This window comes from Sorghum bicolor, chromosome 7 (assembly GCF_000003195.3).
Source record: "Sorghum bicolor cultivar BTx623 chromosome 7, Sorghum_bicolor_NCBIv3, whole genome shotgun sequence".
NCBI lineage: Eukaryota > Viridiplantae > Streptophyta > Magnoliopsida > Poales > Poaceae > Sorghum > Sorghum bicolor.
Genome location: NC_012876.2, coordinates 60,645,944 through 60,706,898, shown reverse-complemented (window position 1 = coordinate 60,706,898; position 60,955 = coordinate 60,645,944). Strand labels below are relative to the sequence as shown.

Sequence of the window (60,955 nt, the reverse complement as noted above, 5' to 3'; positions counted from 1 at the left end):
TTGTACATGGCCGTGGCGTGAACGCCTCGCTAATATAATCCCCTCTGCTAACATTTCATCGGCCTTGCCCTCGCGTTTTAATTAATCTCCCGCCGTCCGTCCAATCTTTGCTGCCACCGACCGCACATCCCTGCATGGATGCATGCATGGTACCTGCGCTGCACCGTTACAAGGCATGCAATTAACTGCAGTTCCTTACGGTTGGTCGCCTGCATTCCTGGTACGGTTGTGTACGTACTCATCGAGTACGTACTCTTCTCATGAGTAGTGTAATAACTAATAACCCAAGGCAAAGCTGTTGCCCGCAAGCAACGTCATCCTCTTCCTTGCGTTGAATGTTGATCCTCCTGCTTTCCATGCACCAAAGCATCTCCATCTCGCTTCCTATATAAGCACCTCCTCCCTCCCCATGGCTACCACACCTCATCACTTGCAAACACACAAAGACAGCCAGCCAGCCATCGATCCTAGCATCAGATCAGCAGCTTAGCTAGCAGTGTACGTTCTGATCGAGCCACTGCACGCAGATGGCGAGAGCGGTGGCACTCGCGGCAGCCGTCCTGCTGGCGGCGGCGCTAGCGCTGCTGGCGGCGGCGCCGGCACCGGCGTCCGCGGTCGAGTTCGGCGCGGAGGATCTGGCCTCGGAGGAGGCGCTGTGGGCGCTGTACGAGCGGTGGCGAGGCCGCCACGCGGTGGCGCGGGACCTGGGCGACAAGGCGCGCCGCTTCAACGTGTTCAAGGAGAACGTGCGCCTCATCCACGACTTCAACCAGCGGGACGAGCCGTACAAGCTCCGCCTCAACCGCTTCGGCGACATGACCGCCGACGAGTTCCGCCGCCACTACGCCGGCTCCAGGGTCGCGCACCACCGCATGTTCCGCGGCGACAGGCAGGGATCCGCGTCCTCCTTCATGTACGCCGGCGCGCGTGACCTCCCGACCTCCGTCGACTGGAGGCAGAAGGGCGCCGTCACCGACGTCAAGGACCAGGGCCAGTGCGGTATGTATAGATACATGTTGTTGCTCTGGCAATGGTAATGTCCGACGACCGACGAGCAGAGCATACACTAATGCCAACGCCATGCAGGTAGCTGCTGGGCGTTCTCGACGATCGCGGCAGTGGAGGGGATCAACGCGATCAAGACGAAGAACCTGACGTCGCTGTCGGAGCAGCAGCTGGTGGACTGCGACACCAAGGGCAACGCCGGGTGCGACGGCGGGCTCATGGACTACGCGTTCCAGTACATCGCCAAGCACGGCGGGGTGGCGGCGGAGGACGCGTACCCGTACAAGGCCCGCCAGGCCTCCTGCAAGAAGTCGCCGGCGCCGGCGGTCACCATCGACGGGTACGAGGACGTGCCGGCCAACGACGAGTCGGCGCTCAAGAAGGCGGTGGCGCACCAGCCGGTGTCGGTGGCCATCGAGGCGAGTGGCTCCCACTTCCAGTTCTACTCGGAGGGGGTGTTCGCGGGGAGGTGCGGCACGGAGCTGGACCATGGCGTCACGGCGGTCGGGTACGGGGTGGCCGCGGACGGGACCAAGTACTGGGTGGTGAAGAACTCGTGGGGACCCGAGTGGGGGGAGAAGGGGTACATCCGCATGGCGCGCGATGTGGCCGCGAAGGAGGGCCACTGCGGCATCGCCATGGAGGCGTCCTACCCCGTCAAGACCTCGCCCAACCCCAAGGTCCGCGCCGTCGTCGTCGGCGACGACGACAGCCACGACGAGCTCTGAATCGCATGCGCACACAGCAGGCACAGCTGGCGCTTATTTATTGATTAAACCATTTAAAATTATCACTACACATTTTACACTACAGTACCGATGTATGTATGCTCGGACAGGAACATCTCTGTTGCGGTCTGAGAATGTCTGAATGACATACGCACATTATACAACGTGCATTCATGTAATACCATACCAGTCGAGAGTTGATCTACCAGCAGCTTTCGTTTCATTCAGTTATTATTATATTGACCTATAAAAATGACTATGTATGCATTTGATCAAGACTTTGAAGCATCAGCTTTGCTATTACTCCCTCCGTCCCCGAATACTGCTATTTCTAGCAGCCACAAATACTGCTATTTCTACTAGCATACTCAATCCACCAGCTTATTTAATTTCTCCTTGGAACTTTCGTGGTCCACTAGCCCATTTAATTTCTTCTAGGGAGTAGTACTTTGACGCATGATAATTGTTTGGATATGTTTAGTTGGCACTAAATACAGCTCGTTGGAACCATAGAACCATGTCTTAACGTGCATGATTAAATGGTGGAACCCAAATTAATTGAGGGTAGAATGATCTTTTATTTGCCACACTAATCTGTCTAAAATCTGCTAGAAATAGCAGTATTTGGGGACGGATGGAGTATATGATTGCTTCACTAGAAAAATAATTAGATGTGAGTATGTGACTACTAGCATCATGGGCTACCATAATAAAGGTTTAAATGGGCCTCCTTGGGCTGGGCCGATCTATCCTCCAGGGCCTCCATCCCCATGTGCGCCATCCTCCGCGTCTCTCTCCAGTCTCCCATAGTCCAGTCTCTCCACACCCTCCAGGGCAGTCTCCGGTTGGTGCGGCCGGCGGCAGCAAAGCGGAGTCACCCTCTCCCCGTCTTCCAACGGTCCAAAGGACTCCAAGCTCCAGACCCCAGCCATGGAGATGGAGGTACTCCGCTGCTCCATACTCTCTTGCTTCTACCGCGCCCGCACCGAACCCAATAGATGTACGCGAATCTTAAAGCACAGACAGATCTACATAAATCTTGACAGGGGAGAAGAGACGGATAGGATGGATGGATGATGCCCAGGCGGCCGTAGCCAGGTGCACTACAGCAGCCAGCATCTTCCTCCTCCGAGCAGAGCAACAGAGGAAACAAGAATGGCCATGCCCACCTTCCACCTTGCTCCTGACCTGCCGCCCGTTTCCCGCCTCTGCTTCGGTTCGAGCTCAGACTCCCCCCTTTTCTCTCCCTGGTGGACCGTGCTGAATGACTCGTGCTTGTGCTTGTGCGTGTGCGTAATTCTTGCAGGGACGATGACGATGGGAGAGCAGAGCGGGGCGGCATGCTCGCTGCGCCTCCTCGACGCCGCCTACGATGCCGGCGTCAACTTCTTCGACTCCGCTGAGATGTAGGCTCACCTGCTCCGTCATCCCCCTCTGATTTCCTTCTGTCTTTTTTCCCCAAGAAACGCCTCGGTTTGAGAGTGGAGACGGTCAGGTACCCGGTCCCACAGCGCAGTGAGACGCGCGGGCGTAGCGAGGAGCTCCTCGGCCGCTGGTTGCGGGCCCGCCGGGCCCCACGAGACAGCGTCGTCGTCGCAACCAAGGTGAGCAACGATCTTGCCCTTTCCCTTCTACTAGTACTTCGGTTGGTTTTATGTATTGCGACACCAGCGGTGAACTCAACTTGGTGCTTTGTTTGGTGATGCTGTGCTGGGAGCACAGGTTGCCGGGCCTTCTGGGCAGATGACATGGATTCGCGGCGGGCCGACGTCTCTAGATTCGCGGAACATCGCAGAGGCAATCGATGGCAGGTGGTCATTTGGTAGACTTGTTTGTTCTATGTTTGCTCTGCAAAACTTCATATTGTTCTTGTGTTCAGATGCTAGCTAGTTTGGTTGTGTCTTCAGGAAATTTGAAAGCTTGTCTTTTGCTCTAGGGTAGGCTTTACTCTAAATTTGTAATAAAAACTGCATAAATAGTCACCCCAAGACGACTTTGAATAAAATTGTTGTTGCACAGTTGGCTATGGGCTGTTTTCGTTCGTACCTAATGTGTGCCATATTCATTTTGATCTTGTGCAGTTTGCACAGGCTAGGCGTGGACTACATCGACCTCTACCAGATACACTGGCCGGATCGGTCTCTGACTCAGCTTGTGTCTTGCCGCCCATTTTGTTGCGTGTCTATGCATCCTGAGGTCTTAACCACTAGGTCTTTTTCTCCCTACTTGCAGGTATGTTCCGATGTTTGGTGAGACAGATTATGATCCGAACTGCCAGTACACGTCTGTTCCAATGGAAGAACAACTGGAGGCTCTTGGAAGAGCAATAGATGCTGGCAAGGTATGTCCTCGAGGTGCCGTTTTTAACTTTCCATTTTTAATGAAGATGTTCAGGCTGCACATTTATGAATTGCTGGTGTTAGATCAGGTACATTGGCCTTAGCAATGAGACACCATATGGCTTGATGAAGTTTCTTCAGCTGAGTAAGGATTTTCAGTTGCTTCCAAAGCTACTGACAGTGCAGGTAAGCAGCACAGTTTGATCTTATTCATAGTACTGTAATCACTCTACATGTTTCTTCTTCTTTGTTTTTGCAGAACTCATATAACTTGCTGTGCCGAAATTTTGATTCTGGATTGGCAGAATGCTGCCATCATGAGAGGTATTCCTGACACTTTCCAAATCCCTGTAATTGACCATCATCTTCAGTTGTCTATTTATACTAGTGACTGTTAACAAATTTTGACATCCGTTTATTTAAAAAAAGGCATTGTCATCTCGTATTTGCTCTTGATTAAGATACTTTCCAAATTGTGTTCTGTTTTCACTCATTCTATACAATTCTTTTTCTTCTGAAATTCCATTGTTAAACTATGTTATTTGCAGAATCAGCTTGCTGGCTTACAGCCCAATGGCAATGGGTATACTTTCAGGAAAGTATCACTCATCTGATAACTGTGGTCCACCAGACGCAAGAATGAATCTTTTCAAAGGTACTGGGTTCTGAATTTTTGAAAGGTTTATAGTCTGGTTCCAATCCTCTCTCTTCCATTTTATTTTTGGTTCCACTGTGTCATTAGCGACCCTCCTTTTGTAGGGAGATACTCTGAAGGCGAATCCCGATACAAACTGCAGAGCCCCAAAGTGAAAGCAGCTGTGAAGGTGTGCAAATGATTTGTATGCCGTGGATGTGGAAAACTGGAAAATCCCCTTTTAACTGCTTACATACCAGTCTCTTTTATTTGATTAGGAATACACACAAATTTCTGCAAAGTATGGCATTTCTCCAGTGACCTTAGCGATTGGTAAGTTATTGTCAACAATTTTGCTTGATGTAAAGCTGTATTCTCTGACCATTTTCTGCTGATCCTTTGCTTAACTTACTGTTGCTTTCAGCATTTGTCTTGAGACATCCACTTGTTGCATCGGCTGTTTTCGGTGCGACTAAATTGTGGCAGCTTGATGAAGTTCTTCAAGCAACTACAGTCCATCTTCCTGAGGAAATTCTTGTTGAAATCAATGATGTACATGCAAGATACCCTAACCCATGCCCATAGAAAAGCTTTGGGATCATGTTCGTTTGATGATTCACTGATTGCAATATCCGTATGGTTAGGATGGAGCAGCAATTTTGTCAGAGCCGAGTTAGCCATCTACTTTTTTTTTTCTCGAATACAGTTGGCCATAGACTTATCCTATTCATTCTTCAAGCTTTGTCAAAGTTGTCAAGAAGTGTCCAGAACATGAAATTACCTGTTTCATCTGCCATGTTACATCTCTAATTTTGTTTTCTGTTTGTTCACCAACTCAAATATTGAAATGGCAAGCTGTGTTAATTCATCATCAGAGAACTATATGTTTCTGTAAATGAAACTAAGGAGTACATATATCTCAATTTCAGCGCTGATGCAGTTGGCTTGCTAGTTGCTATAGAGACCTGCCAAGGGTGTTCAAAGAACTCAACAACCTTATTTTTAATCCATCAATTCCTTTTTGTATTAAAAGTTAAGGTAATTAATTCATTTAGTACCTTTCTGAAATATAATGAGTGTCCTAAGTCAAAACTATTGCAAGTTTGACCAAGCTGATGCACAATTAGCTTGTTATAGGGACCTGTCAAGGCTCTTCGAAGAATTCAAGAACCATGTGTTTTAATTAGCTTGTTATAGAGACCTGTCAAGGCTCTTCGAAGAAGTCAAGAACCATGTTTTAATAAGTTAATTCCTTTTTGTATTAGCTTGTTTGTAGAGACCTGTCAAGGCTCTTCAAAGAATTCAAGAACATTTTAATCAGTTAATTCCTTTTTGTATGTAATAAAAAGATAAGGTTACCCACCCTGTCATCAGGGAATGCCCTCCAACATTCATCGTGGGACTCAGGATGGGCCGTGTTCGGCTTGGAATTGAGATGGGCCGTGATTCCTTTCAGAAATAGATAGATCTCTTCAAAGTCTTCACTGCCCGGATTCCGGTGGTTTGTGCCAAGTGCCGAGCAGGAGTAGCGGCATCCGGTTCGGTTCGTCGTCCGGACCCCACCTTCGCTGCACTATCTCGAATCCTCTCCTTCCCCTCCGTCTCTTCTCCGGCCGATTCCTCCAGTCCTCCACCCACCGCCGCAAGTGGTCCCGCGACTCACCCGGAACCGGCAGTGAAGAATCGAGGCGTCGTCTCTCCAGCCCCCGCCCCCCATCACCATGGAGGTACTCCGCTCCATCCTCTCTTGCTTCTCCTCCCGCTCCCGCACCCGCTCCCGCGCCCGCGCTCGCGCCCAATCCGTAAGTTTTGCTCAATCGCTTCGAATCGTCAACCACGCTTCCCGGATTGCGTAGCGATTGCCCTGTGTGGTTCCATCTTGCGGCCGATAAGCCCTAACCCGACCTTGGTGGGGACGGTACTTCTATTTCCGGGGAGATGCTTGTGTGGTTGTGTTCTCTCCCATTCCCAACCTCTGCCAACCGCAATCAACCCGACCACAATTCTGCTGCGTAGTAGTTCGACATACGTAGGATTACACTCCAAAGATTTAGATATGCCATGATTTTCAGAATTCGGTCCACTTGTCCACTGTAGTGTCTGTTTTTTTTTAAAACAAAACTATAATCTGTTTTGTTCGCCCCTATTTATTGCGTTGACGAGAAAGGATGCACAAGAGGGTCAATTTGATTTCGATCCTCCTGCTACTCCTCCTGATGCAGCATCATGGCCTGTGGTCCAGCGGGGCCAGCGACAAGAACAAGTCCATGGTTGAGCAGCTCCAGAGGTACGGGGTCATCAGGTCGACCAAAGTCGCGGAGGTGATGGAGGCCATCGACAGGGGGTTGTTCGTGCCACCTGGGGGCACGCCGTACCACGACAGCCCCATGCCGATTGGGTACAATGCCACGATATCGGCGCCACACATGCACGCCGCTTGCCTGGAGCTCCTGGAGAAGAATCTTCAGCCTGGAATGCGAGCTCTCGATGTTGGGTCAGGTAAACTATTGTTTATTCATTCTAGTTTGACGACTATACATGGGTGGTTCATGACTTCATGCTGACTTCCGAATCTCAAGGCATTATTTTGTTCTCTTCCATGGCAGCTATGGTAAGACTTAAGACTCTCAATGCTGTGGTCGAGACCAACTAGTTTTAGAAAACAGTCAATTCTAGTTGTATTTTGGCTCCTCGGCTGAGAGTTTTAATAACTTAGTTGCTCCTTGTTCCAAGAAAAAAAACACTAGTAATTTATTGGTTTCAGATTGTTACTTGCATCAGTAAATCTGACTTCCTCTTCAGTAATCTGGTTTTTCACACATCACTATTACACACACTTTAATAAAGCTAGATTATGGAAGATGCAGAGCTGTGTGTCAGCATACATGAGAGGAGAACTTCCCATTTTTTATCATTACCCTTCTGTTTACCTTAACTTCCAATATTTAGATACAATCCATGGTTATATAACATCTTAATTTATAAATTTATTCCAAACTGATATGTAGCTCTAAGTGATGAATGTTGATGCTGCCAGCTTCATATTGGATGAAAATACTCTTGGATTCTATGGAATTATTTGCTTGGTTACCTGGTCTGGGCAGCACCAGCTAGGCAGCTCCATTTAGCCCCAGGTGTCCAAAATCAGACTCCTGGGAGTGCTGCCTGCACTATGCAGTTATCCCAGTCCATGAAGCAAACACTATATTATATGTTTGTTGTTAAACTCATTGTGTCTGTTTGTTTCTGACTTTTTTTCAGGCACTGGATACCTAACTGCTTGCTTTGCACTGATGGTTGGACCAGAAGGACGAGCAGTTGGTGTTGAACACATCCCAGAGTTGGTTGCTACTTCTATTGAGAACATCAAGAAAAGTGCAGCAGCCCCACAGCTAAATGATGGATCCCTCAGTATACACGTTGCTGGTAAATATTAGCTTGTTTTGTGCTACCATAAAACTCAGCCATGTTGAAGCAGCAGATTTCGAACAGGTTCAATGATGACTTAGGTGTACATAAAACAATCCCTAAGTATACATGTTGCTGGTAATAGCTTGTTTTATGCTACCATAAAACTCAGCCATGTTAAAGCAGCAAATGTCCAACAGGTTCAATGCTGGCTTAGGTGTACATAAAACAACTTAGTTGATGTGAGCTGAGTTATTATAGTTCAGATGAAAATATCATTTCCATAGCACTTCTCCTTTTTCTTTTATTGATTGAATAAAGGAACCTGATTCAGCTAATGAGGTTGTCCAATACTCTACTTCTGTGTGTTCTACTAGCAAGGTTTTGTTATATTAATTGTCATACCGTAAGGAGGATCTCCCCCATTCGTGAGGTTCTTGTCCTTAGATGCGGAATTTTGCAGCAGCTTTAGTATTCCTTAGTCTGGCACTATGGCCCCATGTGCATTCAGCATTGTTGCCTTTGTTGGTTGTTCTATGCACTAACAGATGTTTAAAATGGATGCAGATGGGAGGGAAGGTTGGCCAGAGCTGGCACCCTATGACGCCATCCATGTTGGAGCTGCAGCACCGCAGATCCCAGAGGCGCTGATAGAGCAGCTGAAGCCCGGCGGCAGAATGGTGATCCCTGTCGGGACAGTCTTCCAGGAGCTGAAGGTTGTGGACAAGAAGTTGGATGGCACGGTCGGCATAAGAGACGAAACGTCTGTGCGCTATGTGCCCCTCACTAGCAAGGAATCTCAATTGCACGCAAGATGATTGCCCGCCCTATCATGTCAAAACAAATGTTATCTTCACCATGTCAGATGAGGCATTCAATCGATTCGCTACCATTGTAAATATTATATTTTTATATTAATCCTACTGCCTCTGTAATGCGCTGGCTTGGAAATAATGTAAATGATGGCACATCATGAAACGTTTGTTTCTGTTCAGCTGCCCCCGTGTTCTTGTTTATGCAACTTTGTTCTTCAGAGCCACAGCTGCCATTCATTTTTTGTGATCTAAACGACTTGGTTGGGAATGCATCCGGACTAGGCCATTAGACTGTCAAGGATGCTGATGCTATATGATACAACAGCCGAGAAGAGATGAACGTGAATGCTACAAGCTGGGTACGGTTTCGTACAGCTGATATAAATAATAATCTTGGTTTGCTGCTCCTACGGTTTCACCAACAAAACCTTTTGCCACGATGAGAATCTGATCAAGGCATATCGATAGAACATAGAAGCCTACTTGGATAATTCAACTCATGATGTCGACAAGAATAGTAAAACATCAAGTCCAGCTGCCAAGAGAAGCATCAAAAAGCTATGTGGCAAGAACCAAACATCAGGAAGCTAAGGGAGGGATCTAGCAACTTGTGACAGCATCAGCTTCCGCTAATTTGTACCATTGCTCCTCCGTTGTCTCCGTTCTCATTACAAACAAGCAGCCATCTCTCTCGTACCACCGCATCAAAAGCCCCTCTGTGGTCGCTCTGCTGCAACATTTACTCGAAGAGGGCGCCCGTCCAATTCCTATGGTTAATTTTACAAGATAATTAACATTAGTTCAGTGCTTCCATTTTACCTTGTGCGCTGGTATTTCAGTACTAAGAAAAAAATGGATTGGTTCGGAGTGCAGTATTTTCACCTGTCCATCCAGCGCAGAAATAGCATCATCGAGTTCCTCCTTTGACACCATTGTTACAAAACCAAATCCTCGTGAACGCCCAGATTCTCTATCATAGACAACAGTAGCATTAACAACTTCTCCATGCTCGCTGAACAATTGCACCAGCCTAGAGTCATCAACTTGCCATGGCAAGTTGCCAACATAAGCTCTGAAAGCAGGTGCAAATTGTCTCGGAGGTCTTTCCATGCGAGTGCCCCTAGGAGATGCCCTGTTTACATTCAGAAGCCTCCCGCTAATGTCCTATAGAAAATAAGCTGGTTAGTCATCTATTCAGCACAATCTGTGACATATATGCGCTCTTCTACTAGTCTAGGTGCAGAAATAGCGCTAAAGGTGTATTTTATTAAGCAGTTGATGATCAAATATGAGGATGCCTATAGTCTACATGCTTTAAAGTGGTAGACATATGTGCCCCTTTGATCTAAGGAGCCTGATAAAATGATAGAGAGCCTAACAGGACTGCCTCTTCTCCATGAGAGAGATGTATGGCCATCTCAAGTTCAGAACCTCTCAAGTCAATTCAATTTCCATGTATAATGAGTGAATCCATAACGTGAAGGAATGTAGAGGATGAGAGCTTTGAGATTTAGTGGATTGCAATTCTGTTTTAACTCTGGAGAAGAACAGAGAAACCAGAGGACAGAAATGAGCTTACATAGCGGTTGAACATCTCAATGGCTTTGTCAGCTTCCTCAATAGTGCTCATGGTAACAAAGCCAAACCCACGGCTCTGGCCAGTCTCTCTGTTGTAAATAACCTAAAATTGCACAAAACATTATCAAGCTTGCAACCTCAATGGAAGAAATTTCACTAACTCAAAGAATATTTTCTTTAGAACAAGAGTACCCTAAAAGAATAATGCAATTTCTAGGAACATTTGACAACAAGTACCAAAGACTAAGACGAATGAGTATATGATGACAGCAACATACTGGGGGAAACACTGCATTTTATCATATGAAGGCAGCATAAATGTACAGTTATGTACATAGCAAACAAGTCATAAGGAGTCCATAGACAGAATCAAACGTTTACTGAGCAGTATTTAGTTACAGGAAGTAACTGGAGAGCCATACTCGCAATGAGCAGATGCTATTACTGTAAATCTAGGTTTCACCAAGCACAACAAGCAGTTATAACCAACTGAACGTCGCACGTCATAGCCAATAGGAAACTTTGGGAGGGTGAGGCGCGTCCGGCTCACCTCGGCGACCTCGACGACGCCGGCCTGGTCGAAGAGCTGCGCGAGTCCCTCGCTGTCGATGTCGTAGGGGAGGTTCCCAACGTAGACCTTGGCCTCCTCGGGCGGCTCGACCGCGGCGTACTCCCCCTCACCCTCGTCGCCTGAGGCCAGCACCTCCTCCTCAACCTCCCCAGCCTCCTCGTCGAAGGCCTCTCCAGCCTCCTCCTCCTCCTCTTCCTCCTCGTCGGCCCACTCGACGCCCGCCTCGACGGCGTCGGAGGAGGCCACGAGGGGCGCGAGCGGCAGGCGGCGGCTGGCGCGGAGGAGGAGCGGCGCGGCGTGCGTGGATGAGGAGAGGAGCGGGAGGGAGACCGTGGGGAGGAGCTTGTGGGCCGGCGGGAGGGCCGTGTCGGCCATGGCCATGGCGAGGGAGCGGAGGGACATGGTTGCCATGGCGAAGGAAGGAAGGAAGGAAGGAAGGGAGAGGAAAGGAAGGGGATAAGGAAAGGATGGATTGGAGCCGGTGAGGTTTTTGGCGAAGCCGATGATGCCGTTGTTGCTCCTCCATTTTTATATCCGCGTTTGGGCTTTTTAATTGGGCCTGTCTAAGGGCCCGTTCGGCAGCGGCCGGGAGGTTACGTTCCTGGGCCACAACAATCCGGTTTCGACGGCTCCGCTCCGTTCCAACGGTCGGCGTCTAGGAGGACTAAGAGCATCTACAAGGGCTTTGCAAACAAAGTAGAAAATACCCTTCCAATAGTTTTGCAAATAAGGTTTGCAATTTGGTTAACTTTGCAAATAGAGGTTGATGCATTGTATATATGCAAACCTTCCCATCACTTTGCATCTACAATTTCGGCCTTCCACGTCGGACTCCGTCCCCTCGGCCACGTCTGGACGACGTACGCGGCCACGGCGCGGGAACGGAGGTGGACCTTCACTCACGGGGACCTTCCCTCGGAGGAGGACGGAGGTGGACGGAGCCGAACTGACGCGAACGACGACGGCGACGAACGACGAACGCGGCCTGGGCTAGGCGGCAACTAACGCGAAGACCTGGGCTGGGCGGCAACTGGCGGCGACTTGGCCTGGACGGCGACGGGCACACACGATGTATGTCAAAATGGCGCGAAGGGAAAAAAACGCGCGGGCGCGATCGGTGAAAAAAAATTCAGAGGTGGAGTCCACACTTTGGGTTTGCCAAGTCTAAATGCAAAGTCCCTTGGAGTTGGACTATTTTTAGACTTTGCAAATGAGTTTGAGACTTTGCAAACAACACCAAATGCAAAATTCATTTGCAAAGTCCCTTGGAGATGCTCTAAGGCTCTTTCTAAATTTCACACTTTAAATTATTATTATATAAAAATCGTTTTTTATATCTTTTTATTCTATAATATTTTTTTATATCTCATGCACATTTTAGGAAGTTATTCTTGTCTTTTATTTTCGGCTAGCGAAAAATCTAAAATATAGCTATATTTAGATTATTATTTTGAGAAGCTGTTGGAGATTAAATTTTTTTACCAAAATTTATTTAGAAATAATATAGAAAGTCTCTTAGAGATACTTTAAGGACTTATTTGGCACGGCTTAGCTTCACTAGTAAAGCTGATTTTTTGGAAAACAACTTCATGAGCAACTTTATAGGTAAAGGTGAGTTGTGTTTAGAAAAATTGTTTGGCAAAACATTAACAACAGCTTTATGCATAGATGAAAAAGAGAAATGAGAGAGAGCGCTAGGATAAGTTACGTTTTCAGTTTTATTCTAACTCATGTCTTTACGAAAGGGGGAGAAAAACAACTTTATGAGTGAAGTTGTTTTGGAAATAAGTATTTTGTAAATAAAATAGCTTACAATAGCTCTTAAAGTTGTTGTGAGCTATGGCAAATAGGTTGTTCGGTTTCCTTCCAACCAATGAGAATGGGAGGGATTGAGGGGATTAAACCTCCTATAAATTAAAATTCTCGTCAATCTTTTTCTAATTCTTGTTAACCCCTATAATTTAGGGATGAGACAAATAAGGCCGGTTTTTTTCCTAAACTAGTGATAGAGCTATCTTTCGCTAAAAGTTCTTCTGACCTCCTTTAACTATTAAGGCATTGTTTAGCTAATCGTGTATAATTAAATTTCCACTATATTTTTTCCTCTTCCTCCTCAAGACACCGGTTCGATCTTGGTCTCGTGCCAACGTAGATTAGGAGTAGGAAAGAGAATATAAAGAAAAATATGATTCCAGATGTATAAATATAAATAAAGATACTAAAGAGAAAGAAAATATGGAAGAGCTTTAATAGTTTTTGAAATAGATCAGGTTCCTGATGCAAAAAATTCAGATCCGAGTAGACCTCTTGTGGTGGGCTTCATTTTCAACCTAGGTTGAATTCTTGCAGTTGGGTCGGCTTCGCCGTGGGTTGGACCAAGCCCATACAAGCCTTTTTTTTCTTTTATTTTCTTCTCTTTTTTCTATAAAAACAGAGATATTGCAAATTTTGCTAAAATTATAGAAAAATCATAAAAATGCCAAACCAGTTTGTGACACAATTAAATATTTTATGAACCAAAAAATTTGTAGATTATTATCTAATGAAATCTATATAAATGTATTTATGTAGTTTCTGATGAGGATTGATGCCTAAAAATTGAAGAGAGGTCTCAATCACTAGTTGACAGACAAATGCTTGACACATTGATAAAAAAATTACAGAGGTTGATATGATGTATTAAAAAGCTACAAAGGTCAATATTGAGTCATAGAAACACATAGGTATTATGAAAAAATAAATTTATAATATACTTGTAGCTAAATAATTATGTGCTTTGCAATAAAAGGAAAAATATAACAAGATGTATTTCAATTTGATACAAGTTTAGTAAAACATTATTATTTATTGTTAGCATTAACTTATATATGGATATCACAGTCATCATAAAATAAATTATAAAAGAATGAAATATAAATAGATATGTGCGATTTACGTCATCGTTTTGCATGAATGTTTTGATATTTTTTTTTTTCACACGGACATATTGCTAGTTTATATTTAAAACACATGTGATCCATACATGCACGGGTTGGGTTAATCCCACCCAACCACCCTATCCACGTCTTGATCCAGAGGAAAAAGGTTATGTGTCTGCTCTCCAGTCTCCACGCCTGGAACCCAGGTCTGAATACTTGTCGACTCTCCACGTTCCAGCCGATCTAATACATGTACGTTGACACCATGCTTAATACTGAATGACTCCTTGTTTCAGTGTTTGGATGGCAAAATAAAAAGAAAATCACAGAACACCAAATCAATGATCTAGAGAGTAAATAAAAATAATAAATAAAAAGGAAGGTTTACTAGAAAAGAAAAAGAAAAATATAAACTCTGAAATTCTGAAAAATCAGGAAAAAATTAATCTTATGCATACATGAACATATATAATATATAGTCATTACTACGGTATGCATGACTAGATTTCATTCAGCTAATAAGAGAATTCATTGGCTAATAAGAAAACTCTGCATCATCTCTCTTCTTCAATTTAACAGAGTACTTAAAATTGCAAACAAGTTTGGATCTCTTCAGCATGACAAATTGCAGCTTTCTTTCCTTCTGTTGAAGGACACTACAAGACCATCCTTCATTACTTCATATCCATATATCTGTTAACTGTTGCAAAGCAAACATAAATTGAACTTAACTCTTAACTGCCTTTATAAGAGACCAATAAAAGAAAACAAATTCATTACAATGAATTGCAGAGGCTATCTAAAAACGTTGGCATCGAATCCTGCATAGCAGAAGGAACTCAAGACCCTGTATCTAAATTCTGCAAGCTACACCCTCCACAATAAGCTACTAGTTCAAGACAACTGTTTTATGCAGTAGTACACCTGTAAGGTCAGCATTGGGGTCTGTCTTCAAGTTTAGCAAGTTGTTTAAGGAGTAACACCGAGGGTGTTACAGCAATCAACTGGAGGTTTTGCTATACTTTTTGGGGGTAAATCTGATCTCATGGAGTGCAAGAAAATAAGCAATTGTATCTAGGTCGAGTACTGAAGTTGAGTACAAATCTTTGGCCAATGCCACGACAGAAATTATATGGTTGTAGCCGTGTGCAGTCATAGCTTGCAGAATTTAGTGTTTCATATGGGATAATATGGGAGCAAAGTATCTCATGCAAGAACCTAGCATATTTGACATAGACTATCATTTTGTTCGAGAAAGAGTGGCAAAGAAGTTGCTTGATGTTCGGTTTATTTCTTCACAAGATCAAGTTGCTGATGGGTTTACAAAGGCGCTAGCAGTAGAAGATTTAGGAAGATTCAGACGCAATCTCAACTTGGTGACGTTGAGATTGAGCGGGGCTCAGGCGTTGGCGGCCATTGCAGCTGATTCTGGTGTGCCGCAGATGGAGGCCGTTTAGTTTGCCATCGATGGGGATCAGTAGTGCTTCACCGACTCATGTATCTTAGGATAGTGTCAGCGCCGGCCGGTCTTCAACCGGTTTCAGTTAGGTCCGGTGTGCTTTGCCGTTTGTTCCTTGGGCTGGAGGTCAGTGTCTGGGTGGTTAGTTTCTGGTTCTCTGATGTGCTGGGTTGCAGTGGGAATTGGATGGATGGTTTGTGTACTGTTTTTTCCTCTAATGTAGTTCCAAGGTTGCTGGCCAGATGTGTCTTGTTGTTCAACTTGCTCTGTTTATCTTCTATGGTGCCAACTGCTGCCTCGCCTCTCTCTGCGCTGATCACTGCTGCTTGTGTTGGTAAGAAGTGTGTGGTCCGTTGCTCGATTGTTGTTGAATATGGGTGACATCAAATTGATCTGCTGGAATGTACGTGGCCTCAATTGCGCTGCACGTAGAGAAGCTGTGAAAATCTCGCTTCAGCAAGCCCGGCCTGATATTGTTTGCCTTCAGGAGACTAAACTAGACAGTATCGACAGGTTCTTGGCATTGGAATTCTTGGGGCCAGCATGTATGGGGTTCGAATACTTGGCTGCTGAATCAACCCGTGGCGGTATTCTGGTGGCTTGGGATCAGAACCTGATACAAGCTGGGGCACCCCGTAGGCAGAGATTCAGCATTTCGATAGAACTGACTATGAAGCTATCTAATGAATCCTTCCTCCTCACCTCGGTGTATGGCCCAACCGATGACAGTTTGAAGAGTTTATTCCTAAATGAGCTGGTCCACTGTCAACCGATGGCGGGCATTGCGTGGCTGTGTTTGGGAGACTTCAACATGATCTGTGAGGCAAGGGACAAAAACAACGATAACATCAACCGTAGGAATATGGGCCGTTTTCGTCGAGCGCTGGATGCGAGCGAGCTAATAGAGATAAGACTGCTAAATAGGCGATACACTTGGAGTAACGGCTGGGCATGTCCCACTCTTGTTCACCTCGACAGAATTTTCTGCAATAAAGATTGGGACTCCATCTTCCCGGCGGTGAGTCTACTAGCGCTATCCAGATCCTATCAGATCACTCCCCTCTCTACTTATGCACTCAACAAAGGGCGCCAAGGGCGTTCAGTTTCAAATTTGAACAATTCTGGACACGTGTGCCAACCTTCCTGGACATTGTTGCCGCTGCTTGGAGTAGTCCTGTCAGAGGAACTTCGCCACTGATGATCTTTCACAACCGTCTCTCCACCACAGCCCGGTCCCTCCGTCGCTGGAGTAGGACACTTTTTACGAAGCACGGACACAACTCCTATTGGCCAATGAGGTCATCCTTCGGCTTGATACTGCTCAGGAATCGAGAGTTCTAAACACTCAGGAACTAGCACTACACAAAGAACTGAAGGCCAGGGTACTAGGATGGGCCGCTATTGAGCGTTCTCGGAGGCGGCAGAGTTCCCGTCTGCTTCAGATAAAAGAGGGTGATGCATGCACAAGATTTTTTCATCAGAAAGCTAAAGGTAGGAGGAGTAGGAACCTGATAGCCTACCTTAAGGATGATAATGGCTGCATTTCCTGGAACCATACTGCGAAGGAGAGCATCCTGCACCAGCATTTTGTGCAAATCCTTGGAAGGACAGCACAAAGAACATGCACACTAAACTGGGATCGGCTTGACCTCAGTTGTGCCCTTGATCCAAGCCTCGACCTGCAATTCTCAGAGACCGAGATCAGGAACACAATCCATGAGATGCCGGGTGACAAGGCCCCAGGGCCAGACAGCTTCACTGGAACCTTTTACAAAGTCTGCTGGCACGTCATCAAGGATGATCTTATGGCAGCTGTTGATTGTTTCTACCACCTACGTGCTGGACCAATGGAACATCTCAATGGCGCCTACATTACTCTCATCCCGAAGAGTGAAGTACCTGAGCATGCCAGAGATTTCCGGCCAATCAGTCTAATCCATTCTTTTGCCAAGTTGATCACCAAAACATTAGCCATCCGTCTGTCAAGGCATATTGATCGTCTGATCTCAAGCTCACAGAGCGCATTCATCAAGGGTCGCTGTATCCAAGACAACTTCATGTATGTCCGAAACCTAGCACAGGCATATAACAGAACAAAGACACCGACTCTTCTTTTTAAGCTGGACATCTCCAAAGCCTTTGACACGGTGTCATGGGAATATATGCTAGAACTACTTGAGCATAGAGGGTTCAGTCACAGGTGGAGAAATTGGTTAAGCCTCATCTTCACTAGTGCACACTCCTCAGTCTCTCTAAATGGAGTCCCAGGAGAACGTATAAAAGCATGCAAGGGGACTCCGTCAGGATGATCCACTCTCTCCATATCTGTTCATTCTGGCCATTGACGCTCTCCAGCGGATCTTGGACATAGCCACAGAGGATGGTATCCTGAGCCCCCTGAGAGGCAGGTATGCAAAGCTGAGACTCTCCCTTTACGCGGACGATGCAGTTATCTTCCTCAACCCAGTCAACGAAGAAGTTGCTGCACTTTTCAAAATTCTGGAGCAATTTGGGAATGCCAGCAGCCTCAAGTTAAATGTGTCAAAATGCTTGGTTGCACCTATCAGATGCCTTGGGCTTGACCTCGACCAAATCCTAGCACCATTCACAGGACAGAGGGTTTCCTTTCCGATCAAGTATCTGGGACTACCGCTAACGCTGGGGCGCCTAAAGCTAGTTCATGTCCAGAACATCATCGACAAAGCAAGAACGAAGCTCGCTGGGTGGCAAGGCCGGCTCCTGAACATAGCTGGGCGCCGCGAACTGGTACGCTTGGTCCTCAGTGCAATCCCAACCTACCTTCTGTCCGCGCTTAAGGTGCCGAAACAGCTGCTCAAAGACATCGATAAAGCGCGTCGCCGATTCCTGTGGGTAGGGGACAGTGAGGTCACAGGTGGCAAATGCAAGGTGGCTTGGACCTTGGCTGCCAGGCCTATTGAATTTGGGGGGCTTGGAATCATAGACCTCGAAAAGTTTAGTAGGGTTCTCCGTCTCCGTTGGTTATGGTATTCCTGGGCGGAGCCACAGAGGGCATGGAGGGGGACGACAATGCCAATCGACGACACTGACACTGCCCTGTTTGCAGCTGCTACAACAGTGACTGTCCGCAATGGGTGCAAGGCTTTCTTCTGGCACTCAAATTGGGCGTATGGGCAACCTTTGTCAACCGAGTTCCCGCTGTTGTATAATCGAGAAGAAAGAACAAAACCATCCAAGCAGCCCTGCAGAATGGTACCTAGATCAAGGACATTGCTCATGGCCTGAACAATGACCTACTGGCCGAATTTTTTAGGTTGTGGAATGTACTGCAATCCTTGCACCTCAACTTGGACACCACAGAGGAGGACCAAATCCACTGGAAATTGGAGTCCAGTGGAAAATACACCACCAAGTCTGCTTATAGCATTCAGTTCAGTGGCAGTATACTCTCCAACTCCCCAAAGCTAGTATGGAAGGTGTGGGCACCACCGAAATGTAAATTCTTCCTATGGTTGCTACTCCAGGACCGGTTATGGACAACAGTGAGACTGCAAGTGCGTGGTTGGGAAAACAACTATTTCTGTGGCCTTTGCATTCGGAATCTGGAAACTTCTATGCATCTGTTTGTCGAGTGTCCCTTCTCTTGCTGTGTCTGGGTGCAGGTAGCCGACTGGAGCAACTGTGGGAACCTGCAGCCGGTGCAATGGGGCACAGCAGCGGATGTCGAGGAATGGTTCCTAAAGATGATCGAGCAAGGGAATAAAACAACCCACACCCTGGCGATCCTCACGCTGTGGTGCATCTGGAATCAGCGAAACGCCGCCAGCCATCTTCAGTAACAAGATCAGCACACCGGCGCAGGTTTGCTCACGTATCAAAGAGGAAGCCCTCTCTTGGAAATTGGCTGGTGGGAAGGTCCTCGGACCTCTCTTTGTTGAAAACAACACTATGAGTAATTAGTTTAGCTCTCCTAACCTCCTGCGGCGGTCTGCCACGGTGGGGCCGCACCACTCGTGCGCTAGGTTGTAAAGTCTTTCTACCTTATTAATCCAAGGCCTGCCAACCGGTTCTTTTTTTTTTTTTAAAAAAAGAGATTGAGCGGGGCTCTTAGATAGTTGGTATTTCCTGTGATATATATTTTGTAATCAAACTCTATCTGTTAGAGTCCGGTTGTTGTGTCTTGCAGAGTCCGGTTCAGGTCTCCTAGAATTAAGCGTGTTATAGATTGCAGTACGGAGATCCTCGTAAGTCGTAACCGGCTCCGAGACTTCTGTTTCGCTGACAAAGCCCGGTATTGGGCTGTGCAGTTTCAATTTTATTATTTCAAAACAAGGTCTAGGGCAAACACCTTATTACAATATATCGACCGATCACCGTGCCATCCTCTCGCCGCCGGCAATAATGTCGTGGTTTCTTGTGGATTGGCTCTTCGACGTGCTGGCTTCCCTGGGGCTCTGGCAGAAGGAGGCCAAGATCCTCTTCCTCGGCCTCGACAACTCCGGCAAGACCACCCTGCTGCACATGCTCAAGGACGAGGTACGATCTTGCCTCCCTGTTCCCTTGACTGCTACTGCTTGATCTCCCTGCTCGCCGCCGGCCGGAAGGTGCTAACACGGTGGCCGTCGTCGTGGTCGTGCACTACTACTATATATATATGCAGAGACTGAGCCAGCACGCGCCGACGCAGCACCCGACGTCGGAGGAGCTGAGCATAGGGCGGATCAACTTCAAGGCCTTCGACCTCGGCGGCCACCGGATCGCGCGCCGCGTATGGAAGGACTACTACGCCAAGGTCGACGCGGTGGTCTACATGGTGGACGCCGCCGACGGCGACCGCTTCGCCGAGTCCAGGGCGGAGCTGGGCGCGCTCCTGTCCGACGACGCGCTGGCGGGCGTGCCTTTCCTCGTGCTGGGGAATAAGATCGACATCCCGCAGGCGGCGCCCGAGCGCGATCTGGCCTACTACCTCGGCCTGACCGGATGCACCACCGGCAAGGGCGCCGTCGATCTCGCCGGCACCGGCGTGCGGCCCGTCGAGGTCTTCATGTGCAGCGTCGTCCGCAAGATGGGATATGGCGAGGGGTTCAAGTGGATGTCGCAGTACATCAAGTAAGTAGGTCTTCGTCGTGTGTGCTATCTCTGGGATATCATATGGCGAGGGGTTCAACTGGATATCGCAGTGCATTCGAATTTCGAAATTCCAACCGAGTGCTCTTGCTGACGAAATGAAATCATTAAAACAAAACGATACACAAATAGCAAGTGATGAGATCAGATTCACATTATTAGCATATAATATATAAACAGCGTTATGCAGCTGCAGCGTATTTCAAACTCAGAAAACGCAAATGAGAAAGCAGGCAAGAAGGCTTCGGTGTGTGTAACAACATATGGAGATCACGATTCACGGACGACGATTCGGCTCACAGAAATCCGCTAAGATCCTTTTACAGGAAATCGTCGTAAGCCTCCATTCCTCGTTTCGTTTTGTATCAATCCCCATGAGAACTAGTGACGAAGACGCATAGAAAACTCATAGCAAACAAAATCAAATCAGACTAACTGACTAAGGGGGTATTTGGTTGGAGAGACTAAAGTTTAACAGGTAATTAGATTTAAAAAATCGTTTCGCAGATTATTCTCTTGCTATATTTTTAGTTTCATAAATAGTCTATACTTTATGTATGTCAAACATCCTATATGATAGCCACTAAAATTTAACGGCGTAAACCAAACAAGGCCTAACAATGAAGCATTTACTCTGCTATGGTCCTGGCCTCTGCTAGTGCTAGGCCGTCGGCGACGTATGGAAGGGGTGAGGAGGTCATGGACACGAATAGGAGTACACGACAAAGGAGCGTTAAAGTTGTATCCATGGCCGATTGCCTGATCCAGCGATATGAAGGAGCGTTGTTGAGCTATTGACAAAAAAGGTTGAATACGAGTGCCGACCTAGCTACTTTTTTTTTGGCTTGGCTAAGGTCTTGTTTGGATGTTGTCGGACTTACTTTAATCCATATGTGTTGGTGTGGATTGAGGTGGAATTTAATTCAAGCTCCGTTTCAATCCACCTCAACACATGTGGATTGATATGAATCCGACTACATCCAAACAAGGCCTAAACGTTTGAAGTGTGAACCAAAGGCCGGCAACTAGGGGTGGAGCAACCGTGACGGCCCAAGGTTGTAGTGTCCCTCTTTGCAAGAAGGCAAAACTAAATGTGAAAATCGGGTCAATTTCAATTCCAAACGTTCTTGTTCTATGCTATACTGCTAGATACATTGAATTTTACGATTTTGATATAAAATACAATTTTGAATAAATATGTCACATTATTAAGAATCGTGGAGAGACAAGCTGCTTGTCGCATTAGATGCTGCATGCCGAAGCTGAAATGCAGGTGTCATAGGACTAAGGGAAAAAAATAGTTGTATCCCAAGACAAAATTACGTGTATCCTGAGACGGCAGTGGGAGTAATAAAAAAACAAACACTGTCGTGGAGGGTTATGTGAGAGTTGTTTTCTCGGAGATCGTGATACACCGACAATTTAGAAGTTGCTATTTGATCTCTTTTCTTTATAGCTTGCTAAATTAGCTATTTATAAATTTTTGAGAACGCCCTTAGTGTCATTATGGAAGCATTTTTCGGCCACTCATTGACTGTATAGTTGTCGTTGCAATGAGGTCATTGAATCTTTAGTGGCTATTCTAAAGGATGTTGTGGACGATATTGGCTAAGTTTTTACTAGCATTTTCTTTTTTATAAGTAACAAATGGCTACACATTTATAACGTATAAAAAGACATATTTTGTGTTTTCCTAAACGACAGTTGCTACACTAGATCGTATAGAAGACAAACAGTTTATAGATGTGTCATTTGTATGCATCGTTGTTCCAAACACAGTCCAAGATACGAGTCGTGCCACTGACTGATTGACCCATGTTTTAGATTGTACATTAGTTAGGTTCGTTGGTATCATCATCCATGATTCAGCTGTCACTCTGTTCGCTGCAAACTTACAAGAAACAAACACTAACGACGGTGACAGCAGTAGAGCAAGAAACAAACACTAAAATATCGGTGTTCATTAGTCCATAGTACAAGCAGAAGCATGCAGGGAGGTTCTACGCAGAAGCCAGCTCATTGGAGGAGGTGAGCAGCATCTCCGTGGTGGCCATTCTGTCCGATCCAACGAGCCTCAGCCTGTCCGGGTACACCTCGACGTGGCCGAACGCGTCGGTGCCCGGCGGGCACTCGAGCGCGGCCTCCAGCGTGCGGTGGTGCACGCCGCGGTCGTCCACGGCGTACCCGCCCTTGTGGTCGTGCCCGGCGAGGCACGCGACGACGCACCCGCCGTGGCGGCGCACGACGTCCATCACCTCCCCGTAGTTCCACATGAGCCCCGTCGGGGACGCCGCGCCGGGGTGCACGGGGAGGTGGCTGCACACGACGGCCTTCTCCCCGCGCCCCGCCGCGCGGCGGAGGACGCCGTCCAGCCACCGCAGCTGCGCGCCGCCCACGCCGCCGTTGAACATGACGAACCGCCGGTCCGTCCCCGCCAGCCCCGCCGGGCTGTTCTTGTCGTGGTTCGGGTTCCGCTTCTCCAGGAACCGCCGCGCCGCCAAGGACACCGGGTGGTCGCGCGGCCACCCCACGGCGCTGAAGTCGTACGCGTCCAGCACCACGAACCGGTACCCGGGCCACGGCGAGAAGTCGTAGTAGGCGCGCCCCGCCGACGCCGACGACGGCATCCGCAGCACGGACACCAGCTCGCTCCGGGGCAGGTTGTACAGGCAGTGGTTGCCCAGCATGTGGTACGCCGGCCCGCCGCGGAAGCCGTCGAACTCGCGCACCACGGCCTGCACGGCGGCCAGCGACCTGTCCTTGGGGCAGAAGCCGTCGACGATGTCGCCGAAGTTGATGCAGAACCTGACGCTCTTCTCGCCGTTCCACCTCTGGACCGCGCGCCGGAGCACGGCGATGCTGTGGCGGTAGTAGCGCGGCACGCCGAGGAAGGACCGGCCGTCCGGGATGTCGGCGTACTGCACGTCGGCGATGACGCCGAAGGAGAAGAGCGGCTCCTTGGCCGACGGCCGGACCACACCGTTCGGGTGCGCCAGCATGGATCGACCGAGCGATTGCGGATTGAGGAGCAGAGGAGGAGGATGGGATTTGGAGGCGCAAAAAGAACCGCTCCCTTGCACCGGTGCACGGTGCGCCTCTCGTTTCTGGATTAAAAAAAGCGCCATGACAAAGTGGGTGACAGGTAGCACGATCGACGGCTGGGATTAAAGCGCCGATTTTGTTTTCTTGATTAATTAATAATCCATTTATTAGATTTATTTTTTAAACGAGGAACAATTCTGAAGGGCCCACGGATCATTTTTACAAAGGGCCTCGCGGGCTAGAAGCAATCGCTTACAAAGGGCCCACGTGGCCCGTCCGGAAGCCACGCACAAGGCGGCCCCACGTGTCAGTGTGACGCCCCCCAAAGACCGGCACCCCGCCGGGTCCGAGAGGCGCATCGCGGCATCGGCATCGCCACAAAGCCCATCTCACGCTCCCGCACCCTCTCCTCCTCGCCCATTCCTTCCGCCTCCCTCCCCGCGCCGCCGGTCGCCGGAGCCCAGCGACTCCGCCCGCGCCGCGCTGCGCCCTGCAGGTAACTGCTCCGGACTCCTGATCCCTTTGGTTCCCGCTGGTTCGTCCCCTTCCCAGGCGTCTGGGGTCTCCGATCTGGTGATCTGCTCTAGTCTCCGGTAGTTGCGGACGACTCCTGGGTCGGGTATTGGCCTTTTGGGGCCGTGGGAATTGGGCGGCTAGATCTGTGCGACTCATATCGATTGGAGGGGGCGTCGCGTGGGCATCCGGTCGCGTGCTTCTCCGAGGCGTCGTCGTAGTCCCTCTGGATTCCACTGGGCTGGAGATCCGTCCATCCCAACTTGAGTCGATTTCTGTTTGTTTCCTTGTGTTTTGCTTGTTACGACGCGCTAGGTTTGCTAGTTGTGTTCTGCAGAACCATTTCCTCGTTGTCTGTGATCCCTAGAATGCAATAGCCTTTTTAATCTGTTGCGGGTTGAGGTGTTATACTTGCGAAATGAGCAACAAAGCCTCCTGATTCTGTTCTCGTGATAATGTGATTTTGTTTCAAGTTAATTCACTAGATTGGTCGACTATTGCCACTTTGTCAGTGGGATTGAAACGTGCTCCTGCTAATTGTTGTGACAACCATTTCGTTATGTAACTGAGTCCTCATACTGGAATTTGCAGAATCCTCGATGGCTGCCGCCAGGGGCATTAACCAGCTTCTGAAGAGAACTCTCCACAACCAGTCTGCTGTAAGTATTTTGGTGAACTCGTTGTTTGTTTGTCAGTTGCTTTAAATTGCATCCGTATTCAATCTTCTTATCATGTGATTTTTATTTTCCACATGTCCATCTTGGGCACACCATCACAATATGGAATCTGTCTGGAATCTATTGCTCATGCTTAAAAACAAATCATAGTAAACATGCTTAGCCTGTTGGAATCTACACTCTCTCCATCAAGTGATGATAAATCACTGCTGCATGTGTTTCTTGTATGGCTCGTTCTTGCCAGTTTTGTTGTCTACTGTATAGAATTGAACCAAATATCATAGGTTATGGTACATTTTAAAAGTTCTGTTGACTGGACATTGGCTACTTATCCTATTTTTACTGTTATCCTCCATTCTTGATAGAAAATAGTCTTTCTGGAAATCAATTAGTTGTTTTTGTGGGTCTCAGTTGTCTCAAACATCTTTATCATGCTCTTCAGGGTTCATCGCTGCTTTCTTCATTGAGGGGAAAGCATGAAGAGTCCTCTGCTGGACTGAGAGCATTGGCTCTTCTTGGAGTTGGTGCCTCTGGTCTTTTGAGTTTTGCTACAATAGCATCTGCTGATGAAGCTGAGCATGGCTTGGCAGCCCCAGATTATCCCTGGCCCCATGCTGGCATCATGAGCTCTTATGATCACGCGTCGTAAGTCAACCGTATCTTCTCCTTCTCAAGAAACTTTATTTCATATGATATGGCATGATGTTTACAGATTCATGCAAGTCTTGTGAAATATGGATTGTTGCACAGAGATTGACATCCTTTTTGTGTACTGGGGTATATAATTCTTAGATGGCATGACGTAGTAATTTCAGAATAAAACTGATGTCATTTTTTAGCTGTCTTGTTTGTAGAAAAAAATTCTTGTTGAAGTGCTAGTACCTTGTTTTCTTGTGTGCTGCTCTAATTTATCTTAAAAATATTATTGCACAGAATTCGGCGTGGGCATCAAGTTTACACACAAGTTTGTGCTTCTTGTCACTCCATGTCCTTGATTTCGTACCGTGATTTGGTTGGGGTGGCCTATACTGAGGAGGAAACAAAGGCAATGGCTGCTGAGATTGAGGTGGTTGATGGTCCTAACGATGAGGGTGAAATGTTCACCCGCCCTGGTAAGCTGAGTGATCGCTTCCCACAGCCTTATGCGAACGAGCAAGCAGCCCGATTTGCTAATGGTGGTGCATACCCCCCGGACCTTAGTCTTATCACAAAGGTATTTGCAGTTAATGGTATTGCATTGATTTGATGTGATCTTTCACTGTTTATGGCTTACTGTCTGCAATGCATCCATTCAGGCAAGGCACAATGGTCAGAACTATGTTTTTGCTCTTCTTACTGGATATCGTGATCCACCAGCTGGCGTTCAGGTACTTTTCTTGTTTATCTATTGTTGCAATCTGGTGTGCTTTACAGCTCCGTGATGTGTTCTTCAGTATCGTTGTTTATAAGTGGTTAGGAGTAACCTCTTGCATTGTAATCACTGCATCGTACTGACTCCTGATTCATACACTGTGTTTTTTATTTTAATGATGTTGTATGTTGGAAGCACTGAACTGCAGATTTTGATGTTTTCAGTGCTTAATCCATTATATTCTATATGAGCAATGTTAGTCAATAATCTTTGCTCAGCTCAACATCACTTGTTTTATCTGTATGTATACCATGGATAATTCTTTGATTTTGGAATCCAGCCAAACTCTACCCCATCGATATTGCTTTCTCATGATTCTGACAGGGTGTATTATCTTTCATACTCTTTTGCATTCTTGTGTTCGCCTTTTACTATCTTACAAGTAACCATAAAAACATTGGTTGATTTGTATCCTAGATTCGTGAGGGTCTGCACTACAATCCCTACTTCCCTGGTGGTGCCATAGCCATGCCCAAGATGCTTAATGATGGAGCTGTGGAGTATGAGGATGGTACTCCTGCAACTGAAGCCCAGGTAAACTATATTGTCATTATTGATCCCTGTAGTTTTGAATTGTGGGGCTAGGACTAAAGTTTGACCATTCATATTTCCATCACAGATGGGTAAGGATGTCGTATCATTCCTTTCTTGGGCAGCCGAGCCTGAGATGGAAGAGAGAAAGCTGGTAACAACCTCGTGACTTAAATCATTCAGATTGCTCTGTTGCTTTTCAATTTGCTACTCCATATCCTAATTGCTACCCACTCAAAATCCATTGTAGATGGGAGTGAAATGGATCTTCCTACTATCACTAGCGCTTCTCCAAGCTGCCTACTACCGCCGCATGAAGTGGTCAGTCTTGAAGTCCCGTAAGCTGGTCCTGGATGTTGTCAACTGAGGACTACCATTATCTTTTTTTATTTGAAATATGTTGAGCCGTTAAGGAGCATTCAAAATAATGAATTTGTGATGTACAATTTTGCCACTGGGGCTAGGTTCCATGCCTAGAAGTTATTTTGTTTTCTTTACTCTGCTGAGCTGCAAAAGCATTTCACCAAGGGAGTACATTTCACGGGTTTTTTTTTTTGGGTTTGCAATGCCTCAATGTTATCAGCAATATTCTAACTTAACAGCTGTTGGGAGTTGATAAATTCTTATGCTATGAAATACTCCTAATAGACCTTTGTATTGTACGGTTGAGCCTATCTTAACGTCATGTTTGTGTTCGCTTATTCTGGGTTGAATGGTAATGGATAAATCTACTGGAGGTGAAAACACATGCTTGTGAAGGACACGGCATCTGGGCATGTCACTGCAAAACTCGGTTAGACTATCTCCAATGGCGACTACCCAAACACGAGACCTATTCTATCATCTGGGTCATGCACAGTGAATGAGCGGTCTACCCAAAAACTTGCTTCTCTAACAGCGGTGTACAAGGGCAAGAAACGCTTTGGAGTTAGAACACCATTTGGGCAAGGCCTGCCGCTGCAGGGAAGGGGCACGGCAGCCGAAGATGCTAGATGTGGGCGCAAACGCTGGGTGCAGCCGTGGTGCGTGCCACAACAGTCAGATCGCCTGGACCAAATGTCGGAAGCCACACTTCCACCTACACGTGAGCAACCTCGGGGTGAGCTCGGGCCGAGGCAACCGCCATGGCCGCTGGGCGCATGCGTGCGTGGCCACCAGGCTGCCGCGGTTGCAGGGGTGCACGCGAGCGGGGCCGTTACCGGGGGGCGAGCTCGGCCGCGGATGGCGTGAGCGTGGCCCTTGCTGTGGTCGACCTTGGCCACAGGCAGGCTCAAGCACGGCCATTGCTGGGCACGAGCTTGGACCCTACCGAAGGTGGAAGAAAGGTTGAAAGAGAGAGAGAGAGAGCAGAGATTTGCGTCTGCAGGAGAGGGGAGATGCATTGTGGAAGAAAGGTTGAAAGAAAGAGAGGGCAGAGATTTGCGTCTGCAGAAGGGGAGATGCATTTTTGCGTTCTACTTTGGCTACTACGCAGGCGTTTCTTTCATCCAAAAAACACTGTAGATGACACATTATGAGTATGCGTCTTGGTTTGCCTCCTCCGTTGGAGTTAGTCTGGGATGAATGGTCCATAATTTGAGTCTGCACCGTGAAGTCTGACCCTTTCAGTTGGGCTTGTACCAAAATGTTTGTCATGACAAAATTCGGTCGAGAGTTCATAGGGAGTGGTCATTGGATTCAGGCTTGGGCAGGTACCAAAATGTTTGTCTAGCACACGATACGGTCTAGTACACAAGCCGTGGTTTATTGGATTCAAGCTACCGTGGTGCAACGACTATTTGAGGTGGATGTGTTATGTACACTTGGTGCCACCAGCTATTTGGATGTTGTTGGAGTACCCTATAAGACCATGAGAAGCTGGCACGAGTGTTGGAACACTCCATCTACCATATAGGTGAGAGTTTATGCCTTGTAGCTTGAGGTATTGTGAGTTTTGGCAAGTACACTTGTAATCTTGTGGCCTGGAGCACACTTGGAGCCATGGTGGCTCTTCGATGACATTGACCCTTCAAGCTTGGTGTGGGAGCGACGAAGACCCTCTCGTGGTGTCTTGTTCGTTTGGCTGATAAGTCATGGCAGAAAGTATTGCTCGCTGATTTGTTGTGAGAGAAAAACATTGCTGAATGGCTGACAGATTTGATGATGAGCTCAAGTGAACATGTTGGGAAATTAAGGGTTGAAATGATTGTGCCTCCATGTAAGGTTACTCTAAATAAAATCTTACATGATTACGAATGAATCCTTAAGGTTTGGAAAACATTATTTGGACATTTACCAACTTTTGCATTATGTTTTCTGTGAAAATTTGATCATCCATGAACATGCTTGTGGGACTGCATAGGGGCGATTGATGGAACTCGTGTATTTGCTATAGTGCCCATTCATAAAAAACTCTATTCCTTAGGACTTAGGAGGAAGCACACATCTATCCAGAATGTCTTTAGATTTTGACCTAAGGTTCACCTATGTACTTGCTAGGTGGAAGGGATATGCTCATGATGCCACTAGATTTTCATAAAAAAAAATAAATCTTTGTAGATGCCCAACAAAGGAGGATGGCTCACAAATGTGAAGCTTTTTTTGTCAGACCCAGTTATAGACGCAGATGCTCACAAACACGAGCGCACACTCACTCCTATGAACGCACGCACACACACTCTACCCCTATGAGCACCTCCCAAGAACTGAGTTGGACCAGCAAATCTCGAGATTGACGAAGTCACCGTAGACGCCTCGCTCTTGACGGGCACGTCGCCTACCATTGAAAGCATAGCCGCCGTTGAACTCTGAAATAAATCTAAAAAAATGCGATCACCCGTGTCAAAATAGATGCAATCAATGGGTTTGCTGTTGCTATTTCAGAGACGACCAACAATGAAGCGCCTATTTCAGAGGCAACCAACAATGGCGTTGATGAGACTCTGCTTCCTTGACGTTCCTGATGAGCTGTTGCTATTCCGTTTTGGTACACAGTTCATTTCTCCTCTGAATTGCAGGTGTGTCAAGTTGTTGATTTTGCACAACAATTCAGAAGTTTCCTGCTCACAAGACTTGGTATAGATGTTAGATTGAGTTTTGCTGCCTTTGTGAGATGATCAGGAGACGTCTCCCGTAAAACTGTGAAAGCAGGAGTCTATGTCTATTGATTGGCGATCCACACTGAATTGCTCGATAAATTGCGATATGAACATGTAGAAATGAAAATGGATTAGTTCCAATTTTTTGCCCTCACAAATCGGTATATCTCGTTGGTGATTTATGTTGTGTATATATTGCCAACGGCCAGGCATATATAATCTATCAAGGCCAGTTACCCAACATTGGACCAAAGAAAAGAACATTGGACATGTCAATTTCTGCTATGTCACCATTCAAGTTCAACTGATTGAGGAGCCTTTTGTTTTTGCTTTTTCTGCAGTCTGTCTTATATGGAATGATATGCTCAATTTGACCAAGGCCTTGTTTAGTTCACCCCGAAAACCAAAAAGTTTTCAAGATTCATCGTCACATCGAATCTTTCGGTACATGCATGAAGCATTAAATATAGATGAAAATAAAAACTAATTGCACAGTTTATCTGTAAATCGCGAGATGAATTTTTTGATTCTAGTTAGTCCATAATTGGATAATATTTACCACGAACAAACGAAAGTGCTACAGTAGCGAAATTCAAAATTTGTTCGCATCTAAACAAGGCCCAAGTATACATAGCATGTGTTCTTTTATTTTTTCCAGTCTATTGCGGTTGTGGTGCCGCTGGAGAGCGAGAGCGCGAGCGCGAGCCACTCGTTCGCGAGCTTCACTGTTCACTCCCAGCACGAATCCGTCGTCCAATCCACGCCGCAGCTGCTGCGCTGGCCATGCCTGGAGCCGTTGCGCCCGCGCCCACGCTCGCGCCGACGAGGAGCTCCGCCTACACGTCCGCCGCCGCGGCCTCCACGCTGTCTCCGAACCCGACAAGCCGAGGCGACCCGCTTACTCTCAGTTCGTGCCGCAACGCTCCTGCTAGTGCTACTCCACTTGTCCCACTTGCGGCCACCCGTCGTCACGTGCGCGGCTTCCGCGGCGCGCCTCTAGTCGCCAGTCCCAGTCCCCACCACGCTCGAAACCCTCGCCTCCGATTCGCGTCTGCGGCGGCGGCGGAGGGGATGGCTGCGGAGGCCAGCACGGCGGATGCGGCGGCGGCAGCCGAGGCGAAGCCCTTCGCCGTCCTCTTCGTGTGCCTTGGTCAGTCCCTTCAACCCTAGTCTCTGCTCACCTCCGGCTCCGTCTCCGTGCCCGTGCGTGCAGAGCAACTCGGTACCGATCCCCGATTTTTCCTTGCGTCCGTGCGGATTGAACTTACTCGTTGTTTTGTCGTCTGATTCTTGGGATCTGATCGACAATAGCCAGTAGCCATAGCCTTGTATATTACCATCTTAGCAATATAACTACTGTTGGGCAATGGGCGAATCGCAGTTCCTCACAACTTATCAGCCGAAGGGTTTGGAGATTTGGTTTGTTGAAAAATCAGTTTACCCTGCAACACGATTAAGAATTTCGGATTACTTGATCCGAGCAGTATAATGCTAGCAGCTGTGTGTTGCTGATTGTTCAACTATGTAGGCGCTGAATGCGCAGTGCACGGAGTATATGTCTTGTTTCCATGCACTTGCATTTTAGTTCTCGCTTTTTGGTTTTCACAATGTGTATGATCATGCAATCCTTTTTGCTCATGCTTGGGTGCTCGTTCAATAGTGGATAATCTCATCAGTGCAGACCGCCGTGGTATCTGAGTTATTGATGCATATGTATCTGTCTGTTCTTCAGCGCTTGATGTAAATCTTGTGTACAGGGAACATTTGCCGGAGTCCTGCAGCTGAAGCTGTGTTCCGGACCCTTGTAAGCAAGCGTGGGCTTGACTCCAAGTTTCTCATAGACTCTGCTGGTACCATCGGGTATCATGAGGTTGTAACTGTGCTCTTTTGTACATTTATTCAGATCAATGATGGGATCAGTGCTAATGAGGTTTTTCGTGGGTCTAGGGTAATAAGGCAGACTCAAGGATGAGAGCAGCTTCAAAGAAGCGGGGGATTGAGGTCACCTCAATATCCAGGCCTATCAGACCCTCAGACTTTCGTGATTTTGATCTTATCCTTGCAATGGACAGGCAGAACTATGGTTCTCTCTCAGACCCTGTTATCTGTGTTTCAGTACCTCTGTAACTTTATTGTTGTAAGCTGCTTGATGCATTGGAGCATTTCTGTTTTGAACAATACACAGAAGACATATTGAACTCGTTTGAGAGATGGAGACGTAAGGAGCCCCTCCCTGAGAATGCACCCGATAAGGTTAGTGTGTAGATTATTAATCTCAATTTGTCTCATGCAATCTTGGCCAGCTAGAATTTATCCCACATGCATTTGTCATTTCAATTTTCTAGACATGTCCTTTTCTCTTTATAGCAGAAATAAGAGTGAGTCATGTGAACTGATGTGGATACTAAATTGAACATTTATTTTATTTTGTTTGCTTATGTTTTACTGTCTGTAGACTGGTATAGTGTAGCCTTCTTCATGTATTTTGACATTACAATAGGTGAAAACTATGATACCTGCAAAGAGTAAATTGTGCTTGTTCTTTTTATCAGTCGTTCACTTAATTAAAAGAGCATATCTTGTATCTTCTGCTTGATCTTATGTAGCGTTTATTCTTGCCATTAGCCTTTTTATATGTTCTCTTCATTCTTGAAAATTCACACTTACTGAATTGGTACTTGTATGTTTATTAGGTTAAGCTGATGTGCTCCTACTGCAAACGACATACTGAGTCTGAAGTCCCAGATCCTTATTATGGAGGCCCTCAGGGATTTGAAAAGGTCAGTAGCATGATGCACTTGTTAGCACAAAGTTTGCAATCATGTTCTCGATCTTATTAGTTGAGATTTTGTCCCAGTGACCAACAAGTATGAATGTCATGGCCTGTCTACACTAATCACTCGGTTTTTGTTCCTGTCCAGTTCAAATAGCTTGTGCATGAGTGTGGCTTAACTTTAAGGCTTTAACTAAATAAACAGTTATGCAGACTGTAGTGACAGATGACCTGATATATGCTCAGTCCACCAATGCTGAGTATTTGTGCACTAGTGTTAAATGTGAACAGCGCCTGAACTTTACATACTTGTATATTCATTACGTGCCAGCATTCACTTATATAGTTCTCGAATATGATTATACCTCTGAGATTTAAGCAATTTGTCTTCTTCTGATAAAATTGTCAAATCAGGTCTGGGCACAACTACATTATGCCCAGGAGTTTGCATGAACGACTAACATGAGATACAATAAGTCAGTAACAAACTAGTATGACACTAACAAACCTCAGAAAATGAGAATGTCTACAACCCTAGATATACATTTGCTGGTAAGCTGATACTGGATCACCAATCCAAAGCTACGCCGAGATATAACCTTACTAAGCCCCTTGTTGGATCTAACAATCATCTTGCTGTAATATTCACTGTAGTCATGCATTATGTCTACAAAATAGCTGACCATGCTTACACAAGATTTACATGAGATGTGCCGCTGTGTTCGATATCCTTCTTTTAATAAGTGATGTTTTGGGTCTTCCAGGTGTTGGATATATTGGAAGATGCTTGCGAGTCACTGCTCGATAGTATCGTTGCAAGCATTTCTGGGTGACCTTGATGTAATTCTCTACATTCAGACATCTTTTTTCAGACGCACCGAAGGCTGTAGCATCCATGCATAACTTAAGTCATTTGGTTTGGTTGCAACATTGATCGAGTATTCATGTACCTAGTTCTTGGTTTGGTTTGTATATACCACCATCCTTATACCTGGTCATGTGATAAGTGACACACAAAAACATTGCTCATCATCATTGTTTTCCAGCAAGATAATCAGAAACAATCAGAGTGACCAACAAAGCATGCTTATGCCCATTTGAAACGTACTATTTTCGCATAGAACTGTATGAACATTTCTTCCCTTTGTTTGAATTTTGCACTGCTTTTCTTTATATGCACTGTTACACTTAGATCACCAGTCATCAATCAGGAGTAAAAGAGTTTAGCATATAGCAGACCTCTACCAGCAAGACCTCCACAGGTGACGGCGGCCACCATCAATTCAATCGTCACCGGCGGTAGCACTGCACATGCAAGAAGAAGCCACCGGGCGACTGGCCCCTGGCCGCCGTGTCGTCGGCCATCCACAGCCTGCCTTCCTTCTCCGCCCTGGCCTTCACCATGAACTGCGCCCCCGAGCCCGCGCTGCCGCCCCGGCCACCGAACCACCAGTCGTGCACGTCCCACATGACGTCGACCACCTCCCCGTCGGCCAGCACGGCGGCGCGGTTGCCCCGGAATCCCCAGCCGACCCGCCGCACCTCCGCCACCTTCTCGCCGTCGATGGTGACCCGCAGCTCCCCTTTGTCGTCCCCGCCGCCCCGGCACGCGTGCACGGCCACCTCGTGCTCGTCCCCGCCCTCCCGGAACCTGCAGCGCGTGACGTGCGCCGCCGCCGCGCACCGCAGCTGCTCGCGCCGGCTGACGAGGAGCGCGGGCGCGGTCGGGGCGACGGCGAGGCGGCGGGAGAGCTCGCGCGCCGCGCCGCCGGAGCCGAGGAGGAGCGCGAGCTCGGCGTCGGCCACGACGGCGAGGCAGTAGTCGCGCTCGGGCTCCGGGGACGACGGCGACGACCACGAGGCGTACTTGGCCTCCGCGGTGTCCCAGTGCACGCCGACGGCCGTGCCGGCGCCGGTGACCAGCGACCGGCTCCCTCGCTTCTTGTGCAGCAGCAGGACAGGCCTTGTCCTCGCCGGCGCGTCGGAGGAGGCGCCGCCGCCATCGTCGAAGGCGACCGCGACGCCGGCCACTCCCGCCGCGCTCCGGGTCCACGTCACCCGGACCAGCATCTCCTTGCCCGAGGACAGCACGGCTCTGTACACGCTGGTGGTGGCCGCCTGCAGCGCCCGGTCCAGCGCCCCGCGGCCGGAGACGGAGGCGGCCGCCGCGACGCACACGGAGCCGTCGCTGAAGCAGGACAGCTCCCTCATCGCTCGCCGCCGCCGCCGCCTGATTCGGACAACAGGTCAGCAATGGCGACGCAAAACAAAGAACGCTGCGGAGGGCGGGCGCGAATCTGCTGCAAATGCGAATGCGAATGCATTGGAGGGAGGCGAGGAGAGGCGAGGAGAGGAGACGGGCGTTTTAATCGGCAGGTGTACGTGTCGTTAGTTGAGGTTGCAAGGAGATGGCAGTCAGTCAGAGGATTAATTAACGGCAGAACCACCCGCCAGTATCTTCAGGTTTGGTCAATTAAGGAATTTGTTTGTTAAATTGTTCGGCAGTTTGACCGAACTATATTTTATTGTTAGCTGTCGTCGTGTAACCCATCGCGCTACTCGTTTAGTTGAAAAAGTTTTTGTATTTGGCTACGTAGGGTTTTTTTTGTTTTATTTAACAATTAATGTATAATTATAGACCTCGTGATTTACAGTAGTTTTTGTTTTTGTCTATATTTAATGCTCTATGTATATATCTAAAATTTCGATGTGATGAGTAAAAAATTTTTGGGTGTGAAACTAAACAAGGCCTACTTCACCCCAAAAATTCAAAAACTTCTCTCTTATCGAATCTTGAGGCATATGTATGGAGCATTAAATATAAATAAAATTAATACTAATTGCATATTTTATCTGTAATTTAGCAGACGAATCTTTTAAGCATAGTTACTTCATGATTGGATAATAATTACCACATACAAACAAAAATGCTACAATAGCTCGAAAACTTTTACAAGGCCTAAGGGACCCTTTGGAATGCAAGAATTTACAGAAATGGTACGAGACTTTGGCAGAATCAATTCATTTTTGCCGAAAAAACACAGAAGCAGGAAAGTTCCTCCATTGCAAAGGGGGTCTAAGTGAATTTTGCACGACAGATCGACCATATCATATTCCGGCCCGATGTGCTTGACGCCCTAACTCCTAACCTATCATCATGTCTTTTTTTTGACCCCTTGATTTTATTTGATTTCTGGTGTCCCACAATATCTAATATCCTAATACTAATTGTTTTTCATTATTGTGAGGAAAATGTGTGTTTGGGCGTTCGGCTGGCACGGAAGATACTGGTCGACCGAATCGACGCCACAGCGCAATTAGCGATGCACGAACAGAGATATCTTGTCCAGGACACTGGACACATGCACGTTCCATGAGCTAAGCAATGGCTGGAAACATCAGGCATTATCTTTGTTGAGGTGGTTGGAAATAAATAGAGTGTCGTGTTAGCATTTGTTTTAAAGATGTATCAAAGATTTAGTTTTTTTTTTAAAAAGATGTAGCAAAGATTTAATGAAAAAACTCTACACTACGTGACCTGCTTCAGCCATCAATCAACCAAATACTTCGTTGCTTACAGCCTTACAGGGAAATGTTCGCTGGGAATGGCCTCTAGGCACACCAAAATGTTCTGAAAGCTCGTACATGGTTGGGTCAGTGCAGCCCGGTCGCTATCGTTTTGTCTTTTGTGTGGCAAAAAAAAAAAAAAAAACTATACGAAAGTGTTTTCACAACATCAATCGCGATTATTCTCCACGACCCAGAATTGCCAAGCTGACTGCCGGGTGGAGAACTCGCCACCGAGAAGCAGTCATCATGTCATGAAGTCGTTCGCCGGTGTTTCTTAAGGTTGACGTTCGGTTTGGGACAAGGACACTGAACAGATTCATCCTTTTTTTCTTCTCGACAAATAAATGCACATTTTGTTTTTCGGAAAAATTATTTTTTTAAATTTTGCTAAAATATATACAAAAATATATTATCTTTATCATATGTACTATATATTATTAGGTTGAACATGAAACATGCTTTCATAATATACTTATTTATATATAAATATTCATATTATTTAATATATTTTTAATTATTATTTTTTGACTTTTTAAAAAACGAGACATGCATTGTGGACGGAGGGACTGTATTTGAGTTCTTCCTCGGCGTATCCGCCACGGTCTCTGGCCCTACAGCATGTTTGCTTGAGCTTATAAGCCGATTTAATAATATTTTTCTCTCAGGCTTATCAATCAAATGCACAAGACGCTAGCCGCCTCGTCTGCTCTCTGCTGTTGTTGTCGTCGGCAGCTTGCAGCCACCCGTCGCAACCGTCCGCCCGCTAGGTCCAAGGTCAAGGCGGGGTGGAGCTCGTCGGATCGCGTCAGGGCAGAGCTCGTGTCCAGGGCTGAGCCCGTCCGCCCCTCCAAAACGCTCACAGCCGAAGCAACCCGAATAGGATTAGATCTATGGTTGAAAACTAATCCTGGTCACTAACCTGGGGCCAGACTGGGCGTTCGGTTAACCGGAACCGATCGGGTTCGGTACTTCGGTTATCTAACAAATTCGGTTCCAACACAAATAGATACCGATCGGTTCTTTAGAAAATACGAAATCGAGAAATTTCGGTTTCGTGTAATTCGGTTCGGTTTCGGTTCGAACCCAAAAAAAAATCAAAATGCAATAAACATCCCATTCAATTGTAAATTTCGGCAGCATTTTTGCCTGATTTTCATGCAGTCAACAGGAGCCGGAGCCGTTGTAGAAGATCGTCGGACAAGGACGACGAGGAGCTATGCACGGCGCCTGGTGGCTGGCGGTCTGGCGGATGTGTGCGGTGTGCCTAGGCCTGGCCGTGCGGCGTGCGCCCGCCGCCCGTGCTGCCGTGCGTGGCTCAAGGCGGTGCGACTGTGCGGGGACCCAGGGGCCGAGGTGGTGGGCGGCGGCCGGCGGCTAGACTACTGGAGCCTAGAGCGGTGGAGCTGGAGCCTGGAGCTGGACTGCTGGAACCTGGAGACTCGAGTCCTTGCCTGGTGGTCTCGGTGGAGTCCTTGCCAGTTGTGACTGGCGAGTGGCGAGTGCTGCTGTGCTGGGCTGGTGCGGCCGTGCGGGTGGGCGGTGGTGGCCTGGTGGGCGGCGGCGGCTGGTGCCTGGTGGAGTCGTGGAGATTGGGAGTGGGAGCCAGCCAGCCAGGTAACTAGGAAATTGATTAGGGTTTCAGGTTTTTGGGTTGGGCTACTTTCTATTTGGGCTGTCAAAGTGTCATGGGTTGAAATTTCGGTTCCCTCGGTTAACCGAGTCTCCTGCTAAATTTGGTTCGTCAGAACCAGGAACCAAACAGGAACCGATTTTTTCGGTTTCGGTTATTTCGGTGCCTAGGGTGAGTTGGATCCGTGTCTTCAACAGGTGCGGATGTGATCACCATGCTCCCCATTCCCTTTTTAACAGATTTCTTGTTAACAAGAACGATTCAGATTCATAGCATTCATTTTTTGTGACCCTGAAGAGGATGGAGTGATTTTAAACATGGAATATGATGCCCAGAAAACTCTTTTTGTAGGGTGGAAATGTAATTCGTGATTAAGGTGTCCTAGTCTATGTGCTTAGCTGACATGTGAGACAACCAACTATGAGACCCAGTTGGAGGATCAGATTGTGTGTCGTCCAAAAATTCAGAAAAGCAAAACACAGGCCATCTCTAATTTCTTCCTGTTGAACTCACCAGCAGCCACGGGTGTGACAAAGTTACTAAAATGAGCAAGCATACTTGGGTAGATGTGACTCAGAGCAGAAAGAGATTGTCTCTTTCCTTTACACTCCATATCAAATTGTAATTTATTTTCGCTAGATGTGACTCAGTGCATAGTAAAAACCTATGCACTAACAGTTTGGAACTTGAGCGGGTACATTTTCTGCCATCGAAGCTGCCAATCCAAAACTGCAAGTGACTAACACAAAAATTGGTACATTGGGAAGGCTGGTACATTGGAAAAGTAGCCTAATTCACATTGGAATTGAGCTTGCAAATTGGTACATAAGCACTCATGAAGTCAGCATGGATCTCATCTCATGTTCCCTTCTCTCAAGACATCAATCATGTCATACAATTTCTTGCTCGCCCCAGATTTTATCTGCGATAGCATGGAAAGTCAACTACTACCTGCCTCCAGTAAAAACCTCGGACCATCGTGAAACAACAAAGAGTTGAAGATCCTCACCTTTGTGTAGAGAAACATAGCAGCATCAACAGTTCCTTCTGCATATATTGAACGGCCACATACATTGTGCTGAAACTCAAACGAAACTCTGCAAAGCAAGGGTAATTAGCTGCTCATCGTCCTATGCAAGGCCTTAAAACACAGAAAATGCCTAGAAAAGGGTCAAGAAACCTACGTCCCATCAGGTGAAGTGAGATGATACATGTGGAAGGCATGACCCCCGAGATGTTCTTCTGGGACACCCACCAAAGCTACCTGCTCCTCAGGATCCCTAACTTGCTTTACCTACAACAGGCAGACCAGTGTGAGAAAAGTACACTTGCAAAACCAACATAAATTTCTTCACTGTAAGCTTGGTATGCTGCATTAGAAAGAATAAATGTACATCTTCACTACAAAGTCAGAGAAGCTCACTCAAACAAAGGCCTGATACAGGTAATTTGGAGATGGGGTGATACTCTACCTTTTTGACCGAAGTCAGCAGGGGAAATCCCAGCCTTTTTTTTATTTTTTTTTCAGAGAAGACCTGTTTAAATTCGCTCCCATGAGGAGTTGAACCCAGGCCTACTAGATGCTACTCAGGTGCTCTAACCACTAGGCTAGAGGCTGTTTCGTGGGTGTACTCAACCTCAACCTACAAGATTAATAAGCTGGATTAAATTTCAATCGTATTAGTCCTGTTTATTTCCGTTTATAATTGACTAGCTTCACTTATAATCGCTGTACCGCAAGGATTTTTTCAAGTCCCAATTCTCGATTTTGCTAGTTCAAAGTTCTGAAGCACCAGTCGGCAAAAGCAGGAATAAACGAGGCGTTTGATTTCTCGCATTTTTTCACCAAGAATCCATTTATAAGCAGAAACAAACAAGGCTCTTCTAGAAATTCATGTGACTTGAAAAGTCTACATAGAAAAGCAAGATTAAGAGGTTGGCACGAGTATTGTTTCCTAGGAGAAGCATCACAAGTATGGTTAGGAAAAAAACAAACATGACAATTTATTGACTGTAAATATTTTTTAAGCAATACCTCATTCATGTCAAATGATACACCCAACTTCTGAAAGCAAGAGATAACAGCCTTGGCAGTCCCAGAAATGTCCAATTTTGTTGCTTGATGAGACTCCATGACCTGTGGAGGTGTGCCAATTCAACATAAAATACTTTTCTGAAGACAGTGATAATATGATGCTTTTGGGACAATAATCATAATTATTCAAGGAGATGTGGAAGGGGTTTGATTCACTTATTATCGTTGTGGCTTGAGAAATTTGGAAGCATCGGAACGATTGTCTTCAATGGCAAAACCAAATGTCACAATGGTGCTGAAAGCAGTCACTAAAGAGTGTATCCTATGGTGTGCTGCTGGAGCAAAAGGTCTGCAGCAGATGTTTGCTAGGTTGTTTCAAGCAGGCTAGAGCCGCTGGCTTGTGGTTGATGGCCGGTTCTGCTGGAATAGGCTTGCTGCTTCGTTTTTTTTCCTTAAATAAATTGTGTTAGGGCCTTAGGGGTGTGTGTCTTAGGTGCGCGTTTTGGGGGGTTTCTACTCCCCTTTGTATTCTCTTCTTTCTTGATGAAACGATATGTAATCCTCTCGCGTGTTAACAAAAACTTACTGTGCCCATAATGAAGAAAAACACATTTAAGGGCATCGAGTGCAAAATAGTCAAGCTTTAGGATTAGAACAAAGGAAAAAATAGCAACATTAATTTTTCTAGGGCAGAGATCAAACTATACCTCCAGTTTGTAACCAGAAAATGCACCAGGAAATTGCTCTGACATAATTTCCATGGCAGCAAGAAAAGCAACAACCTAAAAAATCAAGAAGTTATACCATCAAGAAAGGTTCAAATGTTATCCACATGATGATCATAAGTGCTGACCACGTGATGAGAATAATTGTACCTGCTTTCCCATCTGTGGGGATATCACAGCATAAATATTCGCATCAAGCACAGTTTTGTGCAACAGTTGCCTATTTCCACCAGTTGTGCCCATTACAAATGGCAAACCCAATTTGCAATAGAGTTCAGCATTGGCTGCATACCAAATACTCTAAACCATTAAAAATAACAAAGAATGGTGAATAATAATATGAAAAATAAAGAACACTGAGGCATAAAAAACTTTTGTTTTCATGGTCATAACAAATAAGTATATGTATACTCCTAAATTTGAGCAGCCTGAGATAAGATGAAAGAAAACGAGATTCTGTTTTCTACCAAGGTGCTTATTTTATGTAGTATCACTAAAGGAAAGCAATTCTTTAACTCGACAATCATGTTCTCTATTACATAATGGCAATACAATATAGGCAATAACAACAGAACAATAATAAGATCCCCGGATCCTCATTTATTTTCAAAAATCATTTACAAACTACTTAATTAGTACAAAGTAGACTTCTCATGGATATTCATTCACAAAATCAGAAATGGGCAGGTAATATCAGATTGAGTGAACCAGTTCCTATAAGCATAAGTAATCCAGAATTGACTATGGAAGATTTTTTTTTCTTCAGAGCATGTTAACAAGGAAGAAAAGACACATAAATTTCAATAGGAATTACAAATACACTCACCATTAACAGCATCAGGCACAGTGTAATCGACAACTATGAGATCTGGGTACTCCTTAACAATGGAAGGGAGAATTTTTTCACTTTCAGATGGGTCATGAATACAAATTTCTCTATCACATACTTCAATCTTTCCATCAGGGACCTCCATGGCACTGAATGATACAGGAACTAACTGAAGACCAGCCGAGACAGCTGCTTCAGCAACAGCCTTTCCCATTTTTCCAGTGCAACTATTCACCTGCACAAATAACAGAGCTGTAGTAAGTGAAACATAATTCCGACAACATAGTAACACATATGTATCAACAGGGGCAAAGCAATTTATTAGCATTTAGAGGGTGCAAATCCACCTCTTCAAAAGTGTAAAAACAGTGATTATGATCAAAATTCCACCATGTAGGCACCCTGTATGGCCTAAGTCTATGCACCCACAAGGAAGCAAGATCCCCTTCAATTTGCTTTACCACTGTGCATCAATGCACTAGCAATTCAACTGTGCTTTACTCAATGTACTAGTTCTATGTAAAACTAAACTGACTGCAGTGAACAAGTACAACTAGCGCAAGAAACAATAAGCACATTAAAGTAGACTGGGCAAATCAATAGCCGGTGGCAGATTAGTATACTTGCGAGTTGCGATCCAATCAGCATGTGCGGCTGCTAGCAAATGCAGGATAACGAGGTTGGATGAGTGGCTGCTACTGCTAGCTAAGCTATTATTATTGTGTGCCGTGTAGCCTTGTCTGTGAGGGAGACAAGCAAACAACTCCAACATGAGATGATGTGTGGCATGTGTGAGCCATAAAGAATTCATAGGCTATATGGGACAGCAAGGAGTTGATTTCAGCATGCATGCAGGCATGCAGCGCCATACAGACTTTCAGCAGGCCGATTTTGAGCCGATAATCAGAGTGTTTGTTTGGAAGGAGGTAAATTCAGGCAAAGGGGAGCAAGAGCCCAGGATGGCCCTAACATAACGATGCCAGTAGCAACATTTTGGAATGGAGAAAGTATCATCCAAGTATGACCCTTTTTCCTTCTTGAAGGACACGAGAGGTGCATGTTATTTCATTAAGGGAGAAAAGGGGTACAAACAGGGTGAGGCTAAAACAGCCCCACTCAAACACAGACCACACACATATTTATGTTTCAATGATGCAGGCACGACAGAAAGATGACCAGACTAGCGCCCAATGCTAAGCATCTGGGGCAAGCCACCTAAGTAGGAGTTCATGGAACTTAGAAGCACCAGCCACGATACACAAACAAAGGACAAACCTTTTTGCTCAATTTTTTCTTAGTATTTCAGAAATTGACTGACTCACCGCCAATGGCCAGGCTGAAAAGATTATGGAAGATACTTACCAATGGGTAAACAATTGAGGCTAAGCAAATAATCAAATTTCTTATATAAATAGTAATCCATTTGTCTCAATAAGTCATTTTAGGTTTGTCCTATACTCCTAAGTCAAACCTGCCTAACTTTGGCCAAGTTTATAGGAAAAGATATTAACATCTGCATATCAGATAAATGCACTATCAAAATATATTTCATTGTGTACCTAACGAATCTATGTTGTAGATGTTTGTGTATTTTCTATAAACTTGATCAAAACTAGAGAAGTTTGACTTAGGACAAAACTGAAAACGACCTACAATTTGGAACAGAGGAAGTAGCAATCATCTAAAGAGTTCAACATGCAACTAATTTCCATGAAGCAAAGTACACATGATTCATTAGAACTGTATAGTATATTTCCCTAATTGCTCTAAACAGAATTCAACCACCTATGTACAGTTAATATTGCTTATCAGTTCATTGACAACATTGCCCCACAGTGTATGGTGCTGAAATCCTGAAAGCCCAATAGACACCTAAAGTTTGATTTATATCATCAACTACACATACAAAAAAAAAACTACCATTGCCTTGCCTTTCCCCTACTCCATCACTATGCTGAAATAGAAACGTCAGTCCACAGCCAAAGTAGAGCAAAGCCAAACTTCCTCACCAGTATCGGGAACGAGAGCTTGGGAGGCGCCGCGGGGGCACTCTCAACGGATAGGTTAGCAAGCGCGTTGGTGACCGAGAGCCTCGTCGTCGCCATCCACTGCCTCGTCGCCGCCGTGCCAATTGGGGCGCAGAGTGGCTGGCGAGGGCGAAGCCGGTACCTTCGCCGCAGCGGTGTGGCGGCGGCCGGGTGCGCGGGGATGGTGGCGGAGAGCATTTGGTTGCGCTTTAGGTGATGTGCAGATTGGGAGGCAGGGAGAGAGGTCGCCGCAGTGCGGGGAGCTCCTAGTCCTAGGCGTGGCACACCGGGGAGCGGGGATGGCGACGCCGATGGGTTTGTGCCTACGCGCTAGGGTTTTAACTCGTTCGTCTTTGGGCTTGGGCCGCGATAAACTGGGCCTGATGGGCTTTTCTCTAACAAAAGGCCACAGAGATCGATGCTGGAGCCTGGAGGCGGTGGGCGGCCGCGCGCAGCCTTTTTGCCAAAAGGCCCCGCAAATTCTACGGCCATCACAAATCACTCGTGAAGCTCGCGCAGTCCCCCGTTCCGTCCCCCGAATCCCCAGAACCCTAGCAGAGCTCTCGAGCACGAGGCCGCGATGGCGTCGGCCAGCGAGACGACAGAGCAGTCCACCATAACGAGCACGACCATGGACGACGGTGGTGCGCACGAGAGCAAGCGGGAGCACCTCAATGGCGCGGCGGCCACCCCCACGGTGGGGCAGGAGGAGGATGAGATGATCGGGCCGGGCCCTGCGCCGGCGAAGCAGCGGCAGAAGCGCCCGCTCCAGTTCGAGCAGGCGTTCCTCGACGCCCTCCCCTCCGCCGCTATGTGCGCCCTCTCCACCCTCCTTGCCATTTGGGGTCAGGATTTGGTGGCGCCTCCCGCTGAGAGCTGGTTTAACTAAAGTGTTTTTGATTCGCAGGTACGAGAAGAGCTATATGCATCGGGATGTCGTCACCCACGTCGCCGTATCACCTGCTGACTTCTTCATCACTGGGAGTGCAGATGGTGATCTCTTTGATACCCGTCTCAGTATCTGAGTATCATGTTTTATTTGGTGTGTTAAAATATTGATTGAGTTAACTAGTTGCCAGTCTGTATGTTGATTTTTCTGGAAGATGTGTTCAAACTGCAAATAGCAAAATATTCTATCCTGTGATTGCTGAATTCAAATTGAGGGCTTAGAGTCTGGAGTGTCATGCCTTAGTCTTGGTGAACAGCACTCCTTGAGAGCTTAGATCTATGCAGGAATTCATTTTATTGAGCTTATTAAGGGGGAATACTATTTGTTGCAGTCTCAGAGATGAGAGCTTAATTGACTTTCTTTTCTTCTGTTTTAGGGCATCTGAAGTTTTGGAAGAAGAAACCTGTTGGGATTGAATTTGCTAAACATTTTCGGTCTCATCTCAGTCCCATCGAAGGTCTAGCTGTGAGTGCACACATACTTAAGTTCATTTTATTGATTCAGCGCTGTTACACTCGTGTTACTTATCCTATGATGATGCATAGAGTATTCTTTGGCTTGCTTGCTTTTACCATTGCTCATGCCTGTGTTATTGGTAGTTTGAACGACTCAAATTATAGCATGATTCAGTAATGCAGGTGAGTGTTGATGGATTGCTTTGCTGCACAATATCCAACGATCGGTCTGTGAAGATATATGATGTTGTAAACTATGACATGATGTTCATGATGCGTCTCTCATTTGTTCCTGGGGCTATTGAGTGGGTTCATCGAGAAGGAGATGTTAAACCAAAACTTGCTGTTAGTGACCGGAATACACCTTTAGTTCACATATTTGATACTCATTCTGGTTCAAATGACCCAATCATGTCCAAAGAGGTATTCTTCTGTTCCTTTCGATGCTTGTTTGTATAGTTTCTGTTAAATGCAATAGATGCTTACTCCATAAGCTGCTTCTTTAATTGCAGATTCATGGTGGCCCTGTCAAAGTTATGAAATATAACCACATTCATGATGTTGTTATATCTGCTGATGCCAAAGGACTGTTGGAATACTGGTCTCCATCTACCCTCAAGTTTCCAGAAAATGAGTATGTTATTGCTCGTTTCCAGCTATTTCTTGTCGTATGTAGCTTAGATTTAACTTCATGAAAACACTCTCCAATGGTGTTGAGTGCTGAAAAATGCTGCAAACCTTAGCATATGTTTGCATCATTCACTACTTCTACTGAAAACTTCATAACTGGAACAACATACCGGTTGTATTGTATATGTTCATCTCAGTGAAATCTGATTAGGTGTTATTATATTTAGTGACATGCAACTGTTCAAGGAATAACATAATTAATACCTCAGTTTTAGTCCTGTTTCTTATGAATTCCTTGCTTGATAATAACCTACCTAGTTGTTTCTGGATTAGATTTTTGTTCAATCATATCATTCTGTCTGCATATTCCTGTGATTTCCCTTTGTGCCATCCACAATTATTCCACTTGACTAATTCATGAACTCAATAAACATTGCTGCTTGTTTTGTGCAGGGTGAGGTTTCGCCTGAAATCGGATACAAATCTATTTGAAATTGCGAAATGCAAGACAAGTGTGTCTGCTATTGAGGTACTTTCTTAGTCCTAGATTGATTTCCATATCTTGTTTCTTTGTTAGTAATACATTAAGTAGGCATACTATTGAATGGGAATGGGATTGAATGCTTTGCAGAACCATACTGGTATACTCAATGACATTGTACTGCTATGCAACATGCCTTTTCCTTCTCTTTTTTATTGGCACGTCAGTTAGATGAAGCTATCTGAATTTTTGGATTTGGGTTCTTCATTCTGAAATATGTATATGCTTATCTGAGAAATGACATTAAAGTAAATAATTGGACACAATAAACCATGCCTAATGTGTTGTCAATCTGACACTTCAAAATTATGGGCTGTGGCCAGTATTATCCTTCATATTATGCATTGAATAACTCTGCTAAATGATCTGGTGCTATTCAGGTAAGCAATGATGGCACTCAATTTGCTGTCACATCCCCTGATCGCAGGATACGGGTATTTTGGTTCAAAACTGGGAAATTAAGACGTGTATATGACGAGTCCCTAGAGGTAAGAAACTTTCCCCTGGCAAATATTTGGAGAGCACAGGTTATCATATTGCATTCTTATATTTAGTTGATGAATATTGTCATTTCTAGGTGGCACAAGATCTTCAAAGAAGTGATGTTCCATTGTATCACCTTGATGCTATTGATTTTGGACGACGAATGGCTGTAGAGAAGGAAATAGAGAAAACAGAAAATGTCCCACAACCTAATGCTGTCTTTGATGAGAGCAGCAATTTTCTTATTTACGCTACCCTTTTGGGTGTAAAGGTATGCTGCACTTTCTTTCTTTCCCATATTTTCCTTTATATTAGTTTGTTCTTTATATACTTCAATTTTTTCTGATGTATATATTGTATTCCTTTTGTTTTCTTAAATATGTGGTGACCAAATGTTTCTATTGGAGATTCTTTAATGCTGTAAGATCTTTACATCTTATACGGGTCGATTGGTGCTTGAACTTTATGGTTTTACTAGAAGATTACGGCATTGAGGGCTTAGTAGTTAGTCCAGAAGTCCAAAGTCCAAAGTCCAAACAAATACAAAATGATTCATGATTTGTCTAATTGTCTTAGTTCCTTGTGTGTCAAGATGGGGCTCTTTCATGTTTCTCCTCTTGATTTGTTGATTGTGTAAATGGATGATAGACCATTCCCTGCTTTTTGCTGATTGCCTGATTGTGTATATCAGTATATGGGTCATATTGTTATTAAATCTTTTCTGTAAAACTTATTAGCTTTGTCATACATGTGCAGATTGTAAATTTGCACACAAATAAGGTTTCCCGCATCCTGGGGAAGGTAGAGAACAATGAGAGGTTTCTGAGAATTGCATTATACCAAGGAGACAAAGGCAACAAGAAGGTTAGAAAAATACCTTCAGTAGCTGCCAATGTCAATGATAGCAAGGAACCCTTATCAGATCCAACACTGCTCTGTTGTGCTTTCAAGAAGCATCGGATATATCTCTTTAGGTATGCCATTCAACTATATCTGGAGAGTTCCTTCATTGGCTGGTTTATGGTTTTGCACGTTGGTTTATGATTTTGCTTGGTGAATTCCTCTTCAAAAAGTTATCCTATATCTTGTTTCTTGTGTAACATGGTTTTACCAGTCGTAGGGAACCGGAAGAGCCTGAAGACGCAACTAAGGGTAGAGATGTTTTCAATGAAAAACCACCTCCAGAAGAGCTTTTGTCTGTATCAGACCTAGGAAAAACTGCTACAACATCATTGCCTGATAATTTGGTATGTTGCTCCTTGAATGTAACTTTGATAACTGAGCTGTTTCTTTCTGGTGTTGTAACTTGTGAGGGCTGAAATTTCTTAACAAATCCATCATTGTATTTCAGGTGCTACATACTTCTATGGGTGACATTCACTTGAGACTATACCCAGAAGAGTGTCCAAAAACTGTGGAAAACTTCACTACCCATTGCCGGAATGGTTATTATGACAATCTTATATTTCACCGTGTGATTAAAGGATTCATGATTCAGACTGGAGATCCTTTGGGGGATGGCACTGGTGGGCAATCAATCTGGGGCACTGAATTTGAAGATGAATTTCACAAGAGGTATGTTTATTTTTTCCCATATAAGGTACAAATGGGAGTTCTATAAATTCTTTACTCAGATTTTTTTTCTTCCCTTTAATCAGAACACATGAATCCATTTTTGCTTGACTGTCTCCAAGATACAACTTTGACAACAAGTTTAATTCGATCTGGTATTTTGTTTTAGAAAAGGAGATAGTGCAATATCATGCAGATATACTTAACCCTGTTCTGTTCGTGCCATTTTGAAGTGGCAGACCTATATATGGTTGATATATTAGGTCTTGTTTACTTCCAAAATTTTTTGCAAAATAGGAATAGTAGCACTTTCGTTTGTATTTGACAAATATTGTCCAATTATAGACTAACTAGGCTTAAAAGATTTATCTCGTCAATTCCGACCAAACTGTGCAATTAGTTTTTATTTTCATCTATATTTAATACTCCATGCATACGTCTAAAGATTTGATGTGACGGGGAATCTGAAAAATTTTGCAAAATTTTTGGGGAACTAAACAAGGCCAGTGGGATATATGTTCAGAGAACTTATTGCAACTGTCCTTAGTGATTTCATTACTCTGGTTCTGGTATGTTTGTGATGGTAATAATAATTATTATAATAATAATAGAAATGGCCCACTGGTTTTGCCCTCAAGAAAGTGGAGTACCAAACCCTTGTTTTTCTATGATAGCACTATGCGCTATTTTTTTTTAAAAAATATGGTTACTTATGACATCCCTTCTAGTTCGGTGATGTTGCTAGTGCTTTTTGTGCAGCTTGAGGCATGATAGGCCTTTTACACTTTCCATGGCCAATGCTGGACCTAATACCAATGGTTCTCAATTCTTTATCACCACTGTGGCAACTCCATGGCTAGATAACAAACACACAGTGTTCGGTAGAGTTGTGAAAGGGATGGATGTTGTCCAGGTATTCAGCGTTTGCAACTTCATTTCAGTGGCAGACTTTTGCCCTTGCATTTCCTTTGTTTCTTCCTCCTAACTTTATGTTTTGTGCTTGAAGCAAATTGAGAAGGTCAAGACTGACAAGAATGACAAACCATATCAAGATGTAAAGATCTTGAATGTTACAGTTCCCAAGACATAAGCTCCTACCTGATCAGTTGGTCAGTTTCTTCTATTTTAAATTATATTCTCTTAATAAATCTGGAAATTTGGTTGTGCTGAGCTTACATTTCTGAGCATGGTTTATTTTTTTGTTGTTCCCATTGCTGATATATCACATCAACCGTATATTGGCGCTGATACATTCGGTGGTAGATGCTTTAGTTGAATTGGCGTCTCTTTTGCATTTGTTCCCCTTGTGAACTACTGTAATCATGTGCTATTAATTGTATTTTATCGGCTGCTGTTGTCATTGTCTAATGTTTTGTGCCTTGCGCAGGGTTTGGACATTGTACCTGCACTCCTTGGTTGGACATATTTCTAACCTGTGGAAGATTGTGCTGGAGTCTTAGAGATCAGCTATATGCTGTGGTGAATAGAGCACACCTTTCGCTGCTGTTGACGCTGTCTTATTGGAACCTTGCAATTTTCAGGATTGATGGTACCTGAGGAATTTTAGGTTTAGCTTTGGATTCCAGAATCGTGGGGTCGATTTGTGACGTTGGGTTAATCTTTCAGGTTTAAATGAAAGGAAAAAAAGAGTGAAAACACGCAGTAGCTGTTTAATTTTTGAGAATGGTGCGAGGAAGATGTGCCCAGTTGTCCAATGTATAATCATATATCGGAACGTATTTGTATGCATCATTGTCCTATACGTTTGGGTCATGTTTGGATACCTCGTACATAGATCGTGGAAGCTGACTTGTAAAAGCTACTTTATACTTAGCCCAATGAACTACTTATGGTCTTTTGCGTTTCTATTCTAAGGCCCTGTTTGGTTTGTATTATCCAATGTTTGGACACATACATAGAGTACTGAATATAGACTATTTATAAAACTAAAAACATAGCTACAAAGTAATTTATGAGATGAATCTTTTAAATCTAATTAGTCTATAATTGAACATTAATTGATAAATAAGACGAGAATGCTGACATCCGGACCATTGGTGGCGTCTGGACTCTGGACCTGTACCCATCAGAGTTGGGCGGTGCCTGTTGGCCGCCGTGGGGCCCCACCAGGCCAATGTCGTAGACATTGACTAGTCTTGGCGCTGACCTGATCGTCCCCAACTTGTACGTCATCAGCAAATGTAAACTGGTAAACCGGGGAGGAATCTTTGGTTGGTCGTCGCTGTCTGCAGGGTGACGACTAGCTTTGTTTACACTAATGTTCGGCCGTGTGCGCCGTGTATGATGCCGCGAACCCGGACGATGGAGAAGGAAGGGTATCGCTGGTGTTCCCATTTGGCCTGTCTGCCTCGGCAATCAGTCAAGTAAAGGAATGTTCTCGACTCTGAGGAGGTTATCCTGGCCGTATTTTACTATTAATTAATTAACTATAATACAGGTAAGGTGTAGAGCAATTTAGACAGCAGCGAGAGTGCTGAGTAATTATCACTTTTTTTTTCCATCCTAATATAGAAATATGCAACCTCATACAAAAATATACTTATAAGATAAGCACACCTCTTTAAATATACGCACTCACAAAAATAGTACTATATCGTTACATCGGCACCACTTTCGGCCTTATTTAGTTGGCAAAAATTTTAGATTTTAGGTACTTTAGCACTTTCGTTTGTTTGTGGTAAATATTGTCTAATCATAACTAACTAAGATCAAAAGATTCGTCTCACGATTTACTGATAAACTATGTAATTAATTTTTATTTTCGTCTATATTTAATATTTTAGGTATGTGCCGTAAGATTTGATGTGACGAGGAATCTTGAAAATTTTTTGGTTTTCAGGGTGAACTAAACAAAGCCGAGGTCTTTCGTGGCATCCCGACGTCAGCAGTGACGTATGCAGTCAGCCAAGCCAAGTGTGAGCGGTCTCGGAGTCAAAAGATGCTTGACAGAAAGCCGCCGGGATTTCTCAAAAAAAAAAACGAAAAAAAAAAGAAGGAAAGCCGCCGGGATGGGATCATGGAGGTGGTTAGGTAGGTTGTCTGCTCGTGCGCGCTGCCGCCGGCTAGCTGATGACGGATCACACGCAACGCCGTTCGGCCCCTAGGGACCGCGCCACGTGGCGGTTGCGCCTGCATTAGTGCGAAACGCCAGCGGGGAGGAAGCGGCCAATCGGGGAAGCGAAGGGAACGGAAGGCAGACAGGATAGGTCCCTCTCTGCACCCCCGCCCTTTTTTTTTTCCTTCTCCCCGCGAAGCAGGGAAAGGGCGAGGCAAGCGGCGGCGTGTATAAAAAGTGAGCCAACGAACGCGGTCTTCGCCTCGTCCTCCGATCCGACTCCATTCCATTTCCGCTTCCCCACCCGTCGAGGATCGTCTCCCGTCGGTCGGCGTCCTTCGCGATCGTCTCGTCTCGTTTCGTTTCTCCTCGCAGCCAGCCTGCCTGCCTGCTTGTCTGATCGTGGGGTGGGGGATGGCGAAGCACTTCAAGTACGTCATCCTCGGCGGCGGCGTCGCGGCGGTACGTGTGTAACCCTCTGCCCTCTTTTCCCCCGCCGTGCCTTCGATTCGTGTGTCACCGCCCGATCGGCGATCACCGCCTGATGAGCTGACGACGAGGGTGCCTGCGCGCAGGGGTACGCGGCGAGGGAGTTCGCCAAGCAGGGCGTCAACCCGGGCGAGCTCGCCATCATCTCCAAGGAACCGGTACGTATACGTATCCAGTATCCTCATCATTCCTCCACCCGTTCCAAATTAAATCCAATTTGCTCTCTGTTTCATTTACCCATCTACCATACCCTAGTTACCCCCCATCTTTTTTTTTTCTTATTTATTTCTCCAAAATTCTCTGATCCAGTTAGCTATACTTAGACTCTGAATTTCCGTACACTGATTCTTCGCTCTCCCGCCTGAAATTCGGTGACATACCAAATTGGACTCTGAAATAGGATCATATATGAACGTTTCTTCAACCCATAATCAAAATCCTTAGGATCTTTTGTTTTTGGGGATCATTGCCGCTGGCAAATCAGGGACATTTTCGTTTCAGACAAACTCAACAAGCAGATAAACACGAATATCGAATCGGATACCCTATCCTTTACCGAAATGATGCTACTTTTTTTTATCGTTACAACTGTTCTGCAGCTGGTTATTTTATGGCGATGCCTCTGCTTAATTTGATCGTTCATCTTTCAGGTGGCCCCATATGAGCGCCCTGCACTTAGCAAGGGATACCTCTTCCCTCAGAGTAAGTCCTGAATGGAGGCACACAGCGGTGTGTTTTTGCCCCATGCTGCTGTCCGATGATCCTTTTGCACGTATGATTTCGTACTGATACCCGATGCTTGTTCATGTCCTGTCAACAGACGCCGCAAGACTGCCAGGCTTCCACACGTGTGTAGGCAGCGGTGGAGAGAGGCTACTTCCTGAATGGTACTCTGAGAAAGGTAATCTCTCCTTTACTCTTTACTCCTCGCCAAAAGATGTTCCTCAATTGATCAATACCCCTGCACTTTAGTCTGTTATTGGAATAGTACTAGTTATTGATTCTTTCATATGTGCACCGGTATGTTGGTTAAAGAAACAATTGCTTTTGCACTCAGTTGATCAATATCCCTGAACTTGTAGTCTGTCATCGGAATAGTACTGACTATGATTCTGCAGATAAAAATAATTAATTTTGCACCCAGCTTCATGTATGATAGATTTAAGATGCATGCTGAATTGTGCCTGCATCACTGGGGAAATGTTCATCTCCAGGATCAAGTGTCCTTTATTTTTCTTTGTGTTTGGGAGCCCTGAATATAGCATGCCACTGCCACCTTACTTATCAGCAATCATAACACTCCATCTCCAAGTTTGGCCTCTGGCCTCTGGAGTAGTCTATTTGACAGCTTGAACAAACATGTGTAAAATGCATTACTTTTTCACAGTTCTTACCATGAGCTGCTTATGTTTACTTTCAGGCATTGAACTGGTCCTGAGCACTGAGATTGTGAAGGCTGACCTTGCCTCAAAGACTCTGACCAGTGCAGCTGGGGATACCTTTACATATGAGACCTTGCTCATTGCTACTGGCTCCTCGGTTAGTTCTCACTGCAATTTTTCTCCTAAAACAAAGGAGATTAACTTTTACATAAATTTCCAATGGGAACTTATTACCTGTGTCGCTCATGACATGTTCTGTCTTTGTGTTCAGGTCATAAAGCTCACTGATTTTGGTGTTCAAGGAGCAGAATCCAACAACATTTTGTATCTGAGGGATATTGCAGATGCCGACAAGTTGGTTGCAGCTATGCAAGCAAAGAAAGATGGAAAGGCTGTGATTGTTGGAGGTGGTTACATAGGGCTTGAGCTTAGCGCAGCCTTGAAAATCAACAACTTTGATGTAACCATGGTGTACCCTGAACCCTGGTGCAGTAAGTCCCGTTGACCTGAATGCTTATTACGCATGTTCCATTCTCTGGAATTATTCTGAAACAATAACTTACTTTTGAACTCGATCTCTTGTAGTGCCCCGCCTCTTCACTGCTGGTATTGCTCATTTCTATGAGGGCTACTACACCAACAAAGGAATCAAGATTTTGAAGGGCACGGTTGCTGTCGGTTTCGATGCTGATGCCAACGGAGATGTGAGCACTGATCGAACACTCTGCAGATTCAGTTTCGCAATGTGTGCTCTGAATATTAACGTGTTCACCTTAATGAATGCCAGGTCACCAAAGTGAAATTGAAGAATGGAAGTGTTCTCGACGCTGATATTGTTATTGTTGGCGTCGGCGGCAGGCCATTGACGGGTCTCTTCAAACGCCAAGTTGATGAGGAGAAAGGTGGACTCAAGGTAAGTTCTTCTTGCTTTTCTTTAGTCAATTCAACAGAATTGTCCAAATCTCTCTTTCCCCCCAAAAAAAAAGTCCAAATCTCGATGAGCGTCTTAGTATATGGCCTGCCTGATATTGTGCTAACATTTTTGTTTTGTCAGACCGATGCATTCTTCGAAACAAGTGTTGCCGGAGTATACGCCATCGGCGACGTGGCCACCTTCCCTCTGAAGCTCTACAACGAGCAGAGGAGGGTGGAGCACGTGGACCACGCCCGGAAATCGGCGGAGCAGGCCGTGAGGGCGATCAAGGCGAAGGAGTCCGGCGAGTCGGTGGCCGAGTACGACTACTTGCCCTACTTCTACTCCCGGTCGTTCGACGTGGCGTGGCAGTTCTACGGCGACAACGTCGGCGACGACGTGCTGTTCGGCGACAACGACCCGGCCTCGGCCAAGCCCAAGTTCGGCAGCTACTGGGTGAAGGACGGCAAGGTCGTCGGCGTGTTCCTCGAGGGCGGGTCGGCCGAGGAGAACCAGGCCATCGCCAAGGTCGCCAGGGTGCAGCCGCCGGTGGCCGACGTCCAGGCGCTCAAGGAGCAGGGGATCGAGTTCGCTGCCAAAATCTAAGCTCTTGGACAGGTGTAAAAAGAGAGAGAGAGAATGGTGTCAATTTTAGCTGATTTCTTGGCAATTTTACTTTGAGCTTTTGCTTCGTTGTACTGTACTGTAATTCAGAATAGTTGTTAGTCTCCTCCCTAATAATTTGGCCTTCTGATGTGACCACCGTGGGATGACGATCCTACTAATAATAATGTACGTATTATGTGATCTGTAGCGTCTCTGTTCATAGTCTAGTGGAACACTATGGGATGTTTTTGGAGAATATTTCATTCTTCTTATGGGATAGTTACGGGTTGCTGGAGATTCCGACGACAGGAGGAATCATGGCCACCCTGAAAAGCAACCAAAGCATCTCGCAGGGGAGAGATGTTGCCGAGCATATACTCACGCATAAATCTTATTTTCCGAGATGTGAAACAGTTTGAACTTTGATAATTTATATAAATCATAATACAAAACAAATATCATTAGATTAGCTATAAAATATATTTTCACGATACATTTATTTGGAGACAGATGCTAATACTATTTAGTATAAACTTGGTTAAACTTGAGATAGATCCCATAATTATATATCGAAGGCACAACTCTGTAGGGACAAGATCAAGTGCTTCTTTGTCAGATATCCTCAAACCATGACTATTTTAAAGTCACACCGTGACATTCAAATCTATTCCCATCTTTTTATGGAGTAAACCTTCTTTACCATTCAAGCATCTCTAGAAAGTTTTCTTTATTCCTTGATATTTTAGACTCATCATGTCCACAAAAGGCGCAAGAGCTTATGAAAGGAGAAATCCGGCAATGGTATAATTAAATGAGCTTATATGCCTCCTCTTCTACACACTTTGTTTCTCTTTAAAAAACAAAATCAAGGGCGTGCTTCCTCACGTTACTATGAAAGCCATAAGTTGTTTGAGTGTGATCTTTGAAAGCATTCTTCGCATTGTTCCAATTCTTAAACTTTACTTTGGTGAATGTATCGTTACCGAAATTGCTTTTTTTTGGCTTAAAGAGATATCAACACAAGCAATATGCTGCATCCTTGTGAATACAATATTATAATCTATGAAATTGATCAAGCCATGATTCAACGAAATCTCCCTTTTAACTTTTACCCTATGTTTGTGAAAACTCATGACCAAATACTTCACTTGACTGATTTGTAGATATGCTAGCACCATCCCTAATGCCATGACGGAACTCATCAGTTGGGTTCCGAAGGCCTGGGAAGCAACTATGTCATCCATATTAAGCTCAGTCCATGCTCTTTTTTCTCAACCCAATTCTATTTAGTTCCACCGCTAATCTTTGACAATCTTACTAAAATATTCTTCTATACATCCTAGCTTCCCATTCCCTATGATATTAAATAATACAAATTGCCATGCAATTATCAAGAACTAGACATATTCATCAAAAGTTTAGAATCAAATAAGGCACAACTAGACCTGGCTCTTACCATGAGTTGTCATTGTGCAACAACTAGCAGAGCCTAGGGGCAGTGGCGGACCTAGGATTTTACTATAGGGTATGCCTAAATTTTTTTATATATATAATTCGGTAAACCATTTACAATTTGGTAAAGCCACATAAAATTAAATAACATGATAAGCCTTAAATTCAAAAATTAAGCTAGAAATGATGATAAATCTCGATATAAATTGTTATAATAAAATAGAAATAGTTCAAAATATAGCTTGAGACTTACAATATTTGAAGCCGCAGCTGCTGCCCTCTGTGCTGCTTGTTTCTGAAAAAGAGATGGAATGTCTCCACTTCTCTTCATAATTCAAAAATTCTGAAAAAAAAATTGTGCAACATGAGTACGACAACTTGCTAGGCACTAGCAAAACTCACATGTGATAGATGGAATCATGTTACTATTTAAAAAACTCACATACTGCCTTCTTGGCTTAATGACTTCTTTGATGGATTGATGCTAAATTGCTAGGCCTGTTCAACAAAAAATTAACGATCACAAACTAAAATAATAAAAATTAAGAAATCACTCATATGTAAAAAAATAAAACTATGAGTCTATTACTATACGATGCTGATCCGAGTAAATAATTTTTTTTACAAGATCAATACCTGCACGCCGCAGGCCGAACCGCCAAAGTGCCGATCGAAACAATGCCCGGCGTCGGCGTGGCAACGTGACAAAGCGATCTGTCCGACGCGCCGTCGTCGCCGAACGAACGAACTGGCCGGCGCGTGACTGCCGTCGTCGACTGAACGAACAAACTGCCGAACCCTCCGCGGCGTCAGCGCGTGACTGGCCGGCGGCCGCGCCCGCAGATCAGCAGATGAGAAATTGAGAACACGAGTAGACGATGGGAACACGAGTAGACAATGACACATAACTCACGTCTCAACTTTTCTTGGTCTCCGTGTGCAGTTAATCTCAATCTGGCGCAATTTCTGGACTCCGCTACAGAAGCCGAACAGATGCGCCGCCAGCCGCTTGCTTCATCTTTCTTTTTTTCACATTAAAAATTTCTATTATATGTGTATGACTGCTGGACCCAGGGTATGCCGTGGCCCACCCGGCATACCCTGTGGGTCCGCCCCTGCCTAGGGGTTGGGACCAACCTGGGCCACCTAGCAGGTCATTGGCGAGCCGCTTAGCCAACAAAAGATAGCCCTACAGGATGCATCAACTAGCTAGAGCGGGGAAGCTGTCGGCTAGGCATTGGGGAGTGGTTGCATAGTGGAGGGCTGCCTAGATGGGCAGGTGTGGGCTGCAGATGGCTGGGCGGGTAACGGGAGGTTTTTGGCTAGGGTGTGGTTGAGATCTCATGGAGAGGAGGGGCAGTTACGATAGTATCATGGAAAGCGGGACTACAAGAGCCTATGAGGCGGGCTAGGGCTCGGCTTTAGGCGTTAAGTGGGGCTATTTTGGGCAGCTTTAAAGAGTTGTTCCTAAAAATTTTGGTTACCACGGTCTGCATCACCTCAACCCATGACCCATGTTCACACCTATGTATGCACATTTGATTGGAAATAGCATAACCTCTCTTTTCTCAACACTAGTGTTCTCTACGTCATCGTCCTCACTGAACTTATACCTTGGTCACCCTATCTTGCAGATGCATCTCCTCCTTCCACTAGCATTTGTTGGATCCCACCACTTCTCCACACCATTAATCCTCCTCCATGTACTTTCCTACCTACTTGCACCATGGTGCTCCCACCCAATGCTCTATTGCGCTGCTCCTAGCTCTAGTGGCAAACTCGTCGCACCACCGCCATGTTGGCGCTAAGCAACTTGAACCTTTTTCTAGTCCCTCTGATGACTAGAGCTCCTCGGAAAACCCTAGAGCCATAACTCTGACCCCCTACTTGGGAAGTCTTGTGTCATGTTCTTGAGTAGTGGTAGTAAACAGATGGGTCTCACATGACCCATTGCCCAATAGAGTTTCAATTTCCTAATTCAATGACATTTTTGGCAATGAAGAAATTAATGTGTTTGTGGTGAGCACACTTTGTCAATATGTGTTTATGTGAATCTAATGAGGGATGTGTGCATGGGGGCCTATGGTGACTACACTAGTAGATGTGTGTACTACATAGATACATACATAAATCACATACCACCACTCCTTGTCATATATTTTAGGGTTCAAATTGGTTGCTTTAGTTGAATGCCACACCACAAGTATTCATGCATTCATATAATTAATTTCTTGTTATTTAGAATTTATGATTCCATTACACCAAAGGCACCCTAAAAATTCTAGGAACCAAAACTTCATTTCTGCATCTAAAAAATTTGTTCATATATAATCATGGCATGTTCACATTGACCACACAAATAAGCAACAAATAGAAATAGAAAATACATAGATGCAACTTTCAATATTTGTTTAGGTGTGAACTAAGCATAGTTCAATTGGTTAGGTTTCTTGTGGTGTAACATGCATTTGGGTTCAAATTCTTGATTTTTTTAGATTTATTTTAGGATCTAATGACACTATTCTTTCGTGATAGGCAATGCTCCTATTTGATAGTGAAACACTTGTGGTGATTTCATCAACCTTTGTGATGTGGTTTGTTTATGTGCATCTATAGGTCAGTGTATGTGCGTGTTTGTGGATGTCTATCTCTGTACTGTGTGATTCCTAGGCCACTAATTATACTATTGTGCAAGCTAACTTATGCAAGGGGGAAAATAGCAAGCATAATGCAAATATCTCTATTTGCGATAGGATCATAAACAAAGAATCTGGTGTAGAAACTACAAGATGTGTTTTTAGATTTCACTTTTGCAATATGCTTGACACACTTGGTTAAATAATCCACAAAAAAGCAGACACTATTGTACATACATAATTTTCAAACTCTATACCACCACTCCTCTTCATATAGCACTTCCATAATGGTTGCATACTGTATATTTCTTTTTTTTTGCAACACTAAACTATTGCCTCTAATAACTTTCTCTTGACAATAGATGATACAACTATATAAGTACATGTTAGTGAGATGAGAAATAGATAAATTTCAAATTGAAGATAAACATATTTTTTGCTTGAAGAATCATCGTTTCCTTATGCAACGACTAGATTGAAAATTGGCACCGACAAAAGAAGTAGATGATAGGTGACCATTAAGAATTTTTTGTTGGTAGTCAAATGTAGTAGACATTTAAATCTCTTGTTTGTAGCAATAATGTTGTAGAACTTAATTTCATCTGACAACCAATTTAAAATTTATGAGAGGTAGAAGAATCCAAGGAACATAGAAGCTCTAGCAATTTATTCTAGATAAAGAATATTTTTACTTGTGTATTCTACATATATATATTTTTTGCAATACCAAACTATTGCCTCTAAAATTTTTATCTTGACAATAGATGATACAACTATACAAGTACACATTAGTGAGAGGAAAAATAGGTAATTTTCAAACTAAAGATAAGCAATTTTTTGCTTGAAGAATCACTATTTTTTATGCAATGGCTAGATTAAAAATTGGCACCAACCTAAGAATTAGATGGTAGGTGACCATTATGACTTTCTTGTCTAGTCAAAAGTAGTAGAAATTTAAAGCTCTCTTGTTTGTAGCAATAATGATGTAGAACTTAATTTCATCTGGCAACCAATTTAAAATTTATGAGAGGTAGAAGAATCCAAAGAACATAGAGGCTCAACAATTTATTCTTGATAAATAATATCTTTACTTGTGTATTATACATATATATTTATTTTTTCAATACCCAACTATTGCCTCTAAAATTTTTATCTTGACAATAGATGATTTAACTACACAAGTACACGTTAGCGATAGATTGAAAATTGGCAGCAACCAAAGAGTTAGATGGTAGGTGACCATTAAAAACTTTTTGTTGGTAGAATTCAAATGTAGTAGAAGTTAAAAGCTCTCTTGTTTGTAGCAATAATGTAGTAGAACTTAATTTCATCTGGCAACCAATTTAAAATTTATGATAGGTAGAAGAATCCGAAGAACATAGCTAGAGGCTCCAACAATTTATTCTTGATAAAAAATATCTTTACTTGTGTATTCTACACATATATTTCTTTTTTTAACACTCAACTATTGCTTGTAATATTTTTTATCTTGAAAATAGACGATACAACTATACAAGTACACGTTAGCGAGAGGAAAAATAGATAATTTTGAAATTAAAGATAAACATTTTTTTTGCTAGAAGAATCACCATTTCTTTATGCAACGGCTAAATTGAAAATTGGTACCAACCAAGAAGTAGATGGTTGGCGACCATTAAGATTTTTTTTGTTGGTAGAAGTCAAATGTAGTAGAAATCAAAGCTCTCTTGTTTGTTGTAATAATGTTGTAGAACTTAATTTGATTTGGCAACCAATTTAAAATTTATGAGAGGTGGAAGAATCCAAGGAACATAGAGGCTCTAGAAATTTATTCTTAATAAAGAATATCTTTACTTGTGTAGTCCACACACACACACACACACACACACACACACACACACACACACACACACACACACACATATATATATATATATATATATATATATATATATATATATATATATATATCCAACTATTGGCTCTAAAGTTTTATCTTGGCAATAGACAATACAACTATACAAGTACACATTAGAGAGAGAAAAATAGATAATTTGTAAATTAAAGATAATCATTTTTTTGCTAGAAGAATCACCATTTCTTTATGCAACAGCTATATTGAAAATTGGTACCAACCAAAGAAGTAGATGGAAGGTGACCATTAATTTTTTTTGTTGGTAGAAGTCAAATGTAGTAGAAATTAAAAAGCTTTCTTGTTTGTAGCATTAATGTAGTAGAACTTAATTTCATCTGGCAACTAATTTAATATTTTTTATAGGTAGAAAAATCCAAGGAACATAGTGGCTCTGGCACAAGCTTTGATTAATGCTAGCTAAGTTCGAGCTCACATTGACCACATTAATGGCATAAATGTAGTGGATGCTTAGCTAT

General features: G+C 44.8%; 12 protein-coding genes across 15 annotated transcripts; 8 read left to right on the top strand and 4 right to left on the bottom strand.

Moving 5' to 3' along the window:
* LOC8058001 (thiol protease SEN102) lies at positions 371 to 2,024 on the top strand. The gene is made up of 2 exons (XM_002445657.2): positions 371 to 999; positions 1,087 to 2,024. Exons 1-2 carry the CDS (start codon positions 528 to 530, stop codon positions 1,731 to 1,733), a joined length of 1,119 nt encoding a protein of 372 aa, XP_002445702.1. The 5' UTR covers positions 371 to 527; the 3' UTR covers positions 1,734 to 2,024.
* LOC8058000 (protein tas) lies at positions 2,521 to 5,580 on the top strand. 3 transcript variants are annotated; one of them, XM_021464748.1, is made up of 13 exons: positions 2,522 to 2,675; positions 2,760 to 2,949; positions 3,040 to 3,139; positions 3,229 to 3,337; positions 3,456 to 3,544; positions 3,815 to 3,871; positions 3,966 to 4,074; positions 4,157 to 4,258; positions 4,332 to 4,396; positions 4,621 to 4,727; positions 4,832 to 4,896; positions 4,985 to 5,039; positions 5,131 to 5,580. In XM_021464748.1, exons 2-13 carry the CDS (start codon positions 2,889 to 2,891, stop codon positions 5,289 to 5,291), a joined length of 1,080 nt encoding a protein of 359 aa, XP_021320423.1. In that variant the 5' UTR covers positions 2,522 to 2,675; positions 2,760 to 2,888; the 3' UTR covers positions 5,292 to 5,580. The 3 variants fall into 3 exon arrangements, 2 of the variants coding, with proteins under 2 accessions (XP_021320423.1, XP_021320424.1); XM_021464749.1 differs by having other exon boundaries at positions 2,534 to 2,675; positions 2,780 to 2,949; XR_002454927.1 differs by having other exon boundaries at positions 2,521 to 2,675; positions 4,832 to 5,039; positions 5,131 to 5,224.
* Positions 6,194 to 9,116, top strand: LOC8057825 (protein-L-isoaspartate O-methyltransferase 1). Of its 2 annotated transcripts, none has more exons than XM_021464750.1 (4): positions 6,194 to 6,508; positions 6,929 to 7,205; positions 7,968 to 8,132; positions 8,682 to 9,116. In XM_021464750.1, the coding sequence occupies exons 1-4, from the start codon at positions 6,428 to 6,430 to the stop codon at positions 8,930 to 8,932; spliced, it is 774 nt and encodes a 257-aa protein (XP_021320425.1). In that variant the 5' UTR covers positions 6,194 to 6,427; the 3' UTR covers positions 8,933 to 9,116. The 2 variants fall into 2 exon arrangements, with proteins under 2 accessions (XP_021320425.1, XP_002445700.1); XM_002445655.2 differs by having other exon boundaries at positions 6,195 to 6,433.
* Positions 9,279 to 11,587, bottom strand: LOC8057999 (28 kDa ribonucleoprotein, chloroplastic). Its single transcript, XM_002444554.2, has 4 exons — positions 11,058 to 11,587; positions 10,509 to 10,610; positions 9,812 to 10,093; positions 9,279 to 9,696 (listed from the first exon to the last, which is right to left on the bottom strand). Exons 1-4 carry the CDS (start codon positions 11,487 to 11,489, stop codon positions 9,634 to 9,636), a joined length of 879 nt encoding a protein of 292 aa, XP_002444599.1. The 5' UTR covers positions 11,490 to 11,587; the 3' UTR covers positions 9,279 to 9,633.
* Positions 19,836 to 20,547, top strand: LOC8057824 (GTP-binding protein SAR1A). The gene is made up of 2 exons (XM_002445653.1): positions 19,836 to 19,970; positions 20,095 to 20,547. The coding sequence occupies exons 1-2, from the start codon at positions 19,836 to 19,838 to the stop codon at positions 20,545 to 20,547; spliced, it is 588 nt and encodes a 195-aa protein (XP_002445698.1).
* Positions 22,298 to 23,705, bottom strand: LOC8057997 (manganese-dependent ADP-ribose/CDP-alcohol diphosphatase). Its single transcript, XM_002444553.2, has one exon. The coding sequence runs from the start codon at positions 23,684 to 23,686 to the stop codon at positions 22,562 to 22,564; it is 1,125 nt and encodes a 374-aa protein (XP_002444598.2). The 5' UTR covers positions 23,687 to 23,705; the 3' UTR covers positions 22,298 to 22,561.
* LOC110436949 (cytochrome c1-2, heme protein, mitochondrial) lies at positions 23,948 to 27,407 on the top strand. Its single transcript, XM_021464747.1, has 8 exons — positions 23,948 to 24,099; positions 24,708 to 24,775; positions 25,236 to 25,438; positions 25,727 to 26,006; positions 26,089 to 26,160; positions 26,622 to 26,738; positions 26,824 to 26,889; positions 26,986 to 27,407. Exons 2-8 carry the CDS (start codon positions 24,716 to 24,718, stop codon positions 27,100 to 27,102), a joined length of 915 nt encoding a protein of 304 aa, XP_021320422.1. The 5' UTR covers positions 23,948 to 24,099; positions 24,708 to 24,715; the 3' UTR covers positions 27,103 to 27,407.
* LOC8057823 (putative low molecular weight protein-tyrosine-phosphatase slr0328) lies at positions 30,474 to 33,688 on the top strand. Its single transcript, XM_002445652.2, has 6 exons — positions 30,474 to 30,962; positions 31,570 to 31,682; positions 31,760 to 31,895; positions 31,998 to 32,065; positions 32,506 to 32,592; positions 33,350 to 33,688. Exons 1-6 carry the CDS (start codon positions 30,596 to 30,598, stop codon positions 33,416 to 33,418), a joined length of 840 nt encoding a protein of 279 aa, XP_002445697.1. The 5' UTR covers positions 30,474 to 30,595; the 3' UTR covers positions 33,419 to 33,688.
* LOC8057996 lies at positions 33,729 to 35,033 on the bottom strand. Its single transcript, XM_021464745.1, has one exon. The coding sequence runs from the start codon at positions 34,794 to 34,796 to the stop codon at positions 33,876 to 33,878; it is 921 nt and encodes a 306-aa protein (XP_021320420.1). The 5' UTR covers positions 34,797 to 35,033; the 3' UTR covers positions 33,729 to 33,875.
* On the bottom strand, positions 38,331 to 43,720 carry LOC110437410 (probable 4-hydroxy-tetrahydrodipicolinate reductase 1, chloroplastic). The gene is made up of 8 exons (XM_021465891.1): positions 43,384 to 43,720; positions 41,372 to 41,609; positions 40,696 to 40,829; positions 40,528 to 40,602; positions 39,821 to 39,922; positions 38,970 to 39,079; positions 38,795 to 38,882; positions 38,331 to 38,707 (listed from the first exon to the last, which is right to left on the bottom strand). Exons 1-8 carry the CDS (start codon positions 43,597 to 43,599, stop codon positions 38,639 to 38,641), a joined length of 1,032 nt encoding a protein of 343 aa, XP_021321566.1. The 5' UTR covers positions 43,600 to 43,720; the 3' UTR covers positions 38,331 to 38,638.
* LOC8057995 (peptidyl-prolyl cis-trans isomerase CYP71) lies at positions 43,879 to 49,905 on the top strand. The gene is made up of 14 exons (XM_002445651.2): positions 43,879 to 44,214; positions 44,309 to 44,394; positions 44,727 to 44,815; positions 44,989 to 45,228; positions 45,318 to 45,439; positions 45,889 to 45,964; positions 46,357 to 46,464; positions 46,554 to 46,730; positions 47,216 to 47,433; positions 47,574 to 47,706; positions 47,811 to 48,034; positions 48,791 to 48,944; positions 49,038 to 49,140; positions 49,419 to 49,905. Exons 1-13 carry the CDS (start codon positions 43,982 to 43,984, stop codon positions 49,119 to 49,121), a joined length of 1,944 nt encoding a protein of 647 aa, XP_002445696.1. The 5' UTR covers positions 43,879 to 43,981; the 3' UTR covers positions 49,122 to 49,140; positions 49,419 to 49,905.
* On the top strand, positions 51,241 to 54,704 carry LOC8057994 (monodehydroascorbate reductase). Its single transcript, XM_002445650.2, has 9 exons — positions 51,241 to 51,569; positions 51,683 to 51,754; positions 52,247 to 52,298; positions 52,417 to 52,497; positions 53,017 to 53,135; positions 53,250 to 53,469; positions 53,564 to 53,682; positions 53,766 to 53,891; positions 54,033 to 54,704. Exons 1-9 carry the CDS (start codon positions 51,522 to 51,524, stop codon positions 54,495 to 54,497), a joined length of 1,302 nt encoding a protein of 433 aa, XP_002445695.1. The 5' UTR covers positions 51,241 to 51,521; the 3' UTR covers positions 54,498 to 54,704.

What these genes read in the sequence shown, in the direction of transcription:
- LOC8058001 (XM_002445657.2), top strand. Translation starts at nt 528, where the DNA reads ATGGCGAGAGCGGTGGCACTCGCGGCAGCCGTCCTGCTGGCGGCGGCG. An exon ending in CAAGGACCAGGGCCAGTGCG is followed by an intron (nt 1,000 to 1,086) that starts GTATGTATAGAT and finishes AACGCCATGCAG; the next exon opens with GTAGCTGCTGGGCGTTCTCG.
- LOC8058000 (XM_021464748.1), top strand. Translation starts at nt 2,889, where the DNA reads ATGGCCATGCCCACCTTCCACCTTGCTCCTGACCTGCCGCCCGTTTCC. An exon ending in TTCTTCGACTCCGCTGAGAT is followed by an intron (nt 3,140 to 3,228) that starts GTAGGCTCACCT and finishes GGAGACGGTCAG; the next exon opens with GTACCCGGTCCCACAGCGCA. An exon ending in TCCAGTGACCTTAGCGATTG is followed by an intron (nt 5,040 to 5,130) that starts GTAAGTTATTGT and finishes TGTTGCTTTCAG; the next exon opens with CATTTGTCTTGAGACATCCA.
- LOC8057825 (XM_021464750.1), top strand. Translation starts at nt 6,428, where the DNA reads ATGGAGGTACTCCGCTCCATCCTCTCTTGCTTCTCCTCCCGCTCCCGC. An exon ending in AGCTCTCGATGTTGGGTCAG is followed by an intron (nt 7,206 to 7,967) that starts GTAAACTATTGT and finishes ACTTTTTTTCAG; the next exon opens with GCACTGGATACCTAACTGCT. An exon ending in CCTCAGTATACACGTTGCTG is followed by an intron (nt 8,133 to 8,681) that starts GTAAATATTAGC and finishes AAATGGATGCAG; the next exon opens with ATGGGAGGGAAGGTTGGCCA.
- LOC8057999 (XM_002444554.2), bottom strand. Translation starts at nt 11,489, where the DNA reads ATGGCAACCATGTCCCTCCGCTCCCTCGCCATGGCCATGGCCGACACG. An exon ending in TTGAGATGTTCAACCGCTAT is followed by an intron (nt 10,094 to 10,508) that starts GTAAGCTCATTT and finishes TATTTTCTATAG; the next exon opens with GACATTAGCGGGAGGCTTCT. An exon ending in TTTCTGCGCTGGATGGACAG is followed by an intron (nt 9,697 to 9,811) that starts GTGAAAATACTG and finishes AATTAACCATAG; the next exon opens with GAATTGGACGGGCGCCCTCT.
- LOC8057824 (XM_002445653.1), top strand. Translation starts at nt 19,836, where the DNA reads ATGTCGTGGTTTCTTGTGGATTGGCTCTTCGACGTGCTGGCTTCCCTG. An exon ending in TGCACATGCTCAAGGACGAG is followed by an intron (nt 19,971 to 20,094) that starts GTACGATCTTGC and finishes ATATATATGCAG; the next exon opens with AGACTGAGCCAGCACGCGCC.
- LOC8057997 (XM_002444553.2), bottom strand. Translation starts at nt 23,686, where the DNA reads ATGGCGCTTTTTTTAATCCAGAAACGAGAGGCGCACCGTGCACCGGTG.
- LOC110436949 (XM_021464747.1), top strand. Translation starts at nt 24,716, where the DNA reads ATGGCTGCCGCCAGGGGCATTAACCAGCTTCTGAAGAGAACTCTCCAC. An exon ending in CTCCTGCAACTGAAGCCCAG is followed by an intron (nt 26,739 to 26,823) that starts GTAAACTATATT and finishes TTTCCATCACAG; the next exon opens with ATGGGTAAGGATGTCGTATC. An exon ending in AGATGGAAGAGAGAAAGCTG is followed by an intron (nt 26,890 to 26,985) that starts GTAACAACCTCG and finishes AATCCATTGTAG; the next exon opens with ATGGGAGTGAAATGGATCTT.
- LOC8057823 (XM_002445652.2), top strand. Translation starts at nt 30,596, where the DNA reads ATGCCTGGAGCCGTTGCGCCCGCGCCCACGCTCGCGCCGACGAGGAGC. An exon ending in GTACCATCGGGTATCATGAG is followed by an intron (nt 31,683 to 31,759) that starts GTTGTAACTGTG and finishes TCGTGGGTCTAG; the next exon opens with GGTAATAAGGCAGACTCAAG. An exon ending in AATGGACAGGCAGAACTATG is followed by an intron (nt 31,896 to 31,997) that starts GTTCTCTCTCAG and finishes AACAATACACAG; the next exon opens with AAGACATATTGAACTCGTTT.
- LOC8057996 (XM_021464745.1), bottom strand. Translation starts at nt 34,796, where the DNA reads ATGAGGGAGCTGTCCTGCTTCAGCGACGGCTCCGTGTGCGTCGCGGCG.
- LOC110437410 (XM_021465891.1), bottom strand. Translation starts at nt 43,599, where the DNA reads ATGCTCTCCGCCACCATCCCCGCGCACCCGGCCGCCGCCACACCGCTG. An exon ending in TATCATTTGACATGAATGAG is followed by an intron (nt 39,080 to 39,820) that starts GTATTGCTTAAA and finishes TGCCTGTTGTAG; the next exon opens with GTAAAGCAAGTTAGGGATCC. An exon ending in CTATGTTTCTCTACACAAAG is followed by an intron (nt 38,708 to 38,794) that starts GTGAGGATCTTC and finishes ATGCTATCGCAG; the next exon opens with ATAAAATCTGGGGCGAGCAA.
- LOC8057995 (XM_002445651.2), top strand. Translation starts at nt 43,982, where the DNA reads ATGGCGTCGGCCAGCGAGACGACAGAGCAGTCCACCATAACGAGCACG. An exon ending in CATCACTGGGAGTGCAGATG is followed by an intron (nt 44,395 to 44,726) that starts GTGATCTCTTTG and finishes CTTCTGTTTTAG; the next exon opens with GGCATCTGAAGTTTTGGAAG. An exon ending in ACCCAATCATGTCCAAAGAG is followed by an intron (nt 45,229 to 45,317) that starts GTATTCTTCTGT and finishes CTTTAATTGCAG; the next exon opens with ATTCATGGTGGCCCTGTCAA.
- LOC8057994 (XM_002445650.2), top strand. Translation starts at nt 51,522, where the DNA reads ATGGCGAAGCACTTCAAGTACGTCATCCTCGGCGGCGGCGTCGCGGCG. An exon ending in TCGGCGGCGGCGTCGCGGCG is followed by an intron (nt 51,570 to 51,682) that starts GTACGTGTGTAA and finishes GCCTGCGCGCAG; the next exon opens with GGGTACGCGGCGAGGGAGTT. An exon ending in CCATCATCTCCAAGGAACCG is followed by an intron (nt 51,755 to 52,246) that starts GTACGTATACGT and finishes TTCATCTTTCAG; the next exon opens with GTGGCCCCATATGAGCGCCC.